The following is a 72,089-nucleotide window of genomic DNA, read 5'->3' on the forward strand; positions in this document are numbered from 1 at the left end:
GTTAATCATTTTTCTTAGAGCGCAGTATTTATTCAGTTGTGAAGAAATGTCATTTCAAATGTAGCTGGCTATAGAAATTGACCATTTCCGTCAAACCTTACCCCCAGTTTTTATATTTTTCTTCCAAAGACGATTGTTTTTAATGATTATTGAGGCTCTTAGATTTTATTTATATGCAGTCCTGATTTTCTTACAATTTTTTAAAAACTTAAAAATTCACCACATTTTGAGCATAAAATCGTCGTGCGGCACAGTTTGTTCAACCCTATGGGCATACTGAGTGTAGATTTTTCAACAATGTTCTATGACACCCCTGCATAAAATGTTTGTAGACATACTGAAATGTCAAATTTCAGCACACAACAAAAGTGTCTCTCGACATCTAAAAAAAAATATGAGCAGCAATTTTCGTTTTATAACCTCAAACCGTTACCGGAATCATAAGAACATCCCAAAACGGAATACGGACCAGACGGAATAGAACATCCCAGTACGGAATCCTACACATGGCCTTCATCTCCTTTGCTGAAGCTGCTGTGGTGCTCCGCGAAAATCCTCGACAAGGGTCCTGTTTTCCTTTGCTTTTGCGACCGGCGGAAACTAGCCACGAAAATTTTACTGCGCTGCAGCATATTGTAGGTAATCCTCGGTAATCGGTACCCATGGAAGCTGGACCTAATTCGGATCCAATGATACGGCAATCGAGGAGCTCCTGCAACCTTGGCACAGGAACTCTTCCGGTTTTCCAGTAGAGAACAGCAAACGATTTGCCCCCAAGCAGTGGAATTTTGTCGTCAGTTTTCCTCTGATTACAAAACCAGGAGAGAGCAGGACCCTTTTTGAAAACTATTCAACCATAGCTTCATGCGAAGGATATGAAGGATTTTTATGGTGCTTGGGGATGGTTCTCTTCCCCCTTCAAATTAGTTGGGGGGAAATATGTATTCGCCGGTAAATATAGATATTTGGGATGGTACACAAATTATGTCACGCTAAATTTAATCTTTTTTGACCCCCTCCCCCCCTTTGTCACGTTTTTTGTATGAGTCCTCCGAAATTTTTGTAAGGCTTGTCACACTTGGCTCGACCCCCTCCCCCCTCTGAGCGTGACGTAATTTGTGCATGACCCCTTTTGACCAGTACCAAGGTGGTTTCCTGGGATGGATGTGGGAATTCCTGCCACCGTTTAGAAGTGGCATCAAAGGAGGAGATAGATCGTTTCACGCTTGACATAACCTCGAAATTTCGAATAAAAACAAAGTCAACGATTCCTGCAGTGAATGTCAACTCCATATAAAAATGGAAACAATTCTTGCAGGAAATGTCAAAGAGCAGGACAGTCAATTGGCCATGATGAGAGAGCAACAGAGATAGCCAATGTTTCGTCACCATGCAACATGCCAAAACACAACAAAGACATCCGAATCCAAAGAGCAACAAAGTGGAGACCGCGGAGGAACAGCTGATCGAAATTCACCACCACGTGGAGATAAATTCATAAGGAAAATAGGGGTTCCCAAAAACTTCGTAGAGATATAAATTGTAGAGGACCGTGGGGTGGACTACTGTGCCGCCAGTTTTTCATTGTTTTTCAATAGTTAGAGGCTTCAAAACATATGGGTTCCTTGGGAAAGTTTGTCCAGTAAATTAATAGAAAGCTTATGAGCCAATAATATTTTTTCACGGAAATGGTCTATTTATTTAATCAATTCTGTCAAAGATATTTCCATTTTTCTTGTACGGAAAAACATCCCGAGCAGGTGAAAAAAGCTTAGCAATAGAAAATATAATATGGATAGCTAAAAGTGATATTAACTTAATAGATATATGATATAAAATATCTGGAAATGATATCTAAAATAAACTACTAGAACAAAATTGGCATGTCATATTTAGATTCTGCAAGATTTTTTGCGAGCTATTCATTAGATCTGCGTACATCAAATTTTTCATAGGTTTAGAAGTTCCAGGAACAAAATTTAGATATTGTCTTCAGATATTTTATCTCTTGTGTCATTCAAGTCAACATCACGCTTTGTTTGTCAGTACTTTGCTCCTACTCGGAATACTTAGCTTAAATGTTTATTTTTCTTTTTCACAATAATTCTGCATTTCTGGAGACTGACCATGTTTATTTTCTGAACAGCTATTTAAAAAGCTTTAAGAAAGCATAATTTATGAGCTTTGAAATGCATTCAGAACTCAACACGAATTTCGGATATTTTGTCCATTTTATGAAATTTAGCTATAGTGTGATCGCTTTTACAAGGCTTATTTATTGCTGAACAATGTGTTTGTTAATCGTCATTTTGGCCTCTATTGGATCAACTGTTCTTATAATATACTGAAGCTGATTTAGGATTTTATAAGATACTTATTCAGCTCTTATTCATGCTTATGTTAAACATGTGGGAATAGCTGAAGTGCGACGCAAGTAAAACGTTAGTTCGTCTTCTGAATATCCTTTTATACATATACATTTGTTTGGTGGAATATTGGCTTTTTAATTGGGGGAAACATGTCTTGTTCAGCTCATTTGTAGAACAATCTTGACTAGTCGAATGAGAATCTTTGGCAACGTTTAATAAGTGGCGATTCAACTTTTGTTCATTCTAATGCATAACGTTGAGCATTGATCTAAGTTTGTGTTAAAAAAGCACCTTCTCAGCTCTTTATAGAGCAAATTTTTTATACAGCTGCCATTACCATTATTGAACAATAATTAAACATGCATGCTTGTTTGTGGCTCTGAATTGTTAGTTGGGTTGACCACATTTAATCTGAACACTTTCTAATTTGTAACCCGCTAATTTGCACATCGTTCAGATTAAAAATGGTTCAAACGTCATTTAGCTCGTGGAACGGAGTAAAGTGAAAAGGAACGCTGTGGAACGAAACGCAGAATCAAAACAAAACACTAAAAGAGGTAACCAGATACACGTTTCCAGGGTGACTAGATGTTCAAATTAAAAATGAACCCCGATGGTTTGCATGAGGTACCGTTCAGATTAACGGGGGTACACGGTAGTCATAGTCGCAAGCATTACAGTTGGAATTTCAAGGATTCTAGCAAAAGTTTCACTGGAACTCCGAAGATTCTCAAAGATTTTTACTGAAATCTGAAGGAATCCTAAAGACTAGTAGTAGATTACCACCGGAACCTCAAATATTTATTATATCGGATTGCCATGGCATAGAATTGTGTCAAAATCCCAACCTGTTGTAATGGTACTGCAAGCATTCCCACCGAAATCCTGAAGTTCGTCAATAATTTCCAATAAAATTCCAAAGATTTCGTACCAGAATATTAGAAATGTGAATTTCAAAACGTGCTATTAAACATGCTCAATGGTTAATGGGGGATTCCTTGACAAAGCCTCAACCTAACTTAATTCTGAGTAACATTTTCTAACCGTGTGTAAAAATGATCGATTATATTTCAGGTTCGAGTACCAGCTAATGTGTACTAGATCAGTATCGAATCATCAACTTGCACACAACCCCGATGACGATACAAGTTGCAATCTTTTACGTCAAACCGCGAGCTGTTCCATCATCAAAAAGTAGTACAAGATGTCCGTCTAGTCGCTTCAGCAAATCAAAATAAGTGTCAGCCGAAATAATTAAATTAAATCTAGGGAAGTCTTGGCCGTAATTGTACGAAATGAGTCTCAAAATCGACATCAGCGTGTGTCGCGTGTGCTGCAAATCCGATGCGACCCAATCGATCCTGAAGTACGCCAAAAAGTTCCACTACTGCACTGCGATCGAGGTAAGCTATGCGAAGTTTGTTTATATTTTTCTCTGCACAGCGCCCCGACCAAAAATGATTAGAGTGATCGTCGTCACGGTGCTACGAAGGTTCCGCATACTAGATTAGGCGCAGCCTACTAGATTGCCTCGCCGCGAATTCAGTTGGCGCGTAATTTTGAAATTCTCTTACATCCCCGTGGCATGGTTCTTCTCTAGGTTGACCGTCTGGTTGAGTTTGAAAATCAGGACAAATTATTTTAATGTTGGCTATGTTTTCTATAAATACAGTAAACTCTCCCTTATCCGATATTATATACCTCGATACTTCCGATAACTCGATGGAATGCGCTATCGTTTAAATTTACACGCAAAAAAAATGTGCGGTAAAAACTACCATTTTAGGGGGTTAACTCAAGCGCTCGCATCGGCAATTTTCAGCAGACCAGAAATGCGCTTGATTTTACCATGTCTGTAGTCGGAATCAGATTGTTGTAAATTATTTCTGTCAAATTTACCAGTAATGCGGTGGGGTGTACCGTAAACATAGTAAATTGGTCTGAATTTCCATGATAGTTTCAAGAATGGGCGTAGTCAGCTAAAATAGTTATTTTTACCACAGAATGTTTTCCCGTGTAGCATACTTTGATTGACCCGTAAGTCGATAAGCTAAGTCCTCCAGTCATTTATGACGGATTTCACGCCAACTCGACACGCGATTGGCATCACCCCTTCAGAATTCAATGAAACTTTCTGGATGTCAAAAGTATGTGAAACTAAGATACTTTGCATACTTTGTTTTTTTCAAAATCGATCTAGACTAACATTTGGAAAGGGTCAAAGTTTTTTTTACTTTTTTTTATAAACCCGTATAACTCAAAAACGGTAAGACCTACAAAAAAGTGTTTTATGGGGGACTGTCGTGAAATTTCCTGAAGTTTTAGAGAAAAATATTAAAAAAATAAAAACACATTTTTTACACTAAAAAAAAAATATTCAAAACTTTAAAGTCGATTTAAAAAAACTGCCATTTCAGATTTTGATCGTCCTTAAGCAAACAGTTTCGTAAATAAATTTACTAAAAGTCGTCCATACATTGCAAATTGGGCAAATTTTAGGGAAAAAAGTTTTTCTATCTTCGAATTTTTTAAGTCCAAAACTGACATTTTTTTTCAAAGATTTTGTTTTAAACCGTCACATATGATCGTGTTTTCAAGTGATAAATGAGTTTGAATCAGAAAATAGATTGTATTTTTTATTGAGAATAGTTAAAAAACGGAATTATACAGTGATTATGTTTTTTAAATGAAGGTAATCAATGGACTTCGCCTCTGCCTATGAGGAAATCAACTCCGTCTAACAATCCGACGGATTTTTATGGTTCTAAAGGTATCACAACAGTATTGCAAACATTGAAAAGTTACAACCTTATCCATATCCCATTAAATTCTCTTCTAGAAAAAGTTTTGTGAAAAATAACTTACTAGACGTACCTGCGTTAAACGCCAGATGAATAAGAAATAATGAATATGTTTGTATTGTTATCTACCTAAAAAAAGTTGATAAGCTCATAACTCATGATTTTATTTGCAAATAACAGTCTTCTTTTTCACGAAACAAAAAAGACTCCTTAAAACAAGGTTAAATACTGGTAATTAGCGACTTTTCTGAAAATTATAACGCTGCTCAAGGATATCACTGGAATAATTCCCAATTCTAAATTTATCATAAAAAAGATAATAAATTGGAAAATGTTAGTTTTATTATAATATCAGACCCATGACACAGTAGCCGTTCAGCTATTTATTTCAAAATTGATAAATTTTGTTAAACAAATCAATAGTTATTTTTAAGTCAGATGGAGCTGCAGCTCATTATAAAAATAGAAAAAAAAAAAGCAAGTCTTGCAAAATACTATGGAAACACGATCGCAACTCCGCGAGAACTATTCGACTGGGCAGTGAAACAAACTGATACATGTATCACCAAATTAAATTTCTGTTATATATCTAATGAACAATATGTTAAAATGTCAGAGGAGTTGGTGGAATTGTTTGATAAAGTTAAAACTGTCCCTGGTACCCAAAAATATCATTGTTTTATGCCTACTAGTGATACACAAATTGCAGCCAAACGGTATACCAATTCAGAGGATGAACCAAAAATATTCAATTTATTCAGTAAAGCCCAAAATTAATGTAAATATTCATGTGCAGATACTAAGTTTTAGGATATATAGCAATAATAAAAATAAAAACAAATCACGACTTTTTTCATAAGCATAATATTGACCCTTTCCAGACACCTGTTAAGATTGGCTTTGACCAAATAAGAAATTAAATATCATTGTGATATCTTTCCAACCATAAAAAAAACCCATCGGATTGTTAGAAGGAGTTGATTTTCTCATAAGCGGTATGGTGCGAGATCAATTGAATTTAATTTAAAAAAAACTGTATAATTCCGTTTTATTTTTTTTAACTACTCCCAATAAAACAAATATAATATATTTTGTGATTAAAACTCATTTATCACTTGAAAATATGATCATACTAGACGATTTGAAGCGAAATAAAAATTAAAAAGTTCATTTTGGACTTAATAAATTCGATGTTAGAAAAACTTTTTTCTCTAAAATATGCCCAATTTGCAATGTATGGACGACTTTTAGTAAATTTAATTACGTAACTTTTTGCTTAAGAATGATCAAAATCTGAAATGGCCACTATTTCGGAAAGAATACCAATCATTGCGGGCCACGCTCATCTTCTCCGTTACGAGGAAAGGGAAGAATCATGATGGTATGACACCTACTTAAAGAAGCCAGCGATTCACCGACGACTCATAGATGTCAAGCAGTTGGATATAGGGTAGGGTAATGGTCTTTTTTTTTTTTGTTTTTTACAAGGGGGAAATCTGCAAACAGATCCCCTGAGAAGATAACTCAGGGAATGCGGGGATGACGCACCAACGACGACCCGCTAAAACCAGCCTATGCACTGTGCATGAGCAATTCATTTAGAATTGCTCAAGTGGTGAACAGTGCATCGACATGACCCTTGGACTCAGACCCTCATCTCCCCGGAACCACCTTACGGTATTTCTTCGGGAAGGGACCAGTGCATATAGCACAACACGTGTAGCAGAAGTAGCCTAGGCAAACTGCTTCTCCTAGCCGACTTAAACAATGTTACAAGGGACCAGCCTCGGCAGGGCTAATCCTCTGCAGCCAACTCTTGGTCGGCGCGCCATAGACGCTGCAATTCTAACATAATGTGAGTGACAGCCGTAGTTACTGCATTCCAGCACTCGGCATCCGCACACATTCTCTCTATAATATTGTCGGGGGACGTGTCCCCTCCGCATGTAGTGAGCATGCGACCTCTCACAACAATGAAACGGGGGCAATCGAACACGACATGCTCCGCTGTTTCCTCTACATCAGCACAATTGGGGCACGCAGGAGATTCTGAGTGCCCGAACCTATGCAGGTACTGTCTATAGCAACCATGTCCTGACAGAAACTGCGTCAGGTGGAAGTTCACTTCCCCATGGCTTCTACCATACCAATCTGACACATTTGGTATTAGTCGATGGGTCCATCTACCCTTAGTGGAGTTATCCCATTCCTGCTGCCAGCTTCTGAGCGTTTCCTCTTTACACGTGTCGCGGACTTCTCTGGTACCCCTTTGGTTGAAGCATTGAACATCTTCCTTGATGATGAGCCCGATGGGCGTCATCCCGGCTATGATGCACACGGCCTCTTTAGATACCGTCCGGTATGCACTTGCTACTCTTAAGCACATTATCCTGTACGTGCTTTCCAACCGCTTTAGATTTCTGTTCGTTCTAAGCGCTTTTGACCAGATTGGTCCTCCATACCTTAGTATGGATAGCGCCACGCTTGCCAGCAGCTTGCGTTTGCTGGCAATTACAGCAGAGCTGTTAGACATCATCCTCGAAAGCGCCGCTATAGCCGTAGATGCCCTTTTACAGGCATATTCAACGTGGCTAGCGAAGCTCAGCTTGTCATCGATCATTACCCCAAGATGCCTAAGGGATCGCTTGGACTCTATGGTGCAATCACCTACCGAGATAAGCGCCCGTTGCTCGGACTTGCGGTTGTTGACCACCACCACCTCAGTCTTGTGACGGGCCAGTCCTAGTTTCCTAGACTTCATCCATTCCTCAACCAGGGAAATAGAGTGCGCTGCTGTCAACTCTACTTCCTCCATCGATTCACCATAGACCACTAGGGTGATATCGTCGGCGAAGCCAACAATCTTAACACCCGTCGGAAGGGGCAGCCTCAGTACGTCATCGTACATCGCATTCCATAACAGCGGGCCCAGGATTGAACCTTGAGGTACTCCCGCGGTAATTCGAACGCTTTTCTGCCCCTCCTCTGTGTCATACAGTAGAATCCTACCATCAAAATAGCTTTCTAGAAGCTTACACAACTGCACCGGTACCTTGAGGCGGTGAAGCGCGTGTGCTATTGCTTCCCAGCTTGCGCTGTTGAACGCATTCTTCACATCCAGAGTGACAACCGCGCAGTAACGGATGCCGCTCCTTTTATGCTCGATTGCCACCTCAGCTGTTTGAACGACCGACTGGATGGCGTCCAGAGTAGATTTACCTTTTCTGAATCCAAACTGGTTGTTGGACAGGCCGTCCGCACTCTCCGTATACGGTACTAGTCTGTTGAGAATCAACCTCTCCTATAACTTGCCCGTCGTATCTAGTAGACAGATAGGTCTATACGCCGACGGGTCACCTGGTGGTTTCCCCGCCTTTGGTAGTAGCACCAATTTCTGTCGTTTCCATACATCCGGGAAGATTCCTTGATCAATGCAGCGTTGCATCGTGGTTCTGAATATGTCCGGATCCGTGTTCACTGCCGCTTTTAAGGCAACATTCGGGATACCATCGGGTCCCGGTGCCTTGTTTGACGCGAATGATTTCACGACTTCTGCCAGCTCTTCGTTCGTCACTCTCGCCACTTCTTCTCCTTCATCTGCCGCATACGGCGCTGGGGGCCATGGGCTTATGGGATGGTGCGGGAAAAGTACATCGATTATCGATCGCAGCAACTCGGGCGATTTCTCTTGGGGCGCTATGGCTCCTTTGGTCTTAGCCATTACCACTCTGTAGGCGTCACCCCATGGACTAGAATTGGCACTCTCGCATAGGCTTTCAAAGCATGCCCGTTTCCGACTCTTGATTTCCTTTTTGAGAGCCAACTTTGCCTCTCTGAATGCTGCACCGCGTTCCTCTCTTTGTGCTTCTGTGCGTGCGCGTTGCATTCTTCGTCTAGCCCGAAGGCAGATTGCTCGAAGATTTGCAATTGATTCGCACCACCAATACACCGGCGGCCTGTTCTCTCTAGGAGGGGCTTTTCTCGGCATGGAAGCATCACACGCTCGTGATATCACAGCAACTAGCTCTTCACCGTTTAGGTCCAGAGTGTTCCGTTCGCGCCTCAGGGCTTCAGTGAATACTTCGCCGTCGAAGCGCGCTGTTTTCCATCCTCGGGCTTGGGTCGAGTTACATCGCGCTGCCTTCCGCCCGCCTGGTATTATACTATAGCGAATCGATTGATGATCGCTATGAGTATAACCGTCATCAACGCGCCAGTTCATGGTACCTAAAAGGTTAGGACTACAAAACGTCACGTCGATAATCGATTCTGCACCATTTCTGCGGAAGGTACTCACTGTACCCACATTTGCCAGCTCTACATTTAAAGCGGCCAGGGATTCCAGCAATAGTTGGCCTCTTTGATTGGTGCAGCGGCTACCCCACTCCACTGCCCATGCATTAAAGTCGCCAGCTATCACTACTGGCTGCCGATTAGCTAGTTCGGCTATCATCCTGTCGACCATGTGGGAAAATTCCTCAATCGACCACCTTGGGGGCGCGTAACAACTGCAATAGAACACGCCGTTGATTTTTGCTATCGCAAAACCGTCATTTGAGCTAGAGACTACTTCTTGGATTGGGTATCGTCCTGTCGTCCCTATAGCTGCTAACTGTTGAGACCTATCCGCCACCCAGTTCCCGTTGTTGGCTGGTATGCGGTATGGGTCCGATAATAACACCACGTCAGTCTTGGTTTCCGAGACTGACTGCCAAAGCAGCTGCTGGGCTGCATCACAGTGGTTTAAATTTAACTGTGTTACTTCCGTTTTGGCTGCTTTGATACTCCGCTTGTGCCCGGACATTTGGGTCCGCCCGTTAAGTGTCCGTTGTCTGCTCTGTCGACACATATTAGGCACTTAGCGTTTTGCTTACAATCGCTTGCCCTATGGCCTTCAGCGCCGCATTTTCTGCACATCTTACTTCTGTCGGGACCATTGCAATTCCACGACTTATGGCCCTTCCCGAAACACTTGAAGCAAACTTCAGGAGGCTGTTGTATGCTCAGCCGGCAAACCGACCAGCCTACCTTGAGTATGCCCAAGTTCTTCGCTTTGTTGGCCTCTGCGACCGGCAGCCTGATCGCCGCCACCTGGGTGCCCTGCGGGCCCTTTCTAAGGTGGATGGCCTTACTGGCTATGTCGATGTCACACTGCTCTTTGAGGGCAGCCGAGACCTCCGCTGCATCGGTGACCTCATCCAGATTTTTACACTGGAGAGTCGCTTCAGCAGTAAGGGATCTTACATCAACCTCGTCACCAAGTACTTCTTGTGCCAGTTGCTTATAGACTGCACCCTTTTCCTTGGCGTCCTTCTTTAAGACTAGGATCATTTCACCAATCCTAGTTCGCCTTATGCTTCGCACGTCTGCGCCCAATGGCGATAGCTTCTCTGTGCTTCGCATCGCCTTCAGAAATTTCGGCGTATTTTGCTTCCTCCGTTTTGATAACGAGGGCTTCGCCTAAATTCCTACGTTTCGCTGTTTTCGGTTTAGCGCTCTCCTTGGGCTCCGTTTTCGGTTTCCTCTGTTTTTTCTTATTTCCAACTCGTATCCACGGGTTGCTGTTGCCTTGCGCCCGTGGTTCCTGTGGATGCACTGCCTGGTTCCGGTTAACCCGTGGCTCCTTTTTCTTGGCTTTCTTGGCCTTAGGCTTGGTGTTGGCCTCTCCTTTGTTGCCATGTCCTCTTGATCGCGGGGCTTGGCTCGTGCCAGCTTTTCCGCTCTGGAGGACGGCCGCGTAGGTCACTTTTCCCTTAGCAACCATACGTCTTTTCGCCACGTATTCATCCCCGGAAGCTTCCCTCTTCCGCATCGCATATCGAATAATATCATCAGATATATTCGCGTTGCCTGTGAAGGAAAACACTTCGGTCTGACACGACCTAGTGTCTTTTTGGCCTTCTACCTTGCCAAGTTGTTCCTTGGCTTTCTCGTAGTCCTGCTTTGCAGCTAGGACTGATTGTCGCAATTTCAGTAAACTTGTTTTCAAGTCTTTGCTGATATTTGTTTTGCTCTTAACATACTCGATGATGACATCAAGTTGCTCAGCAGCTACCTGCATTTTAGGGAGGTACTCCCTATTGCGATCCATGGCCTCGATTAGTCCCGGGCCATCGGTCACCACACATGTTGCACTGGAGCGGCCAGTGCCTGCCGTCGTCACAGTATCTAGGCTTTTGCCCACACTGTTTTCAATAAAGTTGGTCGCCTCCTTCCTTGGCGGGAACCTTAGCCGGTTACTGATAGGTCCAGAAGCCTCTCCTTCACATTCCGCTGGTTGTTTGTTTTGGTTGATCATCTCTTATGGGTCCCCCTAAGAGCCGCTATCCATCTCCGCTGGAATAGTCGCCTTTATGATCCCATGGTTATCTATGCAAGCAGGGAGGCCATGCTAGGGTTGACATAGTCCTTTATGAGGTACTATGTTCAGAGCCAGATCGGCGCAGGTCAGGTAATGGCATCTGAGCCTACTCCCGCCCAGTTGGAACAACCAGGCGACGGATTTGGAACGTACTCTAAGGCCTGCCACGGTTTTACGGGACGGGGGCAGCCTGCGCCATTAACCCACTCGCCGTTTCGGGCCAGTGTCACCCGACCCTACTAAGGGAGTAGAATGTCGCCGCTGTCAGCCTCAAAGCATATTATCCAGTACATATACCGTTACTTGTCCTTTATCGTGCGCTGCCAGTATACATAATTGGGGCCGTACTGGCGTTGGTCCCAATGTGCTCGAAGCACTCCTACTCGTAATTCCATGCCTTGTCCGTTTGTATCGCGACCAGTATGCCATAATCAGGATCTCACTGGCATCAATCCTGATGTGCCGGTTGGCACTCCTGTTAGTTTGGGCTAGGGTACTTTAAGCGGCACCGGTCGCTGTGACAGAGTTGCATTCGGATTTTTGTGGTTTTTATGAAGGTTCATCAGAGCCCACTGCGAACTTCACCACATCCTGGGCAACTCCCCAACTCGCAGAGGTCCTGGGGGGGGGGGGGGGTCCGTTAAGCCCCTGGACTTTCGTCCCTGCTGCCCCAACAAAAAAAAAAAAAACGCATAATGCGAAGCCATAAGGGTGAAAAATTTAAACTAATTTACAACATCCTTATAATCCCACCCTTATTTAGCCTCAGGTTTGAGACTGAAGAAGAGAAGCCGATTGTCTCGGAGAAGCACAAGGTCACCTGCACCATTGCTCCGGGTAGCACAGGAAGGGCACAATACTGTAGAGGGCGCCCTGGTACTCCACAGGCTCCGTTTGCGGTTAGGTTTTTTTAGACCCCCCTAACCATTCATTCTTAGGCACGGTAAGCTTAAAGCGACATGAATTAGGGGTCACCTGTGAGATGGACTTTTACCACCGGAACAGGCAGTCCGTAGTGTTAATTCTTAGCCAATTGAAACAACCGCTACCGACACTACACGGCTATCTAGGCTGTTCGGGAAAAGGAAGTTAACATTGATGATTAACTCCTGACGTGCCCAAACAGCCGTGAGGGTAATGGTCTAGGATTCACTATAAGCGAGTGATGTGACCGGATTTTAAATCAAGTGTATATGTAGTTTAGTATACCTATGTTAAGTAATTGAATACAAGCGTGAATGAAATGTTTTTATCAACGCTGGGAGTGACGTAGCTAAGAAAGTCAATGTCACTCCATGCACACTTGTTTTCCAGGGATGGGGCACAGGTATTTCCACCGTATGTCCTAACTAATGAGCTTTGGTTTGAGCGCCATTACTCGCTCTCTGCAACGAGAAGATTCATTAGCCCAATCCTATGATACAGAAGTAGCCCATATTACATTGAAAATAAGCAGTTTAATAGGAAATAACTCACCAAAGCCATTCGTTTGTTCTGACGCCGAATAAACATGCAGTCTCTGCAAAAAGTCTCAATCATGTTGTTGAAAAATGATCCGCTTCCTCTGGATGGTCCTGCATTTTTATTAACGAAATGTGTGCGTCGTCGATAAAGCTTACACAATGAAAAAAAGCAAAACAAAACAAAACATTTCCTTTTGGTTTTGAATTTTCTTTTACTTTGCGTAGCACAATGATTGTAATCAAATGGGGTTTTGTCACTTTTTTCACTTTTTTTTCAAGAAAGCACTGACCGTCACCATCAGATTTCATAACCGTAATTCATATCCTTTATTATTACAATCTATCAGAATCACACTTTTCACTATCGAAAAATCAATCTGGGTGGCAGCTGAAGTACCAGCGGGACCACGTAAAATCTAACACAAGCCACAAGCCATCCATGATTTCAATTTTAGCAAAAATCACTTTACGAAACTTTTGCAATAGGGTAATGACTGTTTATTTTGTTCTCAAACGCTAACAGTTGGCGCCAGCAGCAAAAATTGCAGACAACAACCTTTCGAACTTTCAGTTTCTCTTACCGGCCGCCGAGCGACGACACTGTTGTTTGTATGTCACCCACTGATCGCGCTACGCTGGATTCTCAAATTTCTCAAACTTTCAACACAAGCGCATGGAAGAATGGTAGTCGGTGAACTGTCAAAACGTATGAAAAATAATGAAAATCGTAAATTGCTTGCTATTAGGAAACTGGATCAAAAAAATAGTGATTAGAAATCAAGTGTAAAGTGAATACATAACTTTTTGTGTTTAGTTCATCTTCCGTGGTGCTTTCTTTGCTTCAGGATTTCGTTTTTACTACCATTGAAAAAGAGCCATCTATTGCTTTTTCAGTTTTGAATATCGCCCTATTGACATGACATCACCAGCCGATTATATTTTGCACCAGCCAAATCAAAAAATTGGGAAACCGAAATTAAAGTGACAGAAAATTCAAAACGCAGCCGCCCGCGCGCACGGCTTGCTGCGATCTCCAACCCCTTTTTTCAATCAAAATGGTCTATGAAGTCACATTTTTTTTCCTCATGAAGATCCAAGGCTTAAAAATTCACTCTTCTAAGTTCTTCCTTTACAAACAAATATGATTCAACATTTGGTAAAAACATTTTTACTAGTAAGTAAAAAAATACAAAAGTTAAAGTCAATGTCCAGTAAAGTAAGCAAGCAGATGACGAATGAAATTAACGTTAAATTCCGTCAAATTTATAATCAAGAGTGTTTCCCAGAAAATTAGCTGTTGTTTGCTTTATTTGGGTGAGAAAAGTTGTAATTATGGTCGTCAAAAGGGGTAAATGCGATCAACAACATTAGAATTAAGAAAAACTAAAAAGGTCAAAACAAGAAAATGAAGACAAACACATTAGTAAAAAGTTCATTTTTAAGTTTTCAGGATAGGCTAAGTGTACTTCTTAGTGCTCTTTTACAGAGTTGTAAAAAATATACTCCCTCCGATGACAACAAATATGGTAACCTTACCCTCAAACAGCTTTCCAAAGCATTTATGTTTCATGAACCGATATTATTATGATTTGATGGTGCATCAAATGAAGGTTTGATTGTAAAATAATATCTACGAAGGTTTATTACTGAGTTTTAAAAGATGTCGCAAGAAATTCTAGAAAAAATTCTACACCGAATATTCTAGTTAATGTTTTAGACATTTTCATAGAGATCGTCCATAAATTACGTAGCATTTTATGACCAATTATTAACACCTCCCTCCTCCATCGTAGCATATTTTCTCATACCTAATATATGGATCGTCACAAAATCGTAGACTCCCCCATCCCCCTCAAATGCTACGTGATTTATGGACCCATTCGGATTCCTTCAACAATTACTTCGGGAAGGTACACAAATTATGTCACGCTAAATTTAAACTTTTTTGACCCCCCCCCCCTGTCACGTTTTTTGTATGAGTCCTTCGAAATGTTTGTATGGCTTGTCACGCTTGGCTTGACCCCCCCTCAGAGCGTGACGTAATTTGTGCATGAACCCTTCCAGATAATGCTCCGAAAATTCTTTCAAAGATTTGTTCAAAGAAATCTATTAAAAAATCTGCAGAAATAAATTTGATCTGAACTTCCTTATGAACTTCCAGTATTTCCATAGGAATTCCTCTTGCAGTTCTTTCAATATTTTCCCTAATAATTTCTCAAGTATGTTGAAATCACAAAAAAGATCTTGCTTCAGTGAAGTACATAATCAGAATAATGTTTTTTTCCTCATCCTAATTTGACACTCTTCTCTAGCCTACTTGATTGCATGAAATTCCACAATACTACATCTCTCCTTTTTTCCATAAATCGAAATTATTAATAAATTAAATTTACAAAATCATAGACAGCCTAAGTATTACTGAATGAAGTAAATTCCATAACTTAAGAATATACATTGTGAACGACTGGATGCAAAGTTGGACGAGCCATCCATATGTTGTCGCATCACTTCTAAAGTGTATGATATTTCGTATTAACGCAACACGGTCCATGTTTATTTGATATCTAAATGAAGAAGGAATCAATTATTGAAATTTAACAATATATGAACCATCGTATGTATACTTAGCCTCTATTATTCCTTCTTTTCTCACTTTTGGTTTTCAAACAATACATTACCGAATAGACCTTCTATTTACAGCCAAATTATAGGTTGTCCTTACTCTATTCTTCTTTCTTGAATCTCGGATGTTGTAATGCCTCATCTTAGTATGTTCCGTCAATCCAGGTAGTATTCTACTTCAGAAACTATAAATAATATATTTTTTTTACATTGAAATTATATTTAAAAACTTATCATACAAAGTTATATGTTGTCCCTTTATCACTAGATGAAAAGTTTCAATTGGTTGATAAACTTCATTCATTCTATGATAGACTGGACTGCCAAATGGACTGAGATGAATCTCCTATATCCGGTCTTTTTCTTTTTAGGCAGACTGAAACATTTTGTTTCCTTTGCATATTCCTTTACCATAGATGGACTGAAGACATAGTTCCTACATCTCATGGTAGACTGGACTGTCAGAAGGACTGAGACGGATCCCCTACATCTGGTCTTTTTAAATTGCAGACTGAAACTTTTTGTTTCCTTTGCTTATCCCTTTACCATAGATGGACTGAAGACTTACTTCCTACATCTCATGGTAGACTGGATTGCCAGAAGGACTGAGACTGATCTCCTACATCTGATCTTTTCAACTGCAGACTGGAACATTTTTGTTCCCTATGCATATCTCTTTATCACTTATTAAGACGGACTAAAGATCTTCAGGCTTCCTTCATCAAATGATAAATTATTATAACGCCAAATGAACTGAGTATTACTCCATTATTTTGGTCTTCAACGGACTGGTACCTTCTAAGGCACCCATCGTTCACGAGAATGGACTAGGATTCGTAATGCCCTTCATTCCGTCATTTTTTTTCAACTCAAAATAGACTAGGATAACTTTATCTCCTATATTTGCAAACAGAAACGGACTAGAACATTCACTATGTTCCCTACGTTTCTTACTAAGAATTAGACTAAAGTCCTCCGTAGGACAGTCTGGAATCCGTAATTCTCTTCAGTGACAGGTGGGTTTACCTCAATATCTTAATGATAGAATGGGATGGTACTTTTCCAACAATTGATATTTAGGTCTACAGACTTTTCCATTCCAGTATTACATTTTCAATTAATTAAATGCTTATTTCTGAGATCATACCTTATGTGCTTTGCATCGTGGTCTTGAACCTTCATTTTAATTCATACGATTGAACATATATATGGTCTCATGGTCAATAGTGTGTCAGATTTTTAAGGTTTTAGATGTTGAAACCTAAAATTCAACAAAATGTTAGACCAATACATAATTTTAAGTTGAACGAGTGAATGTCCCTTTTATTAATGTAAAACTCCAAATATTTATTTAAAAGTTAATAGTTACTCGCGTCGCTCGCATACTTTTTGTTCTTATGTGATATTTACTCACTACCAGTGCTGGAAAAGATCGCATCACGAAGCAGCTCACGAGTGGATACAACGCATAACAAACATCACAGACTCGCGAACTGGCTAGTGTAAATATTGTATGACTCTCGTTCATTAATTCGCAGCCATATGTATTCCCTGCGGAAGAATCACTTGGAACGCTGGCCGGACGGTACCAAGGTGACACGACTTACCTCACCAAGAAACTAATGCAGTACTGGCGAGTCAACACCAAGCGTCGGTCCATGCTCTCACCGTCATGGCAAACACAGCCACACTACGAACGCAGCACACGCATACATTTGCAATGTATGGTTCTGCTAGTGTTGCATGTGAGGGGAAGGACATTAAACGTGTTCAGCTCTGTGTACACCTCACATCCTCCCTCTTCTCCGAAGAAAAACAATATCAAACGTACATGAAGTCACCAATTTACCCATATTTGAGTTTAATTGTCTCATTATGGCACTCCCTTGGAACAACTCAAAATATGTCAAACCACATTATTCATGAATACTTTTCGTTTCATATGTCAACAATTTTTACTCTGTTAAATAGTTTTCATCCTATGTGGTAAGTACTGTATTTCCTCAAATTTTATTAACCCCGATAAAAACAATTGACATTGCAAAACGAGTCGCTTTTTATTAACAGTAAGATTCAAATAAGTTTCCCAAATGGTATTTATTGGTACTGAGCAATTCTGGATCGCGAACGCCGTCCGTAGCTAATATGTAGCTGTACATCGAACACCTTTTTTAACGGGTCGATTCAATTATATAGTTTTAAGTATGAACTCTGTATTTCGGTGATAAAATAATATATTGATCGAAACTTATGACAATTGGCACGCCATCATCCTTTCTATAACTTGTTATTGAATTCACCGTTTTTGAAGAAAACATCGCTTCTAAACAGCGTTGCGAGAATATCAAATTCACATATGTTATGGCCTTTTTGGTGCGTCATCACAAAATGCCTTCTTCTAAAATCATTAACATATTGTTATGATACTATTGGTATTTGCAGCATCGATGAAATATAACTGCTCATCATCTGATTTTATGGATAGTTTATATAAAGAAAAATGCTTCAGGTGATATTTCAATATTTATTCAACACTTTCAGATGCAGCATTATCAATTCAGCGACAATATACATTATGCCTCACACAACTACACTTGTAAATAGAAGGTGTTTACCTTTTCCATTGTAATTCTGCAGCAAGCATTTGTGTTTTGGATTTCATATTGCGTTCACAACACTTCCACTAAACAAATCTTTCATTCACTTTCGTTGAAGGAACACATTTTAAACGGATATTAAATATTTGTAGAGTTTTATGAACCGCAACACTCGAAACTGTTATGGCGGTGAATTTTCACTTGCTGCAAATCGACCCCGCCGCCGCACACTGAGACATGCCTGTGTTTATAGTCTGAAATTTCCAACAACTCATACGCTATTTGTTTGCGATTGTCTCAAATTACAGAAACCAGCTCTATGAGGCATAAAACCATACCAAGAGTTTATCAATTTGGACCACCCAAAATCATGACAAGCTCCACAGTGCGATGCGTCGGGATGCGTCTATCGTGTGTGCACAATTATCGCGATCGTTGAGCGCAGAGTTGCTTACTGTAAAATCATAGCATTAATTGTGAATTTATCACGACAATCATAAAAAAAAATAAATCAGTGTCCTCGTGATGAAAAACTATTTGCAAAATGATGAGTTTTTATAATATGCAGCAAATGTTGCGAAAACAAGCATATAACAATTGGTATAAAAATCTGTCACCAACCACCTGGCAACACCGTCATCTCTTGCAAACGTAAACCGTGCCAGTGCATAACAAAAATATGCGATAAATCCCATAGAAAAACAGAGAAATTCCGTTGCCTTTCATTAGATCATAATGTTTTTTTTTATATATGTGCGATTGAAGAGTGATTTTGAATTCCAATACTCGTCAATCCACTAAATTTCCCATGTGTTTACATAAAAATGTGTTTAACACAAATGTTATATATTTTGCTTCTTTGTTTTGAAAATGTACATGGAAAGGCGACACTACTACTATTACATCCATGATGATTCTAATGATTCTTTGTGTTACACGCCGCTTCCCATTGTGTTAAAGATTTTCCACGCCTGAGTTGTAGCTCACGTAACTCAACAACCAAAACATCTTCAATGAGTTGACTCATTGGGCGGTATCAATAAAATGTATTAAAGTTAAGCGCTTTTTCTTCATCTAATATAAATTAAAACATTGGGTTTTGACAGATTTCCGGAGCTCTACAATTGAATAATTTGACGGCTTGAGCAATTGTTTTTACATCAAAATCTCATGCGTGAGTTTTCCTTAGCAGATCTCAAATGAGTTTGCTCTCGTGGGAGAACTCAATGTTTGAGAGTAAGCTTACAAAAACTGCCTCATAAACATTACAGACTTTGCGCAGGTTTGATTACATGATCATCATTCTTGCTATTTATGCCGACAGATATCAGCCTGAACAATTAACAATGAATATGGAAGATCACTGCTCAAAACAGGGGACTGACACGGCTGTCAATCCACATACATTTCGGCCCTTCCTCACATCGTTTTGGTACTTCGCGTTTTGGTACTCACTTTTTGGTCAGTTTGCCCTAAACTTGCTCCTGATTTTCGAGTATATGGCTTATACGCTGCTAGTGCTAGATTCTGTCAATTGGGTCCTAAAATGTTTAATGAATTCTCGTTTTTATTCAATAATACGAAAGAGCATGTTCTTGCAACTACTTTAGCAAGTTTTCCCGCTCAAATAACGGCTATATCATTTTTTAACTTCAATTTTAAAAATGGTTCCAAATATCAACCTTGACACTTGTGATCTTGTTTGACATTCACTTTTTCGACAAAAATGCTACAGGGCATATAGTTTTAACACTGGGGTTGTTCCAATCTGACATTTCGGAAGGGACACAGAAAACAAAATATACCCAAAATTCGAGTTTAAACCAAGGGGTGTGACAAAATCTCAAAAATCATAAAAAAAATGTTTTTTGTACTTAAACTAATGAAAATCATTTAAAAATTGAGTAAACATGTGTTTCTGCCCTAAACATAAGCGTTTGGTAATAAAATTGAGACAGGGCTTTAGGACCCTATTAAAGATATTGCATTAACTCGTCGTATATGATTAAGCTTCTCATTTGTTCATCATTTTGTTTCTTGTTTTATGCATCCTCACCGGTTTTCATTACTTGCCATTTTCTTTTTAGCTTTTCATTACACTTCCATTCTCTGGGTGGTTTTCATTACACACCCGTCAAATAGGTTTTCAGTACTCGTCATTTTTTCGGAAGGTTTTCATTACACTTCCATTTCTCGGGTGGTTTTCATTACACACCCTATTTGACGGTTTTCATTACTCGTCATTTTCTCGGAAGGTTTTCATTACACTTCCATACTCTGAGTGGTTTTCATTACGCACCCTGTTTGACGGTTTTCAGTACTCGTCATTTTCTCGGAAGGTTTTCATTACACTTCCATTTCTCGGGTGGTTTTCATTACACACCCTATTTGACGGTTTTCATTACTCGTCATTTTCTCGGAAGGTTTTCATTACATTTCCATACTCTGGGTGGTTTTCATTACACACCCTATTTGACGGTTTTTAGTACTCGTCATTTTCTCGGAAGGTTTTCATTACACTTCCATTCTCTGGGTGGTTTTCATTACACACCCGTCAAATAGGTTTTCAGTACTCGTCATTTTTTCGGAAGGTTTTCATTACACTTCCATTTCTCGGGTGGTTTTCATTACACACCCTATTTGACGGTTTTCAGTACTCGTCATTTTTTCGGAAGGTTTTCATTACACTTCCATACTCTGGGTGGTTTTCATTACACACCCTATTTGACGTTTTTCATTACTCGTCATTTTTTCGGAAAGTTTTCATTACACTTCCATACTCTGGGTGGTTTTCATTACACACCCTATTTGACGGTTTTCATTACACACCCTATTTGACGGTTTTCATTACTCGTCATTTTCTCGGAAGGTTTTCATTACACTTCCATTTCTCGGGTGGTTTTCATTACACACCCTATTTGACGGTTTTCATTACTCGTCATTTTCTCGGAAGGTTTTCATTACACTTCCATACTCTGGGTGGTTTTCATTACACACCCTGTTTGACGGTTTTCATTACTCGTCATTTTTTTCGGAAGGTTTTCATTACACTTCCATTTCTCGGGTGGTTTTCATTACACACACCCTATTTGACGGTTTTCATTACTCGTCATTTTCTCGGAAGGTTTTCATTACACTTCCGTTTCTCGGGTGGTTTTCATTACACACCCTATTTGACGGTTTTCATTACTCGTCATTCTCTCGGAAGGTTTTCATTACACTTTCATTTCTCGGGTGGTTTTCATTACACACCCTATTTGACGGTTTTCATTACTCGTCATTTTCTCGGAAGGTTTTCATTACACTTCCATTTCTCGGGTGGTTTTCATTACGCATCCTATTTTTCTGTTAGGTTTTCATTACTCACCATTATACACCACATGTTTTTTTTTCGATACGTCACTTCGGTTGATTGCCCCTCTTCGCACCTTTAAATTGATTTTGGGAACTGCGGTTCTGTTTTAAAAGCAATTCCAAGTGATTCTTCCGTTTTTTTTTTGCTCAGGAAAATAACAACAACAACGATGAGCTCCTGGCAGGATCGCCAATGTAAATATTGTATGACTCTCGTTCATTAATTCGCAGCCATATGTATTCCCTGCGGAAGAATCACTTGGAACGCTGGCCGGACGGTACCAAGGTGACACGACTTACCTCACCAAGAAACTAATGCAGTACTGGCGAGTCAACACCAAGCGTCGGTCCATGCTCTCACCGTCATGGCAAACACACCTCACATCCTCCCTCTTCTCCGAAGAAAAACAATATCAAACGTACATGAAGTCACCAATTTACCCATATTTGAGTTTAATTGTCTCATTATGGCACTCCCTTGGAACAACTCAAAATATGTCAAACCACATTATTCATGAATACTTTTCGTTTCATATGTCAACAATTTTTACTCTGTTAAATAGTTTTCATCCTATGTGGTAAGTACTGTATTTCCTCAAATTTTATTAACCCCGATAAAAACAATTGACATTGCAAAACGAGTCGCTTTTTATTAACAGTAAGATTCAAATAAGTTTCCCAAATGGTATTTATTGGTACTGAGCAATTCTGGATCGCGAACGCCGTCCGTAGCTAATATGTAGCTGTACATCGAACACCTTTTTTAACGGGTCGATTCAATTATATAGTTTTAAGTATGAACTCTGTATTTCGGTGATAAAATAATATATTGATCGAAACTTATGACAATTGGCACGCCATCATCCTTTCTATAACTTGTTATTGAATTCACCGTTTTTGAAGAAAACATCGCTTCTAAACAGCGTTGCGAGAATATCAAATTCACATATGTTATGGCCTTTTTGGTGCGTCATCACAAAATGCCTTCTTCTAAAATCATTAACATATTGTTATGATACTATTGGTATTTGCAGCATCGATGAAATATAACTGCTCATCATCTGATTTTATGGATAGTTTATATAAAGAAAAATGCTTCAGGTGATATTTCAATATTTATTCAACACTTTCAGATGCAGCATTATCAATTCAGCGACAATATACATTATGCCTCACACAACTACACTTGTAAATAGAAGGTGTTTACCTTTTCCATTGTAATTCTGCAGCAAGCATTTGTGTTTTGGATTTCATATTGCGTTCACAACACTTCCACTAAACAAATCTTTCATTCACTTTCGTTGAAGGAACACATTTTAAACGGATATTAAATATTTGTAGAGTTTTATGAACCGCAACACTCGAAACTGTTATGGCGGTGAATTTTCACTTGCTGCAAATCGACCCCGCCGCCGCACACTGAGACATGCCTGTGTTTATAGTCTGAAATTTCCAACAACTCATACGCTATTTGTTTGCGATTGTCTCAAATTACAGAAACCAGCTCTATGAGGCATAAAACCATACCAAGAGTTTATCAATTTGGACCACCCAAAATCATGACAAGCTCCACAGTGCGATGCGTCGGGATGCGTCTATCGTGTGTGCACAATTATCGCGATCGTTGAGCGCAGAGTTGCTTACTGTAAAATCATAGCATTAATTGTGAATTTATCACGACAATCATAAAAAAAAATAAATCAGTGTCCTCGTGATGAAAAACTATTTGCAAAATGATGAGTTTTTATAATATGCAGCAAATGTTGCGAAAACAAGCATATAACAATTGGTATAAAAATCTGTCACCAACCACCTGGCAACACCGTCATCTCTTGCAAACGTAAACCGTGCCAGTGCATAACAAAAATATGCGATAAATCCCATAGAAAAACAGAGAAATTCCGTTGCCTTTCATTAGATCATAATGTTTTTTTTTATATATGTGCGATTGAAGAGTGATTTTGAATTCCAATACTCGTCAATCCACTAAATTTCCCATGTGTTTACATAAAAATGTGTTTAACACAAATGTTATATATTTTGCTTCTTTGTTTTGAAAATGTACATGGAAAGGCGACACTACTACTATTACATCCATGATGATTCTAATGATTCTTTGTGTTACACGCCGCTTCCCATTGTGTTAAAGATTTTCCACGCCTGAGTTGTAGCTCACGTAACTCAACAACCAAAACATCTTCAATGAGTTGACTCATTGGGCGGTATCAATAAAATGTATTAAAGTTAAGCGCTTTTTCTTCATCTAATATAAATTAAAACATTGGGTTTTGACAGATTTCCGGAGCTCTACAATTGAATAATTTGACGGCTTGAGCAATTGTTTTTACATCAAAATCTCATGCGTGAGTTTTCCTTAGCAGATCTCAAATGAGTTTGCTCTCGTGGGAGAACTCAATGTTTGAGAGTAAGCTTACAAAAACTGCCTCATAAACATTACAGACTTTGCGCAGGTTTGATTACATGATCATCATTCTTGCTATTTATGCCGACAGATATCAGCCTGAACAATTAACAATGAATATGGAAGATCACTGCTCAAAACAGGGGACTGACACGGCTGTCAATCCACATACATTTCGGCCCTTCCTCACATCGTTTTGGTACTTCGCGTTTTGGTACTCACTTTTTGGTCAGTTTGCCCTAAACTTGCTCCTGATTTTCGAGTATATGGCTTATACGCTGCTAGTGCTAGATTCTGTCAATTGGGTCCTAAAATGTTTAATGAATTCTCGTTTTTATTCAATAATACGAAAGAGCATGTTCTTGCAACTACTTTAGCAAGTTTTCCCGCTCAAATAACGGCTATATCATTTTTTAACTTCAATTTTAAAAATGGTTCCAAATATCAACCTTGACACTTGTGATCTTGTTTGACATTCACTTTTTCGACAAAAATGCTACAGGGCATATAGTTTTAACACTGGGGTTGTTCCAATCTGACATTTCGGAAGGGACACAGAAAACAAAATATACCCAAAATTCGAGTTTAAACCAAGGGGTGTGACAAAATCTCAAAAATCATAAAAAAAATGTTTTTTGTACTTAAACTAATGAAAATCATTTAAAAATTGAGTAAACATGTGTTTCTGCCCTAAACATAAGCGTTTGGTAATAAAATTGAGACAGGGCTTTAGGACCCTATTAAAGATATTGCATTAACTCGTCGTATATGATTAAGCTTCTCATTTGTTCATCATTTTGTTTCTTGTTTTATGCATCCTCACCGGTTTTCATTACTTGCCATTTTCTTTTTAGCTTTTCATTACACTTCCATTCTCTGGGTGGTTTTCATTACACACCCGTCAAATAGGTTTTCAGTACTCGTCATTTTTTCGGAAGGTTTTCATTACACTTCCATTTCTCGGGTGGTTTTCATTACACACCCTATTTGACGGTTTTCATTACTCGTCATTTTCTCGGAAGGTTTTCATTACACTTCCATACTCTGAGTGGTTTTCATTACGCACCCTGTTTGACGGTTTTCAGTACTCGTCATTTTCTCGGAAGGTTTTCATTACACTTCCATTTCTCGGGTGGTTTTCATTACACACCCTATTTGACGGTTTTCATTACTCGTCATTTTCTCGGAAGGTTTTCATTACATTTCCATACTCTGGGTGGTTTTCATTACACACCCTATTTGACGGTTTTTAGTACTCGTCATTTTCTCGGAAGGTTTTCATTACACTTCCATTCTCTGGGTGGTTTTCATTACACACCCGTCAAATAGGTTTTCAGTACTCGTCATTTTTTCGGAAGGTTTTCATTACACTTCCATTTCTCGGGTGGTTTTCATTACACACCCTATTTGACGGTTTTCAGTACTCGTCATTTTTTCGGAAGGTTTTCATTACACTTCCATACTCTGGGTGGTTTTCATTACACACCCTATTTGACGTTTTTCATTACTCGTCATTTTTTCGGAAAGTTTTCATTACACTTCCATACTCTGGGTGGTTTTCATTACACACCCTATTTGACGGTTTTCATTACACACCCTATTTGACGGTTTTCATTACTCGTCATTTTCTCGGAAGGTTTTCATTACACTTCCATTTCTCGGGTGGTTTTCATTACACACCCTATTTGACGGTTTTCATTACTCGTCATTTTCCCGGAAGGTTTTCATTACACTTCCATACTCTGGGTGGTTTTCATTACACACCCTGTTTGACGGTTTTCATTACTCGTCATTTTTTTCGGAAGGTTTTCATTACACTTCCATTTCTCGGGTGGTTTTCATTACACACACCCTATTTGACGGTTTTCATTACTCGTCATTTTCTCGGAAGGTTTTCATTACACTTCCGTTTCTCGGGTGGTTTTCATTACACACCCTATTTGACGGTTTTCATTACTCGTCATTCTCTCGGAAGGTTTTCATTACACTTTCATTTCTCGGGTGGTTTTCATTACACACCCTATTTGACGGTTTTCATTACTCGTCATTTTCTCGGAAGGTTTTCATTACACTTCCATTTCTCGGGTGGTTTTCATTACGCATCCTATTTTTCTGTTAGGTTTTCATTACTCACCATTATACACCACATGTTTTTTTTTCGATACGTCACTTCGGTTGATTGCCCCTCTTCGCACCTTTAAATTGATTTTGGGAACTGCGGTTCTGTTTTAAAAGCAATTCCAAGTGATTCTTCCGTTTTTTTTTTGCTCAGGAAAATAACAACAACAACGATGAGCTCCTGGCAGGATCGCCAATGTAAATATTGTATGACTCTCGTTCATTAATTCGCAGCCATATGTATTCCCTGCGGAAGAATCACTTGGAACGCTGGCCGGACGGTACCAAGGTGACACGACTTACCTCACCAAGAAACTAATGCAGTACTGGCGAGTCAACACCAAGCGTCGGTCCATGCTCTCACCGTCATGGCAAACACAGCCACACTACGAACGCAGCACACGCATACATTTGCAATGTATGGTTCTGCTAGTGTTGCATGTGAGGGGAAGGACATTAAACGTGTTCAGCTCTGTGTACACCTCACAGCTAGGTGTGAGTAAGTCCGCACCCGCCTGCTCGGGAGAACATGTCAAAAGAAGTAGCAACAAGCTCGGGAACGTTTACTCGCGAGTAACCGAGCAAGTTGTGATTTATTATGGTTCTGACAGACAAATTAATTGCATAACCATCAAGCCGACAGTAAACTTCTAGTTTGTAGTCAAAAACCCTTGGAAACCATAAATCTTGGAGGGGAAGCAGCTTTTTCCTCAAAAACACAATTTGACTCTGAACAGCTCCGAACACGTTCGCGAATAATTTTTAGCTTCGGTTACTCGGGAGCACGACGGATGCGAGTAAACCAGCGCTCTGACGCTCGGGAGCGTTTGGTTTTGTTTTTGTTCCAGTTCAGCAAAACTGCTCGCCACTTTCCATCACTGCTCACTACCACCTTCTGATGCCAGTGTATGCATTACTGGTCAATCATGCTTTACTACAATTTATCTGTGCTACAATTATTTGGTCTTTAATTTTACATCTGTTCTCTGTGATTGAACATTGCCGCTTGAACATTTCAATGCAGACATCAATTGTTTGTTATCCACGCATTTATAATGATATTTATTCCTACTTCATAGCAATTTTCCTTAATAACTTCAACATGGAACAGTTACAAATAAAAATTATTATTTTTAAGTTTGATATGGCGGGGCCCAGGTAGCCGTAGCGGTAAACGCGCAGCTATTCAGCATGACCATGCTGAGGGTCGTGGGTTCGAATCCCGCTGGTCGAGGATCTTTTCGTAAAGGAAATTTTTTCGATTCCCAGGGCAGACAAGTATCTTCGTACTTGCCACACGATATACACATGCAAAAATGGTCAATCGGTAAAGAAAGCTCTCAGTTAATAACTGTGAAAGTGGTCATAAGAACACTAATCTGAGAAGCAGGCTATGTCCCAGTTGGGACGTAACGCCAGAAAGAAGAAGAAGAAGAAGAATGGTAAAATTATTTATCTTATATAAGCATTTTTTTCACAATGTTTTGGATTTATTGCGGATCTTTTGAAATTTTTCCGTCCAGCGATAGCTGCAAAATTCATTGCATAATTTAATCTATTAATTGAATCATAGCATGCTTGTTAGGTACAAATTGTGGAAAAACAGCAAAAACAGCAGTCATCGGTGTGATTTCCAAAATATCATCGTAGTTAATCATCGATTTCTTCGTGAAAATTAGTAGTCAGCTGCGGTAACTCTCTGTTGACCCATAAAACGGAAAGTTATCTCAAAAACAGCAATACTGTATTTAATTTTATTACAGCACCGTTATACTGTCAAACATATAAAACTTTGGTGGTCATTTCACAGTTTTCAGTACTGGTTGTTCATTGATTAATTGTTCATCAAGACAATTTATTTCTGTTGTTGTTCTACAATTTCAATTAATATCTAACGTTAAGTGCAAGTAAATATATTTGTTCATTATTTTTCCAAACAACATAGACTTGAACAAAATTTAAAGAACTATTTGTTTTAATATCCTTGTTATCAACTTTGCATATCCTAATGTTTGTTTTAAAGCACAAACCTTTTGTTTCATTTCTCTATTCAATAACAATATAGTAAATCTGACCAAATGAAAATCTGTATTATTCAAATTTTTATTAAAATTACAAATGTTCTAATAAGGCTTATCATATTTTTTTTTTTTCGAAAATATCTATGAGGTCATGTTTTCGTACATGCCAAAACATCAAATAACACAGTTTAGTTTAAAATAAACAAACATGTGATAGTTGTGAACATGCAACTGTTACAATTTCAAGCAAATTAGATTGACTTAATGTTGTCTGAATAAATCAAACAAGATAAAAAAACAGTAGCAATTTTTCACACCTAATTCTTTTATGTTACGTCTTTATATAATCATGTTATAATTATAATAAACCAATAATTACTCAATGCAGATAAATTCAACACCAATGGATATTGCAATTGATATATGCTATTAATAGTTTATGCTACGTTTTCGCAATTATTATAGATTGAAAAATCATTTTTCTAGTTCTGAACTGGTTTTTAAGATCCTCAGTAAGCACTGATTTTCGTAAAATGTTTCTTCTTGTTTGTTTATATCCAATTTCTTCAATCTTTAGATTTTCTTGAATTTCTTCTATTCTCCTGGATATCAGTGGTAAATGAACGAGAGAAATGGGTTTTATTATCGCTCTCTCTTTGGGGCACTCCTTCACTGGTGCTGTTTATTAAGTTTGCGAAACATTGCCGATCATGGGCCGATACATATGCGATGTTTTCCTCCGCTTGCTTTGATCGTGCTTCGAAATCATTTGAGAACGAATTCTGCATTGCCTTTTTAATCACTGTTTGAATAATTTTAGTAACTAAAGTCACTATTATTTTGCGATCATATAGCAACAAGCCCTGAATGATAATATAATCAATTTTGAGAAGCTGTTAAATTGTGTATTGTATGGAAATATTATTATTTTTGTATGTCGTTTTGAGAAAGAATCATCAAATTGAAATTGAGTTTCTGTTCAGCTTAACTTTCTGCTAAACATTGTTTTGTTTTTCACTTAATGCTGATAGTTAAGATTAAAAATGTTTTTATTGAATTATGAAAGTAAAACATATTGTATCAGGAAAATCAGAGCATCCCAAATAACCACTAGTCAGCTAATTCGTCTTTTAGAACATATATGGGCCTTATAATATGGCTATTACATATACGGCTATCAAAGGGTATGTCAGCTGTATCCAGCTTTTTACGAGCATAATGGCTGCCGCAAACAGTCTCACTTTCTGGTAGGGATTAAACGATTTGACGTTTAGCTTGGGTCCGTTCAATAGAAAACGACCCACGCCAAACGTCAAATCGACATGTCCCTACCTGGGAGGGAGGCACCGATACTACACACGAAATATAAGACACCGTTATTTTGAACTGCAAGATAACTCCAGCTTGCCAACATCAATCAAGGCAGGCTTCGAGAAAATCGGTAGTTTCCTTTTGTTGTGCACCTTCGATCTTTCCTGACAAACATGAAAAAAGGGCCACAGTTTTCTATGCACTAAATATTCATTTTCATTGGAAATAGTAGAACGATGCGTTTTTCAATGCTTTATGTTCAATCAGATTAAATGGTGCTCACGTGATATTACTTGCGTTATGTGCATGAATTGATTTTCATTCGATTTTTATCACTTTTGAAGAAATACGAAAATGTGTTTTAATCAGTAACGCGCATTTTTCATGTTAGTCCCCGCATAATCATGAACCATATTGGTACTATTCCCCAAACCATCCACAACAATTTGCGACAATATCTGGACCACTACGTATAACATGCAAAATAACAATATGTCAACCGTACGGCAAACGTTTTTGACAATTTGTTGAACAGTGAATGGGAAAATAACAATGTGGGGAATGGGCGGTTAAGTTATGTAACCATATAAATATGGCGATTTTTCGGAACAAAATTTTTCATAAACAGTTTGTCAAACGGTAGATATACCGTCCATTTTTTGAGAAATTTATTATACAGCAAATAATTAAGAAACTTTAAAACCATAAATATTCAAGAAAAACGAACAATGTTTGTGTAATAGTTAGTTTTCGGTGCTTAATGATTGTTTTACTGTATTTGTTATTGTTACGTTATTGTTCTTTTGCATTTAAACCATAAAATAGAAATGATACATTTTGAGCATCTTCAGCAGAGTTACAAAACGTATGATGAATAAGATAGCTCTTATAGTTCATTCATACGATTCGTAACTTTGCTAAAGATACCTAGTTATAAGATACAAAGATTACATTAAAAAAGTGAAACAATAAAATAACTTCAAAAAATCTTACTTTGCCAAATATAAAATCCCAGGGACTGTACTTTTAATCAACTTATTTTATTATTTCGCATTAGGGAAAGGTTCAGTTGTAATTCCACACTTCAACACTTCTCACAAATAAATTTTCAGGAGTTAAAGAAATATTTTCCGATGGGTTCCGATTTACAAACACGTCAGCATTTTAGCTTCCGATTAACGGAAATCGTGACGGAACTGCGTAGTGCATCGTCCCGGGAAAACATTGCTTGTTTTGTTCTGTGAAGCACCCGTCTGGTTTCGGTCATTTTATCTATTCCCAGCGTCTCAGATCCCAGCCATTTTGCTAAAAGAGCTCGGCAAGTTCGACAGCAGACCGTGTCGATTCCGTCGATGGAATCCGCATCTAAGAGAAAAACAAATGACTCACGTGCTAATTTTAGATTATTCAGAATGATTACTTACCAGCGCTACTGTTGAACAAAATAATTCTGGACATTTTACACTGATTCTGTATTTTTTTTGCCAAAAACCTACCAGCAAATGGATTTAACTCTTTTCACTTTTTCCATATTTAGATAGTGCAAAAAACAAACACTCTAGAAAAACATCACATCAGTGATGTAGGTTTTTAAGTTTTTTTTTTTCAAAATATGTTTTTAAACATTTTTTTTAAAAAGAATAAAACAGCCCATTCAAAAATTTCATAACTCTGGAGGGGGTGGGTGGTGTCCTTAAGATGTTACAGCTCATACAAAATTCGAAAAATATTCATACAAAATGCGCTACGAGGTATTGGGTGGGTGTCACAAATGATTATTTTTGGCGTTATGAAATTTGTGAATAAACCGAAGAACAAAAAACTGTAATGTTTGAAGATTAAGTTGAATTTTTTTTTTCAAAATCTTTATGAAGCTTGCGCTGTTGTGAGAATTTTTCAAGAGTGGATTAAGTTCACTTATTAACCTGTTCACGAATACTATTGCGGGTAACTGTTTGCCAAACTGTAATGAAAAGGTAAAATACAGTGAAATGCATATATGTGTAAGTGTGTTGCGCACGAATTTGTACTGCCACTGTTTTCGGTTTCATAATATTTAACAATTTCTGAACAGTTTTATAAACTGTTACTGTTTGCTGTGAATAATGAAAACCGTTATTAATAGTCTAGAGCTTTGGAACTCATATTGTCCAACAAAAAAGTCACTGTTTGTGATATATTAACTATATCAGCTAGGAGAATCTTATTGTTTGGAAAATAAGACGAATTGTATTTTTCTATGCGGGTCCAATGTTTGAGATCTGGGCTCACAGTGACAGTTCGTGACAGCGGAATCTCGGCTCACTATGACGTACAGAAATTTTGTATTGGTTTCTCCCTCCCAGGTCCCTACCAGAAAGCGAGCCTGTTTGCGGCAGCCATTAGCGCTTTTAAAAACCTGGATAATAGCACTATATTAGTACACAGGGTGAATTAAAGTGCTATTTGATTATTTACTTGGGATATCCTTAATTATCAATGACCAATCAGAATGCTTCAACCCTAATTCGAAATCAGAGCGTGTCTATGTGCATGTCATGAGCTCAATCTGGATGGATGGTAATCCTTCTCTTCTTCCATTTACAGGTGGCGGAAAACGATGGACTTCCGGACAAGATATGCGAGGTGTGCCTCGATCGGATGAAGATTGCGGTCGAGTTCAAGAAAAAGAGCGAGTTCTCCGACCGGCAGCTGAGGAGCTTCATCTGCAATGTGAACAATCAGTTCCTGGCCCTGGAGGGGTCGAGTTCGGCCAATCTGGACTGCGACGATGAAGATGATGGGCCACAGGATACTGTGGCAGTGGAGGAAACCCTACCGAAGGGGATGATCGTTGCCATACCCGTGAATAGCGCCTTGGGATGTGGTCCGGTGGAACATCCTGAACAAAAGTCGATTCGTGAGAAATCTGCTTCTCCAGAACCACCGGAAGCGAAGGTGGCCACGGAACCGGATCGACTTCCCAGTCCAGCTTTGGAGTCGGAACCGGAACCGGATCCTCAGCCGGAACAGGAACAGGAGAAGTTCCGCGCCGTTGCAGTGATTCAGGAGAAACCCGCCGTCAAACCGGAAAAGGAACTCTACGAAGTGGTAGAACTTGAGTACGACGATAGCTTTGTACATGAGGACGAGCCAATGGAACTGGAGGAACCAGAGCAACCAGAACAGCACCAACACGTCTCGGTGACCGGTTCGGAATCCGGGGATTCTGGTGAGCAGGTAATCTACATCGGATTCACTACCGACTACCAGGAGCAAGAGGAGGAAGACGTGAACAACTCGGAACCCCTGGACGACGATTCCGAAAGACAGGAAGAGCTTTCACAGGAAAGTGAACCTGCCCAGCAGGAATCGTACCGCCAGGAGAGCAGTACAATCGACAAAAACTCACCGGGGACAAAGTTCGAATGCTTCGAGTGTTCCAAATCGTTCTCCACCAAAACGAATCTCAACCGACACGTGCAGTCCCACAATGGGAACAAACCGTTCGTTTGTCCTTTGTGCAATAAGGTAAAGATTAATATTGATAGGGCTTGTAGGAAGTCTCTAAAAAGCAGTGGCGATTCCCTAACCTCAAATCTACCTGTTCCACGAATAGAAATTCTTGATTTTACGAAACAAATTTGCATCTATCAAGTGAAGATTTGCTAGAAAGGAAGATTCCAATCATTTACTATTTGCTTTATGATCTCAATTTGCCGACAAAGGCATTTTTAGATGCGTAGAACAGGTAAAAAGTGAGTCGCCTCTGCAAAAAGTATCTATTTTAAACATTTTTTGGTTCCTAACATTCAAAAAGTTACAAATTAGGACTTCATATTCCAGTGATTCAGGTCTGATTCACTCTATTTGTAATTTTTAATTTGTAAAATTCTTGGAGAAAATCATGAAAAAATACATTCAAATGTATAATCAGCAATACTGATCGTAATGTCATGCTGTCATATATTTCTTATCTACTGGTTCCTGTTTGATTCCTGTTTTTTTCTTGATTTTTTCTAATTCTTTGTTTTGGTTTGTTATTTTTGTTGATGTTCTCTTTTCTTTGAAGTACCAATTTTTAGGACAATCAGTCGTTACAAACCCAGTATTGAACTTATCTCCTCAATTAAGATATAACCAATCTTTTGTTCCAGGGCTTCACACAAGGAGGATCGCTGAAGCAGCACCTGCTCATCCACCAGAACCTGCGGCCGTTCGTTTGCACGGTGTGCGACCGGGCGTTCACCCAGCAGAAGTCGCTCACGTTCCACATGCGACGGCACACCAACGAGAAGCCGTTCGTGTGTCCGCACTGTTCGTACGCGTTCCGGCAGAAGGACGGCCTCAAGCGCCATCTGATGGTGAAGCACACGGAAAACGACGCCCGCATGTTCGACTGCGACCAGTGTGGGAAGGCATTTAAGACGCGGTATGCGCTGTCGATGCACCGGAAGCGTCATGAGAACGGCCTGCCGGCGACGACACGAGAAAGGTAAGCGACGATGGATTGTACGTGTAATACCGAATTAGGCTGTAGAATTATGAAGAATTGTTTATTGGAATAAGTACAAGTATCGTAGAGATAGCTGCTTCCGCTTATTGATCCGAACAATAACCCAAATCAGTTCAGTCATTCGTCGGAGGTAGACGCGTTTTTTAAGTGCTTCGTAATTATTTTGATTTATTTTTTTTTTATTGACAAAAATTATTATTGGCAAAAATGCAATGTAGTGTGAAAACCTGTAATATCAGTGACGATCGGTTCCTATGGAAGTGCGAGTTTTGCTCCAAAAAGTACCACGCGGCGTGCATTGGAGTACAACGGCACCAAGAGTGTTTTATCTTGTCTTACATGGTTCCTCTATGTGACGATTGTCAGCATAATTTGAAAACCGGCATTGACACCCGCAAAATGCTACATCAACAGCAGCAGCTAATTAATTCAATTAGGGCGCAAACTGACGCCAATCTTCGAATAGCTGCTGATCTGAAAAAGCTCAGCGCAATGGGTGAATTATTTGACCAAATCTGGACAAACATTTCAAAAGGGCACATCGACATTGGTAAACATTGGCTTTGCAAGCCGCTGTTGAGCCCAATTCAACTCGATCACGCTCACCAATACCACTATCAGGAAGAGCTAACACCAATCTTTCCGATAGTGGGGTTAGTTTGCGTGGGCGGGCTAAAAAGGGCTTAACAGCAGCACATCGTCGAGCGTATCAAATGCTGTATCGGCATTATCGCGTGTGGCCGAAAAATATTCAGGAAATACAAATGATATGCCCAGCAACGATTTGATTGCTCTAAAAAAACATTTAACTGGCCTTTTAGATATTTCAATGAAATCTTCAAAACAACATATTGAAGATTTTGTTGAGGCGTTAACGGTGGATTTGACTGATGAATTGAAAAAGATCTGTACCGAGGTTCAGTCGTTGAGCAGCCTAACCATTGAAATGGCTGTTCATTGCAATGAACATAACGCTAGCATTGGTACTGCCCGATTTGTAGAAAATGAGTCACCGCCAAGCCTATTACAAGAGTTGGCTGAAACTGCTGATTTAAACTCTGGTACCGCAGGTTGGCGTTTACTTGGAACTAAAAAAGTTTGGCGTTCGGACTGGACGGAATATGACAAACGTCAGCAAAAAGCCAAAGAAAAGGCCCAATAGCGGAAAAAGCAAAGAAAAGCTTCAACACTTCTAAGAACACCACAAATACTAATATGAACAACAAAGAGAAGCCGTTAAATGTTTTACCAAACTTTATGAACTATAACGACAGTCACTTCAGGGGCAGAAGTAACGGAAGGTGTGATCATGACAACAGCCAAAAACCAAAGGTGTTCATAAACAGATGTCGAAAAGGAAACAATTTCCTTCCATCTGACAGGGAGCTTCTGGCTGTAGCAAAGGATCGATACTCGAGACCGCCAACGAACTATCCACCTATACAATTCCAAAGGGGGGAAACTCTAAACCCCTATCTAGTCTGCAATGGTCAACAACGTCACGTTCCCGCACCAACCAACCAACAAACTGGATGGAGCCGAGCTGTCCTTCAACATCAACTGCATCATGCAAATCGTGTGGATGTACCAGATACTCGTGTTTTCAACGAAACTGACGCTCTCCCTAGATGAAGGAAACAACAATGACGTGTTAGATCTAAATATATCTTCAAATTTAACAAGTACCGAATTGAAAGATGAAGAGGTTACTAATCTAAGTAAATCAGATTGTTCTACTACTTTTAAAACTTCTTCACATTCAGGTACAGAAGTTTTGGTTTATTGCCAAAACTTTAACCGTATGAAAAGCGCTTCTAAGATGAAAGAAATCCATAGTAGAATTTTAACATGTCTTTACACAGTTATTTTGGCAACAGAAACTAGCTAGGATGAATCTGTGAATAGTGAAGAAGTTTTTGGAAATAATTATGATGTTTTTAGGAATGATCGTGACTGTCAAACGTCTGAGAAGAAGTCAGGAGGAGGAGTCTTAATTGCTGTTTCTACATTGTTTAGTGCAGAAATCATAGAAACCACTAAATTTAAAGAGTTCGAGCATGTATGGGTGAAAGTACACATAGCAGGCGAAACACATGTGTTTGTGTCTGTGTATTTTCCGCCGAAAAACGCTCGTAAAATAGTTTATGAGAAATTTTACAATATTGTTCAACATGTTATTGGCGGATTTCCTCCCGAAACAAAGGTGCATATATATGGAGATTTCAATCAACGTAATATTGATTTCTTCCCAGACGTCGACAACGAGAGCATCCTGCTGCCAATATTTGGAGAAAATGAGGCTTTGCAATTTATATGTGATTCATCGGCAAGTCTAGGTCTAAATCATATTAACCACGTTAAAAATCAGCAGAACTGTTATTTAGGTCTCTTAATGACGAATACTGATGAAGATTTCTGTGTGGTAGAATCATTGACTCCCTTATGGAAAAACGAACTTTTTCATACAGCTATTGAGTTTTCTTTATTCGTGCATGGAAATAACAGACCTAAAAATTGCGACTTTGAAGAAGTTCATGAATATCGTTCAGCAAATTATGACAATATAAGACAGACAATCAATCAAGTAAGTTGGCAAAATGTGTTAAGAAACGAAGAAAATGTTGAATCTGCCGTGAAAATGTTTTACAAAAATTTAAACGATATAATACACGACGATATACCCTTAATAAAAAGAAGAAGGAATCATAACTCAAAGTATCCTATATGGTTTAGCAGAGAAATCAAAAATTTAAAGAATCGTAAGCAAAGGGCACATAAAATATACAAAAAATGTAAAAATGATGCAAATTTAATAACCTATTTAAATATTTGCGATCAATTAAATCTTGCCATTGATACCGCATTTGAAGAGTATAATGAACGAACTGAGCGTGAATTGAAATCATGTCCTAAAAATTTCTTTAATTACGTTAAAACAAAAACCAAATCTAACAACTTTCCATCTGAAATGCACCTTGATGATAAAATTAGTGTGAACCCTGAAGAAAGTTGCAATCTGTTTGCATTTTTTCAAGACGTTTACACTACTTATTCGGAAAATAATCGAGATCGTGAATATTTCTCATTTCTTCCGGAAATCCCAAATGACATTTGCGTCAATCAAATCAAAATACATGATATTGTAGATGCACTAAAAAGTCTAGATGTCTCCAAAGGTGCTGGACGTGACGGGATTCCACCTGTATTTTTGAAAATGTTATCAATCGAACTTGCATCTCCGCTATTTTTGCTCTACAATATGTCTCTGCAATCAGGTAGTTTCCCTGAAACATGGAAAAGCTCAATTTTAGTGCCGATCTTTAAAAGTGGCAAAAAATCTAACGCACGTAATTATCGTGGGATAGCCATTATCTCTTGTATTCATAAGATTTTCGAGGCAATAATAAATATAATTTTATTCGATATGGTTAAAAACAGAATAACTCATACTCAGCATGGTTTTTTTAAGGGACGCTCAACATGCACAAACTTGCTGGAGTTCATTCATTATTCTTTGACAGCTATGGATAATGGTAATCACGTGGAAGCTCTCTATACAGATTTCAGTAAAGCTTTCGATCGCATTGACATACCAATGTTGCTTTTTAAGTTCGAAAGAATAGGATTTCAACCGGACCTTCTTAAATGGGTAGAGTCTTATCTTACTAATCGTCAACAAATAGTTAGATACAAAGGAGTAAAATCTATTCCAACTAAAGTTACATCGGGAGTTCCTCAAGGGTCTCATTTAGGACCATTATTCTTTATTTTATACGTTAACGACATTTCCTTCATTCTAAAAAAAGTGAAAGCTCTCATATATGCTGATGACATGAAACTGTTTCTTGAAATAGCAAACGATGAAGATATACATACTTTTCAAAATGATTTTTACGATCCATACACTATAAAAACATTATACATAACCTATGTGCGTTCAATTTTAGAATACTGTAGCATAGTTTGGTCACCATTTTCATCAACCCATGAAAATCGTATAGAATCAGTTCAAAAACAATTTCTGTTGTTCGCACTTCGAAAATTAGGTTGGACAAGGTTACCTCTACCATCTTGTGAAGCACGATGCATGCTCATTAATATTCAAACATTGAAGTAACGTCGTGAATTTGCAATGGTCTCGTTCGTAAACGATATAGTTTCGCATCGTATTGACTCGATGACACTTTTGTCAAAAATAAATTTTTATGCTCCTTCAAGACAACTGCGAAGTCGTAGTATTTTTCATACAAACCATCACCGCACAAATTATGCCAAATTTGAACCTTTAAATCAAATAATGTCTGTTTACAATAAACATTGCGAAACCATTGACTTTACTATGACGAAATCGGAACTAAAACAAAAATTTATGTCATATCAAAATTCGAACTAGATTAAGAAAATAACGTTTTCAAACTATATAATATTAAGTTTAAAATTGTAACAAAATGGTCTACTTCTGATTGACGACATGAAATAAATAAATGAACCATTAATCCTTAAATTTCTAGTGGTTATGCAGAAATCAAAGCCGTTCTGTTGCATTGCGAATGCAATCTTCAACCTTAAAGTATTGAATCCATACAACTACGTTTGTCGGCCAAAGTTCAAGAAGGCGTTATTCCGGAGGACTTGAAGCCAAATTCTGGAGATTCGGACGCCATCAAGCTTTTGGTGTTTGGGGCTGAAGCTTCGGGACTTCTCAAGGCCTTAACGTGATTAATGAAGGGAACTACCAGCAGGCATAAGCCATCCTCATCAGATGAAACATTAGTTGTCTGTTGGAGAGCAGATACAGCACACACCCTGCAGTAGAGATGTCTATGAGTAGAGTTGTAGAGGTAGCGCTTCAAGCGATTTGGATTGTAACCCAGACATTGAATGAAAAGAGGTGCTGACCTGGTAGCGATATAAGTCAGTAGTCTGCGGTGTGAGAAACAGATAACTTACCTGTTTCTTTTGTAGTTATTTTCAGAGCTGGGAAAAGTTCTGAGATTCACATTACAGTAGGCAACCGTAGCAAATCACAGTCAGCGGAGCCAGTGAAACTCACGCTTATCGCTGCTGTAGGCAAAATGCTTTAAAAATTGCAATACACCCGTTGCTAAGGGCAACCCAAAACTACTTAGCTTAGCTTAGCTTAGCTTAGACTGACTACACATATCAATGGTTGCTATTCCGTGATTGACCGAAGTCAGTGAAAATGCACAAAGAATCAACTAGAAGTTTGACTGGGATTGGCCATAATCTTCTTCAGTGTGCATAATTCAGTGCCTCTATTTATACAGGGTCAATAACGGCGCCGGCCACGTCCTTGCAGTCAGGTGGGATTGAGGGAAGGAATGTTAGTGTGTAACCTTTGCTATTTGGAGACCGTGTTTGCCTCTGCATCTCCACAAAGGTTACTGGGAGGGATGTTTGTTAATGGGGAGGATCGTTGGGTCACAGGATTCACTTTGATAAGCAATTAGACCATGATAAATAATTATTTGTGAGATATAAACATGATTATGCCGACACTTGGGGTGACGAACCATTCAAAGTTTGTTGAACAAATACCTAAATGAAACATTCCTAACACTCCTATTCTTATGCCGACACTTACAGTGACGAACCATCCAAAGTTTGTTGAATAAAGTGAACCTTTCGGAAGTCTACACTTGTAGTGTCCAACCATTCAAAGTTTTTTTTATTACAAAAATAAAGGTAAAAAGAAAGGGGTGTTTTGCATAGCATAGCATAGCATAGCATAAACTGACTGTACATGTCAATGGTTGCTACTCCGTGATTGATCGGAACTGGTAAGAATTGCACTACGATCCAAATGAATAAGGGATGGGAGTTTCCGCTTACTCTCGAAGTGCAATTTTAGCAGATCTAATATTATTGATCAATAACGGCGCCGGCCAAGTCCTTACAGTCAGTTGGGATGGGGAAGGAATGTTAGGGTGTAATGATTGTTGCTTCTAGAGACCGAGAATACCTCTGCATCTCCACAATCACCACGGGAAGGGTGTTTATTAGTGAGGAAGGAAAAGATCTGGGAGTCACCTCTGGTCGGTGATGCGATCCATGGACAAGGGGGAAATATACGACTTGTATTTAAAGCTAGTTTTGTATTTTTGTCTCGAGAAGTTTTTGGAAAAATTACGTCAACATCTATAATGTCGAACAATTCAAAAGACGTTTTTATTAATGACGAAAACTGAAAATTACATGTATATATTTTAACTTATATGAAACAGGAATAATGCCGACACTTGTAGTGACGAACCATACATAGTTTGTTTGAAAATTACATATGAGTATTACTGTGCATTTTGTCTCGATATGGTAGAAGTTTTAGAAAATACGTCAACATTCACAATGTCGAACAATTCAAAGGATAATTTTTAATAATGTCAAAAAGAGAAAAATATATGTATATTCAAATTGTATAAGAAAAAAGCATAATGCCGACACCTATAGTGACAAACCATACAAAGTTTGTTTTAATATTACATAAAAGTTACGCTTTCAAGAAAATATGTGTTATCATAAGCATGAAACGAACTCACCAGTTGGCCATCCATTCTCGACTGAACACAAAACTGACACTGACAGCAAAACTTCTTGGCGTCCCGAAAATAAACCGTCTTGCTTGGGCCTTCCCAAATACGTACCCAGCAAGACGCTCCAAAACAAAGGGAAAAAAAAAAAAATCTCCGGCGACGAAAACACGCGCGAAACCGTCAACAAACTCTATCGGACGACGCAAAACCGAACCGTCCTGCTTGGGCTTCTCGAAGCACTACCCAGCAAGACGCTCCAAAACAGGGGGAAAAAATTCTCCGGCAACGAAAACGCGCGAATCCGTCAGCTAAATCAATCGGACGACGCAAAACCGAACTGTCCTGCTTGGGCTTCACAAAGCACTACCCAGCAAGACGCTCCAAAACAGGGGGAAAAAAATTCTCCGGCAACGAAAACGCGCGAATCCGTCAGCTAAATCAATCGGACGACGCAAAACCGAACTGTCCTGCTTGGGCTTCACAAAGCACTACCTGCTAAGGGCAACCCAAAACTACTGTAGAAAAATGTTCTATTTCTCTCTGCATTTCCCGCATTTACAGCCTTCAATGACACTACTGATTTAGAAAAGTCATGTACCCAACATAGGCTACTTGATGATATGCACAATATTGAACTACTGTATTAGAAAAGCCACGTGATTTTCGCAAAAACTCAAGCCTACTTCTATTACCATTCCCAGCTCTGGTTATTTCCTTTAGGTTATGGGACCACTTAGGTCGACTCCGATGAGCGACCACGAATATCACTGAGGACATAGAGGTGGCAAGAGTCGGAGCCCAAGATGCGGTCGAGGTTGGTGAGATGCGGGTACTTATTGGTTGGGTAGGAGGAGCTCGAGGCTAGGAAGAGTTCGGCAGCTAGGAGGAGCTCGGTGCCAGAAGAACCTCAGATAACAGTTGGAGCTCAGTGGCAGTTCGGAGATTGTGTGATGAGGAAGTGTGTAAGAAAGCAGGTCGTACATCACACACCCTGCAATGCAATGGTAGAATTGGCTTGTTTAGGGGTATCAATTTTCTTACATATTCTAAATCTACGCAAAAAATTGAACTAGTGATAGAAATGAAACACGTCTGCTACGTAGCGATAGCTAATAAGAACTGAAGTTATATTCAAATTGAGAATTCATGGCTTACTTATTCTAACATCATAATTCATGGCTTATTATTCTAACATCCCCCCTTAAACATGAATCTTTGCAACTCCTAAAGCTTCAATGGCTTGATGAAACATCCTTCCGCTGATTGGTTTCGTCAAGACGTCTGCCTTCTGTTGCTTCGATTCCACGTATTGTAGCGTAATTGTTTTAAGTTCGACCTGCTCTCTCACGAAATGATGACGCAAGTCGATGTGCTTACTGCGGGGTGAATATCCAATTTCCTTTTCTGCCAAGCAAATAGCACTTCGATTGTCACAACTTATTCGAACTGGCATTTGAACTCCGAATAGTTCGCTTCGAAATCCTCGCCACCACAACGCTTCCTGTGTTGCGGCAGATATTGCCATGTATTCTGCTTCGGTCGTAGAGAGTGCAACGGTTGGTTGCTTGCGACAACTCCATGACACTGATCCACCTACCTTGATACCTTGATGGCTACAGCGTAGCATCACGCCATTGCCGGGCGTATTGTAGAGCTCCATCTTCGTCGGTCGCCAGGTCCTCTTCCACTGCGTACAGCCAGCGTATTCGTGGTCTTCCTCGAAGCCGCCGACCTCTACCTGGTTCCCTGCTGAATATTATTTTCGCAATTATTTCTTCCGACATTCGCACTAAGTGACCAGCCCACTGAAGTCTGCCGTATTTTACACGATTGATAATATTCGCATCTTTGTACACTTGATACAACTCGTGATTCATGCGTCTGCGCCACACACCATTTTCAAGTTTCCCACCGAGTATTGTCCGCAGCACTTTACGCTCGAAAACACCGAGAGTAGTAGTACGTCTTTTCACTTCGCGGGAAACGTCGTTGTCACATGTCACAAGTGTTCCAAGGTACACAAATTCTTCAACAACTTCAAACACATCCCCATCAAACACTACCTCAGCACCTACACCACCATGCCTGACTCTATCTCTACCTGCAACCATGTACTTCGTCTTGGTAGAATTGATGGTCAGGCCTATCCTCGCTGTCTCCCTCTTCAGAGGCACGAAGGCCTCTTCCACTGACCTGCGATCGATTCCAATCAGGTCTATATCGTCCGCAAAGCCAAGGAGCATGTGCGACCTTGTGATAATAGTGCCATTTCTTTGCACGCCAGATCTCCTAATAGCACCCTCAAGTGCAATGTTGAACAGTAAATTCGAAAGTGCGTCTCCCTGCTTCAATCCGTCTAACGTCACGAACGAGGTTGACACCTCGTCTGCGATCCGAACACTTGATTTCGAACCATCCAGCGTAGCACGTATCAGCCTACTTAGTTTCGCCGGAAAACCATTTTCAGACATTATCTGCCAAAGCTCATTTCTTTTCACTGAGTCGTACGCCGCCTTGAAATCAATAAACAGATGGTGAGTCTGCAAGTTATACTCCCAGAATTTGTCTAGGATCATTCGCAAGCTAAACATCTGGTCCGTTGTCGAACGGCCCTCACGAAAACCAGCTTGGTATTCGCCGACGAAGGACTCCTCGAGCGGTCTCAGTCTGTTAAACAGGATGCGCGACAGAATTTTGTACGTCGAATTCAGCAGGGTGATTCCTCTGTAATTGGCACACTCCAGTCTGTGCCCTTTCTTGTAGATAGGGCGGATGAGGCCATCCAACCAGCCGGTGGGCAATTCTTCATCCTCCCATACCTTCAGAAGTACTCGGTGGATCGACTGGTAAAGCTGCTCGCTTCCGTGCTTGAGAAGCTCGACCGGGATCTCGTCCTTCCCAGCAGCCTTACAGTTCTTCAGCTCGCTGATAGCCTTTTTAACCTCTCCTATGGTCGGTGGGTCCACAGCTTGATCGTCATCATCTATGTTCATCCTGTTCCTCGCTACATTTCCATTCTCACCGTTCAACAATTGCTGAAAGTGCTCCTTCCACCTGGCAGCCACCGCCGTTTTATCGGTCAGCAAATTCCCTTCTCGATCATTGCACATGGCGGGCACTGGTACGGTATTGTGCCGCGCACCATTGACCGTTGCATAAAATCTCCGCATATCATTCCGGTTCATGCTTTCTTGTGCGTCAGCTATCACACTTTCTTCGTGCTGCCTTTTCTTTCTGCGGTGGATTCGCTTTTCTTCGGCTCTCGCTGCCCTGTACCGCTCTCTGTTCTGTCGGGTACCGGCCACAAGCATACGGCTTCTGGCGACATTCTTCATGTCTGTCATACTCTGGCACTCTTCACCGAACCAGTTGTTCCGTCTTCGTCGTTGACCAGTGCCGATCACTTCCCGCGCCGTTGTTGTCACAGCTTCGTGGATAGGGTCCCACAGGCTGTCGACGTCTCCAGCAACGTTGACTCTTCCCAACTTCTCGTCTAGTTGCTGACGGTACTGTGCAGCTACCCCATCAGTCGACAAGCGTTGTATATTGAAGCGTAGCGTTCTGTGTGTTGCAGAACTCGTGACGCTGGATAACCGCGCCCGAATTTTAGCTACAACGAGATAATGATCCGAGTCGATATTAGGGCCTCGGAAGGTCCTGACATCATTGACATCTGAGAAATGTCGCCCATCAACCAGCACGTGGTCTATTTGGGAGCAGGCATCGCCACTCGGATGTCGCCAGGTGTGTTTGCGGATATTCTTTCGCGCGAAGTATGTGCTGCTGATTGCCATCCCTCTAGCAGCAGCGAAGGTTACTAGCCGCAGGTCATTATCATTGGTAACGGAATGAAGGCTTTCCGTTCCAATGACGGGGCGGAAGAAATCTTCTTTCCCGATCTGCGCATTTGCGTCGCCGATGACTATCTTGACGTCTTGTTTTGGGCACTCTCCGTAGGCCTTATCCAGGCTCTCATAGAACTCATCCTTCATGTCATCAGGCTTATCGTTCGTTGGCGCATATATGCTGATCAGGCTGTAGTTGAAGAACTTGCCCTTCAACACACAGATTCGGTCGCTTACCGGTTTCCACCGAATAATTCACTTCATCTGCTTCCCAATCACTATGAAGCCAACTCCACGTTCTGCTCTGTCGCCACCGCTGTAGTACATGTGGTACTTGAATGAAGTGTTGGCGATGGGGTCCACCGCTCGGAATTCGCGTTCTCCGGTTCTCGGCCAGCGTATTTCCTGGATAGCTGCCACGTTCACGCCGACATTCCGCAGTTCACGAGCCAGGAGCCCAACACGCGCGGGTTCATTCAAAGTTCTCACGTTCCAAGATCCAACTTTCCAATCGTTGTCCTTTATTCGTTGCCGGGTCTGTTGCCGTAAAATCAATCCGTTTGCCTTTCTTGGTTGGTGAAGAGTCTTCGATAGGCCACCTAACCAGGGTTGCGCTACCTACATCGTGCTAGAGGGGCTGCCTCCTCGATGCTGACACGATACAGCATCGTCCGTTTGTTCTTTACATGATGACCACGGTCATAGCCATCACAACCATCCACCTTTATCAGGGCTTTGGACCTGTAGCTCTGGTTCTCAATAATTTCAAGTTCTTTCGGACATGCTACTATGGTGACCCGACTAAGGGTTCATAACAAAAATATATCAGCATATGTTATTATGTTATAAGTTTTTTTTCGAACATAGGTTGTTACAAACTTGATGCAGGATGTTGTTAAAATAACTAAAATTATAACAAAAAGTGTATGAATAGTAACATAAACATAACAAAATGTGTTTTAATTCTATCAAAAACATATCAAACCAAGTTATAATGTTTGATACAAAGTATCAAAATTATAATACTGTTCTATATACGATAATATTGTATATTATTGAAATGCATAACTATCTATTTATTTTGTTATAAAGTTGTTAAAAATGAATATAAAAATATCTTAAAGAAAAATAAAACACATTATGTAATATTTCTGTTTTATTATGTTCTATGGATAATTGAGCCTAACAAAATTATTTCATAATATGATATGCATATCATATTCTGATAAAATTTTATTATATTTTTGTTACAAGCCTCTAGTCGGGGAGCCGTCATACGCCAGCGGTGTTGACACTGATCCACCAGCGAATTCAAAAACATGTCCGGTGATTGATCGCCTTGATTCGGGGTCATTACCCCAATCCGCATCGCTGAACCCTTCGAACGCTCTGTCTTCTTGCTTCACGTAGACCAATTTCATCATCTTAGTTCCTTTCAGGTAACGCAAGATTCTCTTGGCCGCCGTCCAGTGTGCCTTTCCAGGATTACTGCTAAAGCTGCTGACAGGATTGACTGCGTACGCAATATCGGGTCGCGTGCATTGAGCCAGAAATTGCAGATCGCCAACTAACTCACGGAACGGTATTGAAGCCATACGCTGCCTTTCGTCGTCAGCATTTGGGCTCATCTCCTTCGACAATCGTTGGTTCCCATCGAATGGTGTTGCAACTGGTTTACACTCAGTCATTGGGGCAGCAGGGACGACAGTCCAGGGGCTTAACGGACCCCCCCCCCCCCAGGACCTCTGCGAGTTGGGGAGTTGCCCAGGATGTGGTGAAGTTCGCAGTGGGCTCTGATGAACCTGCATAAAAACCACAAAAATCCGAATGCAACTCTGTCATAGCGACCGGTGCCGCTTAAAGTACCCTAGCCCAAACTAACAGGAGTGCCAACCGGCACATCAGGATTGATACCAGTGAGATCCTGATTATGGCATACTGGTCGCGATAAAAACGGACAAGGCATGGAATTACGAGTAGGAGTGCTTCGAGCACATTGGGACCAACGCCAGTACGGCCCCAATTATGTATACTGGCAGCGCACGACAAAGGACAAGTAACGGTATATGTACTGGATAATATGCTTTGAGGCTGACAGCGGCGACATTCTACTCCCTTAGTAGGGTCGGGTGACACTGGCCCGAAACGGCGAGTGGGTTAATGGCGCAGGCTGCCCCCGTCCCGTAAAACCGTGGCAGGCCTTAGAGTACGTTCCAAATCCGTCGCCTGGTTGTTCCAACTGGGCGGGTGTAGGCTCAGATGCCACTACCTGACCTGCGCCGATCCGGCTCTGAACATAGTACCCCATAAAGGACTATGTCAACCCTGGCATGGCCTCCCTGCTTGCATAGATAACCATGGGATTATAAAGGCGACTATTCCAGCGGAGATGGATAGCGGCTCTTAGGGGGACCCGTAAGAGATGATCAACCAAAACAAACAACTAGCGGAATGTGAAGGAGAGGCTTCTGGACCTATCAGTAACCGGCTAAGGTTCCCGCCAAGGAAGGAGGCGACCAACTTTATTGAAAACAGTGTGGGCAAAAGCCTAGATACTGTGACGACGGCAGGCACTGGCCGCTCCAGTGCAACATGTGTGGTGACCGATGGCCCGGGACTAATCGAGGCCATGGATCGCAATAGGGAGTACCTCCCTAAAATGCAGGTAGCTGCTGAGCAACTTGATGTCATCATCGAATATGTTAAAAGCAAAACAAATATCAGCAAAGACTTGAAAACAAGTCTACTGAAATTGCGACAATCAGTCCTAGCTGCAAAGCAGGACTACGAGAAAGCCAAGGAACAACTGGGCAAGGTAGAAGGCCAAAAAGACACTAGGTCGTGTCAGACCGAAGTGTTTTCCTTCACAGGCAACGCGAATATATCTGATGATATTATTCGATACGCGATGCGGAAGAGGGAAGCTTCCGGGGATGAATACGTGGCGAAAAGACGTATGGTTGCTAAGGGAAAAGTGACCTACGCGGCCGTCCTCCAAAGCGGAAAAGCTGGCACGAGCCAAGCCCCGCGATCAAGAGGACATGGCAACAACGGAGAGGCCAACACCAATCCTAAGGCCAAGAAAGCCAAGAAAAAGGAGCCACGGGTTAACCGGAACCAGGCAGTGCATCCACAGGAACTACGGGCGCAAGGCAACAGCAACCCGTGGATACGAGTTGGAAATAAAAAAAACAGAGGAAACCGAAAACGGAGCCCAAGGAGAGCGCTAAACCGAAAACAGCGAAACGTAGGAATTTAGGCGAAGCCCTCGTTATCAAAACGGAGGAAGCAAAATACGCCGAGGTTCTGAAGGCGATGCGAAGCACAGAGAAGCTATCGCCATTGGGCGCAGACGTGCGAAGCATAAGGCGAACTAGGATTGGTGAAATGATCCTAGTCTTAAAGAAGGACGCCAAGGAAAAGGGTGCAGTCTATAGCAACTGGCACAATAAGTACTTGGTGACGAGGTTGATGTAAGATCCCTTACTGCTGAAGCGACTCTTCAGTGTAAAAATCTGGATGAGGTCACCGATGCAGCGGAGGTCTCGGCTGCCCTCAAAGAGCAGTGTGACATCGACGTAGCCAGTAAGGCCATCCACCTTAGAAAGGGCCCGCAGGGCACCCAGGTGGCGGCGATCAGGCTGCCGGTCGCAGAGGCCAACAAAGCGAAGAACTTGGGCATACTCAAGGTAGGCTGGTCGGTTTGCCGGCTGAGCATACAACAGCCTCCTGAAGTTTGCTTCAAGTGTTTCGGGAAGGGCCATAAGTCGTGGAATTGCAATGGTCCCGACAGAAGTAAGATGTGCAGAAAATGCGGCGCTGAAGGCCATAGGGCAAGCGATTGTAAGCAAATCGCTAAGTGCCTAATATGTGTCGACAGAGCAGACAACGGACACTTAACGGGCGGACCCAAATGTCCGGGCACAAGCGGAGTATCAAAGCAGCCAAAACGGAAGTAACACAGTTAAATTTAAACCACTGTGATGCAGCCCAGCAGCTGCTTTGGCAGTCAGTCTCGGAAACCAAGACTGACGTGGTGTTATTATCGGACCCATACCGCATACCAGCCAACAACGGGAACTGGGTGGCGGATAGGTCTCAACAGCTAGCAGCTATAGGGACGACAGGACGATACCCAATCCAAGAAGTAGTCTCTAGCTCAAATGACGGTTTTGCGATAGCAAAAATCAACGGCGTGTTCTATTGCAGTTGTTACGCGCCCCCAAGGTGGTCGATTGAGGAATTTTCCCACATGGTTGACAGGATGATGGCCGAACTAGCTAATCGGCAGCCAGTAGTGATAGCTGGCGTCTTTAATGCATGGGCAGTGGAGTGGGGTAGCCGCTGCACCAATCAAAGAGGCCAGCTATTGTTGAAATCCCTGGCCGCATTAAATGTAGAGCTGGCAAATGTGGGTACAGTGAGTACCTTCCGCAGAAATGGTGCAGAATCGATCATCGACGTGACGTTTTGTAGTCCTAACCTTTTAGGTACCATGAACTGGCGCGTTGATGACGGTTATACTCATAGCGATCATCAATCGATTCGCTATAGTATAATACCAGGCGGGCAGAAGGCAGCGCGATGTAACTCGACCCAAGCCCGAGGATGGAAAACAGCGCGCTTCGACGGCGAAGTATTCACTGAAGCCCTGAGGCGCGAACGAAACACTCTGGACCTAAACGGTGAAGAGCTAGTTGCTATGATATCACGAGCGTGTGATGCTTCCATGCCGAGAAAAGCCCCTCCTAGAGAGAACAGGCCGCCAGTGTATTGGTGGTGCGAATCAATTGCAAATCTTCGAGCAATCTGCCTTCGGGCTAGACGAAGAATGCAACGCGCACGCACAGAAGCACAAAGAGAGGAACGCGGTGCAGCATTCAGAGAGGCAAAGTTGGCTCTCAAAAAGGAAATCAAGAGTCGAAAACGGGCATGCTTTGAAAGTCTATGCGAGAGTGCCAATTCTAGTCCATGGGGTGACGCCTACAGAGTGGTAATGGCTAAGACCAAAGGAGCCATAGCGCCCCAAGAGAAATCGCCCGAGTTGCTGCGATCGATAATCGATGTACTCTTCCCGCACCATCTCATAAGCCCATGGCCCCCAGCGCCGTATGCGGCAGATGAAGGAGAAGAAGTGGCGAGAGTGACGAACGAAGAGCTGGCAGAAGTCGTGAAATCATTCGCGTCAAACAAGGCACCGGGACCCGATGGTATCCCGAATGTTGCCTTAAAAGCGGCAGTGAACACGGATCCGGACATATTCAGAACCACGATGCAACGCTGCATTGATCAAGGAATCTTCCCGGATGTATGGAAACGACAGAAATTGGTGCTACTACCAAAGGCGGGGAAACCACCAGGTGACCCGTCGGCGTATAGACCTATCTGTCTACTAGATACGACGGGCAAGTTATAGGAGAGGTTGATTCTCAACAGACTAGTACCGTATACGGAGAGTGCGGACGGCCTGTCCAACAACCAGTTTGGATTCAGAAAAGGTAAATCTACTCTGGACGCCATCCAGTCGGTCGTTCAAACAGCTGAGGTGGCAATCGAGCATAAAAGGAGCGGCATCCGTTACTGCGCGGTTGTCACTCTGGATGTGAAGAATGCGTTCAACAGCGCAAGCTGGGAAGCAATAGCACACGCGCTTCACCGCCTCAAGGTACCGGTGCAGTTGTGTAAGCTTCTAGAAAGCTATTTTGATGGTAGGATTCTACTGTATGACACAGAGGAGGGGCAGAAAAGCGTTCGAATTACCGCGGGAGTACCTCAAGGTTCAATCCTGGGCCCGCTGTTATGGAATGCGATGTACGATGACGTACTGAGGCTGCCCCTTCCGACGGGTGTTAAGATTGTTGGCTTCGCCGACGATATCACCCTAGTGGTCTATGGTGAATCGATGGAGGAAGTAGAGTTGACAGCAGCGCACTCTATTTCCCTGGTTGAGGAATGGATGAAGTCTAGGAAACTAGGACTGGCCCGTCACAAGACTGAGGTGGTGGTGGTCAACAACCGCAAGTCCGAGCAACGGGCGCTTATCTCGGTAGGTGATTGCACCATAGAGTCCAAGCGATCCCTTAGGCATCTTGGGGTAATGATCGATGACAAGCTGAGCTTCGCTAGCCACGTTGAATATGCCTGTAAAAGGGCATCTACGGCTATAGCGGCGCTTTCGAGGATGATGTCTAACAGCTCTGCTGTAATTGCCAGCAAACGCAAGCTGCTGGCAAGCGTGGCGCTATCCATACTAAGGTATGGAGGACCAATCTGGTCAAAAGCGCTTAGAACGAACAGAAACCTAAAGCGGTTGGAAAGCACGTACAGAATAATGTGCTTAAGAGTAGCAAGTGCATACCGGACGGTATCTAAAGAGGCCGTGTGCATCATAGCCGGGATGACGCCCATCGGGCTCATCATCAAGGAAGATGTTCAATGCTTCAACCAAAGGGGTACCAGAGGAGTCCGCGACACGTGTAAAGAGGAAACGCTCAGAAGCTGGCAGCAGGAATGGGATAACTCCACTAAGGGTAGATGGACCCATCGACTAATACCAAATGTGTCAGATTGGTATGGTAGAAGCCATGGGGAAGTGAACTTCCACCTGACGCAGTTTCTGTCAGGACATGGTTGCTATAGACAGTACCTGCATAGGTTCGGGCACTCAGAATCTCCTGCGTGCCCCAATTGTGCTGATGTAGAGGAAACAGCGGAGCATGTCGTGTTCGATTGCCCCCGTTTCATTGTTGTGAGAGGTCGCATGCTCACTACATGCGGAGGGGACACGTCCCCCGACAATATTATAGAGAGAATGTGTGCGGATGCCGAGTGCTGGAATGCAGTAACTACGGCTGTCACTCACATTATGTTAGAATTGCAGCGTCTATGGCGCGCCGACCAAGAGTTGGCTGCAGAGGATTAGCCCTGCCGAGGCTGGTCCCTTGTAACATTGTTTAAGTCGGCTAGGAGAAGCAGTTTGCCTAGGCTACTTCTGCTACACGTGTTGTGCTATATGCACTGGTCCCTTCCCGAAGAAATATCGTAAGGTGGTTCCGGGGAGATGAGGGTCTGAGTCCAAGGGTCATGTCGATGCACTGTTCACCACTTGAGCAATTCTAAATGAATTGCTCATGCACAGTGCATAGGCTGGTTTTAGCGGGTCGTCGTTGGTGCGTCATCCCCGCATTCCCTGAGTTATCTTCTCAGGGGATCTGTTTGCAGATTTCCCCCTTGTAAAAAACAAAAAACACTCAGTCATCTTGAAGCGCTGAAGTAGCTCATCGATGTACCGCTGTTGGTCCAACATAACCGTATCTCCTGATCGGTGATCCGCATTCCCAAAACTGGTTTCGCTTCTCCGAGATCTTCCATGTGGAATTTGGACATCAACTGTTTCTTGACGTATTCCACCCACCTCGACTGGTTGGAAAACACCAGCAAATCGTCGACATAAACGGCAATGAAGATGACGTCGTCACCACTTGAATGGTAATACACGCATGGATCAAAACTGGAACGCTTCAGGCCTATTCGCTTCAATTCCGCATCAAGCTTAATGTTCCATACCCGACTAGCCTGCTTCAGACCATACAAAGCTTTACGCAAACGACAAACCTTCTTCGGAGCTCTAGGGTCTGAAAATCCTTCGGGCTGCTCCATGAAGATATCCTCCTCGGACAAATTTCCCTGCAAGAACGCTGTCACAGCGTCCATTTGGTACACACGGAGACCCATTTAAGCAGCCAGCAGATAGCGAAGACTGTCATACCTGACTACCGGAGAGTACGCTCGTTGTAATCGACACCTCTCACCTGCGAACAGCCTTTGACGACAAGTCGAGCTTTATAACGCTGTACTGATCCGTCGGAATTAGTCTTCAGCTTGTAGACCCACTTGCATTTTAACGCTTTGCGTCCTACCGGAAGATTGGTTAGCTCCCAGGTTCCGTTGTTCATTTGAGACTCGAACTCTTCTTCCATCGCCTTTTTCCACGACGTCCGGTCGGAGCATCCCATGGCCTCTGTGTACGATTGTGGTTCGTCGGTAACCTGTGGACACGCAATACTTTCAGGAAGAATACTGTACGTCATATCGTAATGCAAATATTTGCCTGGGCGTACGCGCTCCCTCGTGCTGCGCCTGACCACCGTTTGTGGATCCTCTTGTTGCGGAGGGAGCGCAGGAGAAGACACCGTAACAACAGTATCATTTGCGCTGTCGTAGTCCGTCTCACCGACGCTGCTGTCAAGGTCATCGTCGGTTTCGTTCTCGATGTTGGTCGTAGCCCCTGGCCTAGCGGACGGAATGCCCACAACAACATCACCATCACGACCAGAATCGACTGGATTACTGCACTCCAACTGCACCCATCTATTACCATCCGGAACGTTTGATTCGACCGGACTTGGTGTCTGGAACCTCGCTCGTGAAAACAACGTCTCGACTGATGATGACCTTCTTGGTTCGCGGAACGTAGACCCGGAAATTCTTCGACTGGACAGCATATCCAACAAAGATTCCTGGCTCGGATTTCGCATCCCACTTCTGCCTCTTGACATTCGGAATATGACACATCACCTTTGTGCCAAACACTCGTAGTCCGGAAAGGTCCGGTTTCTTGCCGCTGAAAGCTTCTTCAGGAGTCACATCTAGTTCTTTGGTCGGTGAACGGTTGACCAAGTGAACTGCCGTCGCAACGGCTTCTGCCCAGAAACGTTTTTCCAATTTAGCATCGAACAGCAAACATCGCGCCTTTTCAACCACTGTTCGATTCATCCGCTCAGCAAGTCCATTCTACTGCGGATTGTACGGAACCGTCATTTTGTGATGGATTCCCGCACTCTTCAAGAATCGTTTCATCTCTTGATTTACGTACTCCAGACCGTTGTCGGTTCGGAGCCTCTTAATGCTTAATGTTTGATTTTCAGCATACGCCTTGAAATCCTTGAAACAGTCCAGAACTTGTTTCTTCGATTTGATAAAGTAGACGAATACTCTCCTACTGGCGTCGTCAATGAATGTCAGAAAATATCTGCTCTCGCCTATCGATGCATTCTCCATCGGCCCACATAGATCAGAATGTACTAGTTCGAGAACCTCGCTTGCTCTAGTACCCTTCTCCTTGAACGGCTGACGATGCTGCTTTCCTTGGGAATATTCGCATCCCGGAACTGCATACCAGTAGTCATACCACGTAGCTGCTTCAGGCTTTGCTCGTGCAAATGGCCCATCCGCCTGTGCCACAGGACCATATCATCCTCTTCCGCACACGAAAATTGCGCGTTGGCCAAGCACAACTTGTAGAGGCCTCCTACCTCCCTGCCAAAGGCAACGAGCTCATCAGTTGGAGATCGTACCTCACAGGTGCCCTTGGAGAATTCAACTCGATAGCCGTTGTTGCAAATTTTGGTCACAGACAACAGATTAAGCGCCAGGTCTGGAATGCACAGGACATTAGACATCGTCAAACAGCACGAATTACCTTCCACATCTGCTTTAAGCTGCACGGTGCCGGTTGCCACTACTGCGGACTCTGCGTTATTTGCCACGTTGATACGCTGTGCCACTTCCTTGGCACCTTTCAAAATCGTCTTGTTACGGCACATATGGGACGTCGCCCCGGAGTCAAAAATCCACTCATCGCACACGCCGGTCGGCACTCCATGGCCACTGAAAGCGGCTTGCTTTCCTGATTTCTTCTCCTTCTTGTCGTTGGCCTCTCGCTTCTGACACTCGGACGCATAATACCCCAATCGCTTGCATTTGAAGCATTTCACCGCACTTTTGTCCTTCTGCCTAGCCTTATTGGGTTGGCTGTAGAAGGCTCCGTCACTGGAGCTGGATTTCGTCGCACTGCTCATCTTCACATCTTGAAGAATCTTGGCCTTGACTGCATCAGCTGTGATTCGAGTTCCGGACGCCTCAAGACCCATGATCATGGGCTCATACATTTCCGGCAAACCCATCAGAAGAAGACTTGCTAACCACGTGTCGTCGCCTTTGAAACCAACTTCTGACAATTTGTGACTGGTCGACATCATCTGGCTTACATAGTCTTCCACGGAACTACACTCCGACAGCCGTATGCTGGTCAGCTTCCGGAGCAACCCTATTCGCCGGGTCATTCCGTCGTCCTGGAAGGCGTTTTTCAAATTCGTCCACGCTGCCTTTGCCGTTTCTGCCCTTTGAACCAGACTGTAGTTCACTGGCTCAATGCTCAGGCAGATAGTAGCGAGGGCTCGAAGGGAAAACGCATCTGCCGGATCCTCTGCTTGTCAAACGCCCACGAGGTGTAATTTTCTCTCCCACGCAGCCGTTCCGTCGCAGGTGTAAATTCGTTTGATACTCCGATCACACAGGAGCTTACGCGCGTTACGTCTGCTCTTCTCTAGCTCTCGTACTTAATTGCCTCAACCTTCGTTCGTGCATTGCATCGTACCACATTCCAGTGTTCCCAATTGTACAACATTTCCTACACTGAAACTAAAGTATTATTTCAACTCTTGTATATCGTTACATCCCTCCTATTTTTAGACAGTAAAACAAATCCCAATAATACCTCTCTTATTCCATCAATTATCTTTTATTGCTGAATTCCAATCATCCACATCAAGTCTTAGATTACCTACTCGTTAACAACCATTACATAATCCTGAAACTTATTCGGCAGTTTGCTTGCGCGTTTGGCTCGTAGCTCTCTCTTGTCAGTCACACAATCTGTGGCTGCATCTACCTGTTCAGTAGACTCACCTGAGGCGCCTGCATATGTGTCTCCATCAAGTGATTCAGTCTCAACTGTTCCTTCAAAGCAACATTGTTCTGTCGTATCATTCAACACCGTTTCTGAGTCTTTCAGCTTCTTAAGGTGTGAACTGTTCCGTAGGTAAACTTTTCCAGTATTCATTGATTTCACTGTGATTGCTCCTTTATCCACCTGTGTTACCTCAAACTCGTCTTGCCTAAAGTTAGGCTGCATAGCTCCCGGATTTAGATCGCGCATCAATACTACGTCTCCCCTCTTCAAATTATGCTCTTTCGCATGACGTTCTTGGTTAGCGTGTCTTTGATGATACTCTTTGATCATCATATCCTTGTCTTTCGCGGCTTCTAATCGTAGTTTTGGAGGTTGGTGAATTGAAGGAATCCGATTACGAATGTCTCTACCAAACATCATCTGTCCAGGTGATAAACCGGTGGTCTCCTGTGGCGTTGAATGGTACAGAGTGATGTATTCGTATAAATCGGTCTTCCAGTCCGTATCCTGTATTGCACTGATCTTCAAACGTTTGCCAATGTTCCTCATCTGGCGTTCCACTGCGCCGTTTTGCTCTGGCCAGTACGGTGTTGAAAGATTCAAATGAATCCCATAGCTGTTGCAAAATTTCGAAAACTCTGTCGCCTTGAATTGCGGTCCATTATCCGCTGTGATCGACCGCGGAATCCCAAAACAACTAATCATTCTTAACAATGCTCCGATCACTCGTTGTGTTGTCGCCGGCTTCATGGGTTCTACTTGGATGAATCGAGAAGTGTAACATACCACTACTAATAACGATATACCATCCGGCAGCCCTTCTTTGAAATCGATGGCGAGATCTTGCCAAGGTTCTGTTGGAATCCGACGAGCCAAAGGATTTGGCTTATCAGGAATGGACGTCATTAAGCATGGCTTACACTTCCGAACAGCTGACTCTACTGCTTTGTCCATCTGTGGAAACCAAACTTTGGCCCGTAGCTGAGCTTTCATTGCCGTGGCTCCTTGATGTCCCAGGTGTGCAATTTCGATCACTTTGGCTCTCAATGGTTTAGGCACAACGATCCTATCACCTCGAAGTACTAGGTCACCGTACAAACTTAACTCATCACGAACGGTCGCAGTTCTGAACTCGGCTAGTACTCCATCCCAATCATCTGTACCTAGAGCTTCCTTAACCTTCTGTAGCTCGTCATCTTGTAGGGTCGCTCTTTCAATTTCCTCGATGGACATCGCTGATGGTTTGATTTCCTCGGATAACCAAGATAGGACATCAGCACTTTCCTCTGTACTGTCGTTGATCTGTGAAAGCCTCGACAAAGAATCCGCAAGGTTACTTTCCCCAGGCTCGTATTTGGCCGTAAAATCGAAGCTTTGCAGTCGCAGAATCCAGCGCTCAATTCTAGCTGATGGTTTAGATTGCGCTTTATTGAAGAGGTACTCCAGCGGCTTACAGTCATTGATGAGCGTAAAGTGCAGTCCGTAAAGGTACATGAACAATTTCTCCATAGCCCAAATGATCGCGTAACATTCCTTTTCACAACTACCGAAAAGCTAAACATTACATATAATTTGCAATTGGATTAGATGGACAAATTGATGTGAAGATTTGCGAAAAAGTTACACGTCTTCTCAGTGAGAATCGAACTCACGACTCCCCGATCTCTAGTTGGGGCGCGTTAACCACTACGCCATGAGAGGACTCATGAACGCAGAAGTTAACCTGAATTCGATTTCAGCTCAATAATCACGTGGTCCTCTTTCGCAAAGTGCACCTCTTTCGGAAGAATTAGATGCCCATCCAAACACAACGCTTTCTATATATATCCAATGCCTAGCCCGAGAGCGCATTGTTTTTTTAGATATAGGAATAGCACACTACACTAGCCAGCAACTGCGCTGGCTGAGGTTTCTATTGTGTGGGCTTCCAATGGGTCGCGACGTTCTCAAACGACCGGTTACGGAACATGAGTCCGTTGCTCGATAAATACTTGTTTTAATTATGAATCGTGGTTTACGGCCAACCAGCCGATTCTCACTGAGAAGACGTGTAACTTTTTCGCAAATCTTCACATCAATTTGTCCATCTAATCCAATTGCAAATTATATGTAATGTTTAGCTTTTCGGTAGTTGTTAAACTTCCACTCGGCTGGTTGGCCGTAAACCACGATTCATAATTAAAACAAGTATTCCTTTTCAGTTTGACAGTACTTTTTTTCATAAGCTGTCAAACTCTTCGATACACACGATACTGGTCTCGGAGAACCATTTTTCATCTGGATCAGTATGGCGCCTAGCCCAACAGGACTAGCATCGGTAACCAGAAACGTTTCATCTAGCGGGTCAAAGAAAGCCAACGATTACACCTTCCCCAGCAGTTCCTTAAGCTTATTAAGCTCCTGATCATGCGATACTTTCCATTCAAACGTATTACTTTTGACAAGCAGCTGACGCATGTGGAAAGTTAGATCTGCCAAATTTGGAACGAATCTACCAAGAAAATTAATCAATCCTAGCAGCGATCTCAAATCAGAAACTGATGTTGGTGGCTGCAAATTGCGTATGGCTTCAATTTTCTCATCTGTAGGGCGAATACCATCCTGAGAAAGATGGTATCCTAAAAAAGTCAATTCGGTCACTCCAAACATTGACTTTTGTGAGTTGATTTTCAAGTTCATCTCCTTGATTCGCTTCATAACCTCTTCTAATGTACGATCATGAGCCTCTTCCGTCTCGCCGTGAATAAGTATATCATCCATATACACAATTAGTCTCTTGATGCCACGGAATAAACTTTCCATCTCACGTTGGAACAACTCCGGGGCAGATTTGATCCCAAACATGAGACGACAGAAACGGTACACACCACTCCTAGCTACAAACGTTGTAATGTCCCTGCTATCTGGATGTAATTCAAAGTGGTAGTACGCGGCTTCCAGGTCTATTTTCGACATCTTCACGACCTAACCATTTTAAACAGAAATAGTCTCATCTTTTTTTCAACAGCAACAATTGAAAACTTACCTTAGTGATCGTTGCCATCGCGCTATCGATGTTTGGCATAGGGTAATTCTCGCGCATAACCGCTCGATTTGCCGCCCGCATATCCACACAGAGCCTAATTATTCCATCGGTCTTCCTGATGGGGACCAATGGCGACACCCAACTTAAAGGTCCTTCAGCTCTTTCAACGATCTTCTTTTGGACCAAATCGTTTATCGCGTCCTCCACATCTGCTTCCATGGCGACTGGGAACCTACGCACTGGTTGCACAACGGGATGAACTGTTTTGTCCACCTGAATTTTCAACATCGTATTCGGAATCTTTGGGAATTCGTCTTCACAGATCTTCGATACCTGATTCACCTTATATCCGATTTTAAGGACTCCTAACGCAAACGCCGTTCCTTTGCTCAAGAGATTAACTTGGCCTTCCGGGGCAACTAGAACATGGGACCAAATTCCGCTTTCATCCTCCGGAATCTTTATCTCGATCTCGAATACTCTGCTGAATCGTATCTCTTTATCCGACGCAAAAGATTTCAGCCTTAGCTCTTCTTGTCGAGGTGTTCTATCGTTCATCATCATCGCTCGTTCTGCTTTCAGTAGCACGTATGTCTCATTGTTGATGATGTTCGCCGGAGATCCCGAGTCCACCAGCATTTTTGCTCTGACCCCTCCCAGATCAAGCAACAGTACCTCGTCTAATTCGTCTCCTGTCCGCACAAAAAATACACCATCTCGTTTGTCCTGCGGTGATACGATTGCATGGACTCTTGTCTTTTTATTCGACATCGTGGAAGACGTTGCTGATGAATCGTATTTTCGTTTCCTGCAACAAACGGCGAAGTGTCCGACGGTTCCACATGAATGACAAGTTACATTCCTTGCTGGACATTTTCCCGAATCTTTTGCCAGGTGGCCGACCTTATTGCAATTGTAGCATTTTCGAGTATTTCCTACTTGTCTTCCTACTTGCTTGCCAGAACCGGAAAACTGCTCGTTGATTTTCTGCACAACTGCTCCATCTAAGCTCGACAATCCAGATGTAGACGGTTTCGAGAACTCTTTTGCTTGTTTCTGCACTTCCTCCAAAGTTTTTCCCACGACGGTTGTTTCATGCAAACTGAGATCCTCGGTCAGCAACTTTTTCCTTAGCTCCGGAGAAATACAGCCTTCTATAATCTGGTCCACGATGGCATCATCCACGTCAACAAACTGACAGCGATTTGACTGATCCTTCAATCGGAATACGAATTCCTCAAAAGGTTCGTGACTTTCCTGCTTTATAGCACGGAAAAGGTGACGCTCGAATCGCTTGTTTAGTTGTGGTGCAAAATAAGCATCCAGTGATGCAATTGCCGATTCATACTTCAACACAATGTATTCTTCGCCGTTATCAGATACCGGACGACGGAGCTCCCATTTTGTAATCTTGTCATAGAATGATTGCAACTCAATTGCCCCCAAAACGAGCAATAAATCATATTTATCTTCGTCAGCCTCGACTTTATTGACTCGTAGGAAACGTTCCAGAGCCTTTCTCCATTTTATCCAATTATTCCTCGGATCATCTCCTGCTTTAAACGGTGGCATTGCTGCCGCATCTATAACAACATAGAGAGAAAGAAAAACTTCATTTTAGTAATTCTACGAGCAAACATCTCAATTTTGTTATGACAGCAAATTTTTGGTATAAGACACGAAGTCGTTATTGATCGTTAAGTCATTTCTAGCACTAAGCCGTTTTTAAACACAAAGCCATTCTAGGCACGAAGCCATTCTTAGCACGAAGCCATTCTTAGCACGAAGCCATTCTCAGCACAAAGCCATTCTCAGCATGAAGTCATTCTTAGCACGAAGCCATTCTCAGCACGAAGCCATTCTTAGCACGAAGCTTTCCAGCTCGAAGCCATTCTTAGCACGAAGCTTTCTCTCCTACAATCATGAAGCTTTTTATTCTTTCCAAGCACGAAGCTATTTTCTAGCACGAAGCTTTTCTCAAACACGAAGCAATTTTTCAGCAAAAAAAAAAACTTTCTTCTCTTCCAATACGAACCATCGTCATTTTTTCGTTTTTTTTCTGAATGAAAAATCAGCTTTTCCTCTCATCTATCACGCGCATACCCAGCCGCATGGAAAAATAAAAAAAGACTTGCGTCCACTTTACTGTTCTTTTCCAACACCTCCGCCATCTTTTTCAGTGCCGATTCTTTCGATGTCCATTTCCAACCAATTTAATTCTTTGATGTCCATTTTTCATTTAATCCATATTTCACAATGTATAGTTTAGTCGCTGTACAAAGCGTTCAATGTTTTTTTTCTCAATTTTTTTTTTTTTGCACGCAATTCTTACCAATTATCATCCTCGAAGCCATTGTAAATTCGTTTGATACTCCGATCACACAGGAGCTTACGCGCGTTACGTCTGCTCTTCTCTAGCTCTCGTACTTAATTGCCTCAACCTTCGTTCGTGCATTGCATCGTACCACATTCCAGTGTTCCCAATTGTACAACATTTCCTACACTGAAACTAAAGTATTATTTCAACTCTTGTATATCGTTACAGCAGGTAACGAAATTCCACTCACAGCAGGTACCCTCGGAATGGATTCACCACCGGTCCTTCCTGGATTGGTATTCTGTCCATCGCCGATACCTGCTGCACCGCCTTCGTTCTGGTTTCTCGACATTTTCAAAAAAATCTTCAGAATTTTCAGCTCTTCTCAGCGCTTGGAAAAAAAAAAAATTCACTCTTGTTGATCCGTTGCTACGCGTTACTAAGGAGTCAACGTGTCAGGCCCATAACCTGATAGAAATGAAACACGTCTGCTACGTAGCGATAGCTAATAAGAACAGAAGTTATATTCAAATTGAGAATTCATGGCTTACTTATTCTAACATCATAATTCATGGCTTACTTATTCTAACAACTAGAATCCAAAGTTTCACAATTTTCGTCACCTGGAACTATTTTTAAAACACGTTTGAAATTAGTATGGAAATCACTTTTGAATCACCCCTCGGCAAAATTTACTTCGGGACGAGCTTGGTGGTAGCGATATCAGTCAGTAGCCTGTGGTGTAAACCGTTTCTGCAAATTCTTTCAAACAAGCTGGCATATGCTGGAAAACTGAGATATATTCGAACACGTGCTGGTTTCAAGAGTATGTAAGTACCTGGAAGATTACTGACAGAGATACGTAATTAGGTGAGTAAGAATATCGTTTCTACTCCACACACCGCTCATTGGGAAATCATGGTCCAATCAAGATGGTGTATTAGTAGAAAAGAAAGCTATTATGTAGACTAATGATTGCGTAGAATAACACATCCTTGAAATATGCATGCCTTTTTAAAAAAGTAGAAAAGTTTGAAAATCTTTAAAAAATTGATGTATCTGCTTAATTTTAAGCCTATTTAGTAAATATTTTGAATATGAAAAAATACTTTGGATCCCGCAAGCATGATCGAACATAATCCTAATTTGATAGTATGAATGTATTTTGTACCTTAATTGAACTAAATATGGACAAATTACAATTTTGGTTAAGCACCTCCTGTCCCTCAGTTTCGGACAGCTTGATTTGTTATATGATATCTTTGTAATTATTGCATCAGTGTCTCAGAATACTTTCATTTTTCATGGGTTCCGTCGATCATGGTATCAAATATGCAATAAAATTAAGAATAATGAACATTCAGAACAACATCGTAAAATGTGCTATTTTTCATCATATATAAAAGAGGTTCTTGATAGGCATCTTGCAAACTAAAAAATTTCAAATTATTCTTGTAAATGTAGCAAATGCATTGAATTGGTAATTATAAACTATTCCTATAGTGTACACATTCGATGATGTTCAAATTTACAGAATTCGAGGCATTTCCAGATCTTGTCCGGTATTGGGTGCCACCTTTCGAGATCGATCAATTTGGTACTAAAACTCATCATCAAAATGCAATATCAAAATTCATATTTATATTTTCAAATTTATTTTTGTACACTATAAAAATGATAATGTTTATCATAAATGGGTAACACGAGCCCATTAAATCAATATTTTTCGATTTATGAATTTAGTGGCTTAAGTGTCCGGTACTGGGGGATCTCCCCCTAAATCAAATTGTAGTATCCTCCCAAAATTTGAGCTCATTTGGATAAAAAAAGGTCAAAGTTTGTATGGAAACTACTATGGGAAAAGCGAACAATCATTCAAACGGTAATAGTGTTTGTCCAATCGGACGCCACAGTAATTAGTTATTGATTTTTGTATGAATTGAAAATCTTAGGCTATAACAATTGAGCTGTTACTGCACGCATCACTGCATATATGCAGTGAAACATGTTGCCTGTTCAGTTATCAAATGAGCACTGTTGAAGAATTTTGGATTAGATATAAATCAATAACCAATTACTGAGACGTTGGATTTGGAAACGGTCTACAGCAAAGTTGTAGCTAATTAATATATCTAACAGTATCAGCATAGTTCAACCTTCGATTAAATGAATTGCTCTCTTTTCCCATAGTAATTTCCATACAAACTTTGAAGAGCTTGTGTAGTCCCAGTTTTCATCCAATTGAATGCATTATTTGATATAGAATCAAATGAAGTGGAGTAAAAAACGATTTTTGAACCACCCTTATACGTAATCTGCAGGTGCAGTTCATCTTGGCTGGGATTCTCAACGCAAAACGTGAAGATCCTGGAAGAAAGCTCCTACAGTATCCTGAGTCCGTATACTTCAACCCGATTGATCCGGTTTAGAGCCCATACAACTATCGACGTGTTCTGCAGATTGTGCTGGATCAAGCCCAGGCCCATTCTTGACTCTGTGGATCGCTAGTTAACATCTGTTGCGAAGGCTTATGAGATATATCGGCGCTTCATCAGTTCACATGAACTCAGATAAAATATCGTGAATCTACAAGAAGCTGCCGTTAACGAGCATGATGCTAACCTTCATCTATCTCGCATAGACCTCTCAAAAGAGAATTCACAGTCCCTATATTGCTGTGTGCGTTTGAAATGCAAATATCAAATGCGGTAAGATTTTCAACAAGAAAGGCGAAGTCAAAATTTGATTTTCTATGCTAGGCTGGCGGTGATATGCATGGTTGCTAAGTATCCTTTGGTTACTTTGTGTTACCGCATTTGAAGCTCAGTTAGACTGGATTTGCACGTCAAATGCAAACAGCAATATTTTCAAAAGCACAAATCTGGAGAATCAGACAACTGTTCGCGCCGAAAATTTGATCGATTGGTCAACACTAGCCAGTTACCAGTGAGTTAGATTTCCAGCACAAACGATTGTCTGGTTCTCTAGATTTGTGCTTTTGAAAATTCGAGGTTTGACTTTGATGCATCTTCACCTTAAGCTGTAAACCATGTTTACCCATATGCTTAAGGTGACACGTCTTGGAATCCAAACATGGCAGGCACAATGGCCGGCTTGTGCCCCTATTCGCGATTTCAAAGGCATCAATCTGCTGAAATAATGAACGTACAAAGTAAATCTTCTTATTTTAAGCTTTCTGCAAGTGCACGAAGCTAAAATAGAAATTGCACTGTAGTTTGATGCTTCTTTCGCGAGATTTGTGCCTACAAAGTTTTGGTACATTATTGAATTTCGATTCCAAGCTGTTTCACCTTAAACTTGGTTTAGAGCCTAAAGCCTGATTTGCTACTGAAAAGGAATCGCTAAAGAAATTTCTCACCGATTCCTTGCAGAAATTTTCTACAGTGACTCCCATTTGAACTGACAGTTCTTTTCAACTGCATACTGCGATCAGAAAAAAGCGCATTCTTAATCGATTCCTTGCAGGAATTCACATGCATCAAGATAGGCCGAGAAATTACTTGTCAGCAGCGAATCAGGCTTAAGCGATGGTGAAGAAACCGCTTATAATAGTTTTATTTTGGTCCATTAATTTGCTTAAAATTACACTCTCGCTAGGTTACCAATGGCTTTCAGGACGAGATCATAAGTTATGCGAGAAATATCAGGACCTGGGATAAGGACTATCGAACAATCACTATCATACATCACCTACAAAGTGTTATAACGAAAACCGGCTTCATGAACGGCCTCTTGGAGGTGAACCAGATTTTTATAGTATGCTAAATCTTACAAAAATGCCGAACCAATGAATTGTAAGATATCATTAGAAACATGACGACTTGCATTAGTAACTATTCTTAGTGCAGAAGATCTTACAGTATGGCCCATAAAAAAATGCGAAAATTGTTTGAACGTGAATGTAGCATCCACAAGCGTTATTTTCATTGTTTTTGCTAGTGAATGTAATTTCTGATTATTGTAGTATATTCTGACATAACTTCGCTATTCAGGACAATTTTTTTCATATTTTTCTTACTAACCTAAATAATGTAATAGAGCAAAGAAGTTCGAAGGTTTTGTCCGCCCAAAGCTAGAAACAGCGTCTGATAAACTTTCCACCTTCAAAAATCACACTTTATTGTTGAAAGTTTTAGTTTGTTTGGTATCAGAGGATGGAGGAGTTCTTAGAGAACGTGATTTTCATGATTACAATAAAATATTTTGCCAGGGTCATAGTTTTGAGGCCATTTGCGTCTTATAGGTTTGATATGCCTTCATTTTTTGTTAAAGTTGAATAAAAGATAAATACGGAGGCCTATAACAGATTTTTGTTGATGAAATTTGTTCCTTCGGTTAAAGACAACTTATATCAATACTAGCTCATAGGTTTTGAGCAAAACGGAGCCGCTTATCACACTTATATGAAGGGTCAATCAAAGCTCACCTATATCAGCCGTTTTTTCGTAAATATGTTTAAGTCTCTAATGACCCAAGTATGAACTAATTCTATCATTTGATATGGGCGTATGCTGGAGACAAGGCCTGTGAAGAATCGCCACGCCACGCTGATATTTTAGAAGCTTTCATCACACAGATATTGAATTCGACGTCCGCATGACAAAATTTGAAGGTATGCTTCCAATTCCTCTCTGGTAAGGTGAGATTAACAGATAAAAATCATGTCCAATGCGAAAATCTGAGTCTAAATAGATTAAATAATACAAGTAATGAATAATATTTATGTTTCATTCATATTTTCTATGTAAAAACTACCATAAAACATGATATGACGATTTTCGCATTTTTTTATGGGCCATACTGTACAACAGATGAAGTACACTCAAAGAAATTAGATTTGGTGAGCTCTTTCTATTTTTTACGTTTATCGCTTTTATTTATTCATCGTTGGATATTGAGTAGAGAGAGTTACGTTCTGCATGGTCATCAGAAGGCTCATAATTAGCAAACACCATATAGCTGATCTATGATTCGTCCCATTAGCTGCAGCTATTTGCGCTCCAATCCAGTCCCAATGGGCTCGAACGCTGGCAAACTGTTCAATCTCAATGCCGCAGTGATTCGGTTTTCCGACATAAACTCCCGACAGCGAACCATCACACAGCAAGGGTACTCCAGTATCCCACAAACAAATTCCTGCATTTTCCTTGTCTGCTCTGGCACAAATCAGATTCTGTGGACACTTTTCCTTCGTGATTCTCACATACACTTCCTGTAACGTTTCAACTGGTTTTCCATCGGTACTGTTCGCTCCCCATCCCATCAAAATGCACTGCTTCCCACCATCCTGCTGGAATTCGTTCAGAACTACTGGCCTTACGTACAGAACTTCCCGCGCCAGCTTTATAACGGCCACTCGGCCGTCATGATTGATCCAAATTTGCTCCGGTTCTACCGCAATAGCACCGCTAGCATTGGTTCGAGAGACGGTCCCAAGAACCAAACCCAGCTCTTCCGGAGTTCGCGGTCCGCTCCCATTAAGGACACAATCGCTGCTGGTCAGAACTGACCTCGGGGAAGTCAGAACCCCTTGGCAGAAGAAACCGTCGCCGAAGCCCGTGCTGCTTTCCAACGCCTTCAGACGGATCGACACCATGTACGGAAAGTCCTCCAGGGACGCATTGACTCCGCCGGAGATTTTCGGGTTTTGTGGAACCGTTAACAAAGAACTATCCACGGAATAAAGAAGCGAAGCGAGCGAAATGACCGCTAATGATATCATATTAGCGTGCCACGAGTAAGACTGAGACTAAGACGCATGGGTGAGATCGGTTCCTTGATTTCTGTTATCTCGAGCAAACAAGAGCCAACAACTTGTTTCGGTGATTTTTCTTTATTGCGATTGTAATGAGTCATATCCGTTCGTGCACCTTTTCACTTAACTACATGTATATAAATAATTATGATAACTTAAGGGACTTATCGATAAGAAACATTTCATTAAGCTAATAGCTTACGCTTCAGGCATCCATGTAAACTCGTTACGACTATTTTTGAATGTCGGAATCCATTTATAAATAATCATTAGTCGACTAAGTCGCCTTTTTGGGTTGATATAGTTATACGACCAATATGAGGTATATTAGCTCTATAATGGTACTAAATCCACATGTAAGTCGAATCAAAGTGTAATTAGGTTACTTAGATTCAATGCTGTTCAACATTCAAACTTTGATAGGGCGAATTTGTGTACAGCCTACTGCGCTCAACAGTGATGTACCTATTCATCTATGGATTTCTACTATAGATCCCTTATAGTAGAGCTAATAGAACCAACACTGGCATCATCACCACCCAAATCTGCATAACTACTTGAGCAGCTCCGCCTCCGCCGCCACCGGATCCTCCAGTACCTCCTCCTCCTCCGCCAGTTCCACCGCCACCTCCCGGCGTTTGCGTCTGCGTCCGGTTGTTGATCCAATCTCTGTGGGTCACCGTGTTGACGAAGATCGAAGTTTCGTTCAATGCTCCGCAACCTCCAACCACAGTCAGGATGCCTTGCAATCGCGCGTCACACACCAGCGGACCTCCGAGATCCCCGTTGCAGGCTCCCTTGCCGGCTGCCAGGACACCGGCACATATTTGTCCGGTTGGCAGCGCCACATTACCGTTGGTCAGGGTACAGTAGGTCGCATTGCTCGGTTGAACCGTCAGGTCTAGTCGCTGTAGTGTTGCTAGTGGCTTTCCAGTCGTCGAGTTAGCTCCCCATCCGCACAATGTGCAGGTTCGGTTCACTACAGGATTGGCCGTGGATAGCTGCACCGGTGTAAGCGATGCTGAACTCTGAACTGTAGCACTCAACCTTAACACGGCTACGTCGTTGAGACGCGTGTTCGCAAGATACGAAGGGTGCGGCCAAACGGCCGTAACGTTACGTATCGTGCCACCGGAGCTATTCGAGCTTGCCAAGCTACCCAGAACCAGCTGGAACTCGGAAGCATTTCGGACCACGTTGCCGTTGTATACGCACTGAGCTGCCGTCAGGACATCCTGAGTAGTTATCAACGCTCCGTTACAATGGAAATCTCGTCCAACCAATCGGATTGCAACGGCATGCGGACAGGCGTTACCGGTGGCATTGGAACCACCTACGATTCGTTGCTGCCATTCCGAGGCCTCAATTGGAGCCGCCACGAGGAGGCACACGACGAAAGCGATAACTGTTGAACACTCTATCGACCACGGCATCGTACTTGATATTGTTCGATACGACCGTGAATTAGACTGAACGACGATGGCAGCTAATTACCAATTTAAAGGCTGTATTTTGAGTGGCTCTCATGGATGTGGGTGATATCTTATCACCGCTGCCTGGTGGCGATAAGAGCCGGTAAGCATGTGCATCCTTGTTGGTCGGTTAATATTGATAGTGAACGACTGATTCAAGCGTTTGTCGAATAATCTCATAGGGGATTTTGACGGTTCTGTTTGATCGTTATTCATGTAATTAAAGATAATTTTGTAGATAGTTGTGTTCTAGGAACATTTATTGGAATATTCAACGAGATGTGAATTTAACCCCCTCAACTAGCAGCTTAATTATTTACTGCAAAAAAAACAAATCACGATAACTTTCTTTGCTTCTCAATATTTTTGCTCACAAGAAAACACTGAATCTGTGTTGATATTGATCACTGGGCATCTGGATTCGGAGAAATTCCAAAATTCCTTGGAGGACCGACGCATAGCCATAACTTACGTAAATTTCGCAGGCTACAGATTTGTTTTTATCGTATTCGGATATTCACTCTTCGGAACAATACATTAATGGGCGCATAGTGAAAAAAATGAAGTACTTTTTTGGTGCAGCCTTCTTTGTGTAATGAGCATTTAGATTTCTGATACCACACTGGCCAAATAAAGATCTTGAAAACTTCAAAAAACATCATATCGTAATTTTCAATTGTATTCAAGAATACTTAATCTATTGGCAAGATTATTACTTCCTTATCACATTTTATTTATTTTTTGATAAATTGGCCTAAAACAAAATGAACGCCAAATAAATTTTATATGGAGAATGTCGGTCCCCAAAGGAACACCGGAATATGTTCAAAACTAGTTCACCAATGATTAATATCGATTCAACGATTCTTGAACTAAAAGAGTTTTTGAGTACTTGTGAAAAAATGGTGCAAAAATATTGATAAACGGAAAAATTATAGCGATTTGATTTATTTTTGTGGTAAAAAATGAAGCTGCTGATAGAAGGGTTAAAAATGATGGGATATTTCTGTAAGTATCTCAATAGGCTTTAGGTTGCACTAATGGGTTTTAAGAAGTAGTTGGTTGGTGTTTTTTTTTCAATGTTTACCATTGCACTTCATAGGAGTATTGATCATATATTTAGCAGTTCACAGTTTTGTTTCAAACATGGATGCTGTGTTTTAATCTACTAAAGTGCTTTTTTTCGCCACTCAAAACTGAACAGCTAATCATGGATCTCTTTCGAAAAAGAAAGTCAAGAAATCTCAGGAATTTATCAAGGTCACACCAGGGGTTTCCGTGGATCTCTCATGGATTTCCCGATTTTTACGCCAAATCCCTCGTCAGAAATTCGCCATTAGCGAATTCTTTTTTTTTCTTTTAAATCGAGTATATCGCTAGAAATTGGAAGAGAATTTCTCCAATGGCTCTTCCAGAGATTTCTCCGATTTCTTTGAAGATTCCTCCATGGTTTTACCACAAATTTATCCAGATAGTGCTCCAGGAGTACCTTCAGCAATCCCTTCCGAAATTCTGGGTTTCTCCAGGGATTCTTTCAGGCCCAGACAACCAGAAATCGTTTATTCATACTAATTACATCAAATCCGCAAAACACCGTGGAACACTTCTTTTCTGAGTTCTTTTGTACATTTTGTTTTGTCCCGCACTGAGGCAAAAAAACTTAACATTTTCTTAAGAAATAATTATGATTAGGCGCCACAACGATTGTTGTTGAAACTTTTAAGTTTTACTTATGATTTTGGTGAAGAATTTTAGTAATAAATTTCATAAGTCAATCAATGAAATTCGGTATTAAGCGCAATGATAATATCTTAATTCGAAATTATCAATCGATAGTATTGTTTGCCTTTTATTTCAAGCGTGCCCAAAAATTGACATGTGTTGATAACATGTGATCTACTTTCGATCAACTTGTAGCCAACATCGAAAGCGGAGTAGTGCTTCTAGCGATTGCTTTGATAATTATTTCAAGTAATTGTTGTTAAAGAGCTCTCACTTATGAAACTTATGATCCCATTTTCGAAATGTTTAAGCGTGCAATGAAACCATAATTTGGCTGGTTCATAAGTCTTGATGTATGGAAAACCTAAGTATTTTTGCCTCAGTGCGTATACTCGTACAAAGTAAGTCGAATCAATCCGTAGCAGCTGTCAAATCAACATTTCTCGCATAACTTCTGATCTCGCCCTAAAAGCCATTGGTAACCATGTGTGCAGCTCGTTGTTTCTGAGCATTTGAATGGATTTTCATGTTATTTAACAACGCTATGGTGAAGAAAGGGTCATTATCTACCTGCCCGTGATGTTGGTTTGGATGCTTTTTCTTTCATTTGCTCAGAAACAACGAGCTACATATGTGACTACCAATGGCTTTTAGGGCGTTATCTCAGAGTATGCGAGATTTGTTATCATAAGTTAAGTCGCATGTGATCACAGGTTAGTTCGGTAGAATATTTATACACTCGCATTGTATGTTATTATTCATCACATAATATATGCACGCATATCGCCTCCACTTTTGTACGTAGAAGGCCTTTTCGCGACACCTTATAAGTGAAATTTTGCACATACAAAGCCTCCAGGTGATTTCGTTATACGTTCATTTTGGTTGTCTGGGGGAATTTCTCCAAGGGATATTCTAGGGATTTTTCCAGAATAATCTCTACAGGGATTACTCTAGAGATTTCGCAACGAGTTTCTCAATGAGTTCCAAAAGCAATACCACCAGTGATTTCTCCATAGAATACTTAATAAGATTCCTCTTGGAATACCTTTCAAGAATTCTTCCGTGAACTTTTTCAGGGTATTGTCGAGCGTGTGGGACACGCGACGTGTGACTCGTTCCCGACATAACTGTCTTAATGACATGTGTGGCGTTGCATTCTTACTATGTTTATAAACACAGCGCACTATTCAAATATTAGTCGCGACGCTTGGAGATTGAGAAAAAATACATTAAAAAAAGTTTGTCCTCATTGCTGTCAGATCCATAATATTGACTGGGTTGGTGGTCTGATGGCTACCGCTTCTGCTCCATAAGCAGAAGGTCATGGGTTCAATCCCAGGCCCGTCCTTTTCTTCGTACTTTGTAGTTGTATATCTCTCACTTGCTTCTATCTTCCTTTCAATATCTATCACACTCAAACTATATTCGTTCATAGCAAACGCTAGAACCAGAGACGGACAAGAAACCGTTTGCCTAACACTTTCATTCTTCCACGCGCATGCCTTCCCTTACGCCTGATACATAGGCAGTCTGCTAACCACAAAAGCAAACCTCTCTGCCATGCCTTTCCCCCAATCCATACACTCCCGCATGAACTGGCTTAGATGCAGTGGTATATACGGTCTACGTGGGAGCCAGTTCAATGCACCATCGATTCCTCCCCCTTCCCCACATCGGTCTGCATTCTGACGTAGCAGGCGCCATTATAGCCTAAAAATAGAAGATCATCAGCACTTATACACTGAGGGTGTCTGTTAGTCCCAAGCAGTCGTTCGGTTGGTTCCTTGTGTAAGTGCAGCTGATCTGGCGATACTGGAGTAACATCCACGGGCGGCCAACCAAAAAAAAAAAAAAAAAAAATTCTGTCGGATCCATAATATTGTAAATTTTGCACCTTATTGAAGGCGATGATTTGTAATCGTCGCCGGTGAAATCGTCGCCAGCCAACCAACCGCTGTGAATTTGACGTTTCACCAGTCTTACCAACATAACGACACATCACCTGCTTTGATTTGTTTGCTGGCGACGATTTGGTTAGTCTGTTTGAAGGTTGGCGGCGTGTTTTGTTGCCCATGAAACAGACAATATTGTCTAGAGATTACTCCAGAGATTCTTCCAGGTATTTTTAAGCGATTTCTCATGATGTTTCTGCAGAGATTCCTCCAGAAATTCTTCAAGCTTTCCTCCAGAAAAAAAAAAATATCTAGAGAGATTCTTGTAGAGATGACTCCAAGGATTTCTCCAGAGATTGCTGCAGGAACTCCTGTAGGGATTCCACCTGGAATTTCTCCTGGTATTCTACAAGTAATTACTTCACGAATTCCTAAAGGGATTCCTTAAGCATTTTCTCAAGCAGTTCTCTCAGAGATAGCTACAGGAAATACTTTAAGGATTTTTACAACTATACAACTATTTGTACAAATCATCCAGGGACTGACCAAGAAGTTTATCTAGAGAATTGTTCTGGACCTCAAAACATACCTTCGGGGATCTTTCCAAGAATTCCTCTAGAAATTCCAACATAAATTCATCCAAGAATTTCATCAGAAATAATTCCAAGAAAACTTCCAGGGATTGCTTCAAATTTTTTTCCATGAAGAAACTTTTAAAGAAATCCGAAGATAAACTCCTAGTGAAATACTTGGAAGGAATCTAGGAGTAATCCCAATAGGAACCTATAAAACAATATTA

At 41.4% G+C, this 72,089-nt stretch overlaps 3 protein-coding genes and 1 long non-coding RNA gene across 4 annotated transcripts; 1 reads left to right on the forward strand and 3 right to left on the reverse strand.

Annotated features, from left to right (window-relative positions):
• Positions 1–3,544: 3,544 nt before the first annotated feature.
• On the forward strand, positions 3,545–34,006 carry LOC110674067 (zinc finger protein 710-like). The gene is made up of 3 exons (XM_021837448.1): positions 3,545–3,772; positions 32,026–32,949; positions 33,576–34,006. The coding sequence occupies exons 1-3, from the start codon at positions 3,665–3,667 to the stop codon at positions 33,915–33,917; spliced, it is 1,374 nt and encodes a 457-aa protein (XP_021693140.1). The 5' UTR covers positions 3,545–3,664; the 3' UTR covers positions 33,918–34,006.
• LOC110674069 lies at positions 30,459–30,998 on the reverse strand. The gene is made up of 2 exons (XR_002498615.1): positions 30,864–30,998; positions 30,459–30,804 (listed from the first exon to the last, which is right to left on the reverse strand). It is a non-coding gene; the product is annotated as an uncharacterized LOC110674069 (long non-coding RNA).
• Positions 34,007–65,294: 31,288 nt separating the features above from the next.
• Positions 65,295–66,191, reverse strand: LOC5570115 (myeloblastin). The gene has a single exon (XM_001653045.2). The coding sequence runs from the start codon at positions 66,166–66,168 to the stop codon at positions 65,320–65,322; it is 849 nt and encodes a 282-aa protein (XP_001653095.2). The 5' UTR covers positions 66,169–66,191; the 3' UTR covers positions 65,295–65,319.
• A 72-nt stretch (positions 66,192–66,263) lies between these two features.
• LOC5570114 (trypsin alpha-3) lies at positions 66,264–67,686 on the reverse strand. Its single transcript, XM_001653044.2, has one exon. It carries the CDS (start codon positions 67,632–67,634, stop codon positions 66,699–66,701), a length of 936 nt encoding a protein of 311 aa, XP_001653094.2. The 5' UTR covers positions 67,635–67,686; the 3' UTR covers positions 66,264–66,698.
• Between the last annotated feature and the right edge of the window lie 4,403 nt (positions 67,687–72,089).

The sequence above is a fragment of the Aedes aegypti genome, chromosome 1, assembly GCF_002204515.2.
Source record: "Aedes aegypti strain LVP_AGWG chromosome 1, AaegL5.0 Primary Assembly, whole genome shotgun sequence".
Lineage (NCBI taxonomy): Eukaryota > Metazoa > Arthropoda > Insecta > Diptera > Culicidae > Aedes > Aedes aegypti.

Coding starts and splice junctions, on each gene's coding strand:
- LOC110674067 (XM_021837448.1), top strand. CDS start 3,665: ATGAGTCTCAAAATCGACATCAGCGTGTGTCGCGTGTGCTGCAAATCC. Junction 3,773..32,025: donor ACTACTGCACTGCGATCGAG/GTAAGCTATGCG, acceptor TTCCATTTACAG/GTGGCGGAAAACGATGGACT. Junction 32,950..33,575: donor TTTGTCCTTTGTGCAATAAG/GTAAAGATTAAT, acceptor CTTTTGTTCCAG/GGCTTCACACAAGGAGGATC.
- LOC5570115 (XM_001653045.2), bottom strand. CDS start 66,168: ATGATATCATTAGCGGTCATTTCGCTCGCTTCGCTTCTTTATTCCGTG.
- LOC5570114 (XM_001653044.2), bottom strand. CDS start 67,634: ATGCCGTGGTCGATAGAGTGTTCAACAGTTATCGCTTTCGTCGTGTGC.